Source organism: Athene noctua, chromosome 4, assembly GCF_965140245.1.
Source record: "Athene noctua chromosome 4, bAthNoc1.hap1.1, whole genome shotgun sequence".
In the NCBI taxonomy this organism is placed as follows: domain Eukaryota; kingdom Metazoa; phylum Chordata; class Aves; order Strigiformes; family Strigidae; genus Athene; species Athene noctua.
Window position 1 is genome coordinate 30,985,158 of NC_134040.1, and position 72,089 is coordinate 31,057,246.

The 72,089-nt window shown below is 42.3% G+C and overlaps 2 protein-coding genes across 2 annotated transcripts; one reads left to right on the forward strand and one right to left on the reverse strand.

Annotated features, from left to right (window-relative positions):
- Positions 1-13,754: 13,754 nt before the first annotated feature.
- On the reverse strand, positions 13,755-45,061 carry CHIC2 (cysteine rich hydrophobic domain 2). The gene is made up of 6 exons (XM_074904827.1): positions 44,802-45,061; positions 37,471-37,525; positions 37,170-37,325; positions 23,695-23,751; positions 23,469-23,528; positions 13,755-20,639 (listed from the first exon to the last, which is right to left on the reverse strand). The coding sequence occupies exons 1-6, from the start codon at positions 44,918-44,920 to the stop codon at positions 20,589-20,591; spliced, it is 498 nt and encodes a 165-aa protein (XP_074760928.1). The 5' UTR covers positions 44,921-45,061; the 3' UTR covers positions 13,755-20,588.
- Positions 45,062-59,897: 14,836 nt separating this feature from the next.
- Positions 59,898-60,930, forward strand: GSX2 (GS homeobox 2). The gene is made up of 2 exons (XM_074903833.1): positions 59,898-60,404; positions 60,590-60,930. The coding sequence occupies exons 1-2, from the start codon at positions 59,927-59,929 to the stop codon at positions 60,928-60,930; spliced, it is 819 nt and encodes a 272-aa protein (XP_074759934.1). The 5' UTR covers positions 59,898-59,926.
- Positions 60,931-72,089: the final 11,159 nt, after the last annotated feature.

Sequence of the window (72,089 nt, forward strand, 5' to 3'; positions counted from 1 at the left end):
CTTGGTTTTGCATCATTTGCAGAGTCAAAACGATTAAAAAGTACTTCACCCTCATGCTCCCTGTAGGAATACAGATGCTCAAGTAACTCTATCCTTTCTGGAACACATTAGTTTCACAACAGGTAAGCAGGAAGTGAAGACAATAAGTAATCCAGGAAGCAACGCAACACTTCTCATTACTGGATGGGATAGATGGCCTTGATTTGAAATAAAATACTCTACCTCTCTGTCCAAAACTATTGGACAAGACTTGCAAGAGTTAAAAGAGACATCTCCAAAGAGTTTCAAACAGCTCACAGTAATTATGTAGTGCTTATTAGGAAGAAAAACCTAAAGATCATTTGAATTGTTAAGGGTAACTTTCCCATCTTTTATCTCCACAGAGTATTCCTCATTTCCACTAGGTAAGAAAATATATCCATTTGCTAGTATATCGTACAGATTCATGCCGTAATTGATGCTCTTTAACTATCATGAGCTGTACAGCACATTTTAGAGAGACAGGGAAGTACATACAAATCTGACCAGTATCTTCATTTAAAATGGCACTGTCAAACCCCGGTCATTTGGTCCTTTATGGAAGAAGATGAACTTAGGAGATCTATTTTCCATTCTTTGGCTTGATACAGCTGTTAGTGCTGCTGCTGAAAGCCAGTATTCATCTTTGAAGATAAGCTGCCCACATGTCTTTCTGGGGTTAGCCAGATGGCCGTGGTGCACTACTGATGCACAGTGTTAGTACAGGCTGAGTGGAACTAATGAGTGGAAGTGTGGGTGGGATGCTCAATGGCTTAAACATTTGTTTCTTTTTCCTTCTTTACATGATACTTGTGGTCCATGCAGGCTAGCAACCTTTAACGTCAATTGAGGTTGTAGGTGCAGGATTCACACATTTATTTTCTTAACGTGTGGATAGTAATGAGAGTTTGTCTCATTGTACATCACCATCAGCTATGCCATGCTCATTAACTACCTAAACCACATCTAAAAGTATATTTTGTACTTTACACAAAAGTAAAAAAAGTAAAAGCAGGTTAAGATTTCTCATATAGTTACTATTAATATGTTTATAAAGTTACTTTAGAGGGTAGATACTTTCCCAGACAGTATTGCAAAACATCCTTTAACAAGGATATACTGAATATTGATTTAAAATAGCACTACATTTAAAACTTAAAATCTATATCTTATTGGTGAGCTTGGCAATGCAGTTAGACAAGAACCCTACACTGCTTGGAACATTATAAATTCCTATCTGATTTTTGCAGCAACTGGTACTTCACCGCTATTTTTTCTAAACCGTGTTATTGTGCTTAATGATGCTATCAACAGCCTGAGAGACAGCCATAGGGAAGGAAACAAGAGCAAGAGCTCTCCCAGGAGGGCAAAAGCACAGAACCCCAGCAGTGAAATAAGTGAACAAGAACCCAAACAATCAGGTTTTTTTTCTGTCAGAGGCAGGCTAAAACTGACTCTTCCAAAGAAAACAAACCCAACCTTTCTGTTCCTCCAGCAGTCTGCCTTGTTTATACAAAATCTGTTCACATTACACAAAGCTTCATGAAGAGAAAGAAAGCCTTCTTTACCCCAAATAGAGGTTCATTAATTCTATGAAAACAGTTGTCTCCTGGGTGTTTTTTAGACCTATATAAATCACCATCTTAATCACTTTAAAACTTTAGTCATCTTTTCACCTTAGCACTTCAAAATGGCATCCCACAAACTATCAGTTTAAATATAGAAATTCTTACTTAGGAGTTACTTTGCGATCATTTGTATTTATTATACTAAAAATTACACTATAACTAAAATCATATACCCTTCACTTTACTAGGCATTTCATACTTCTCCACTATTTTTCTTTTAAACTTTGTCAACACTAAGAAAAATTAAGGAGTTAAGACTGATTTCCTAGGAAAACAAACCATGTACAGTCACAGTAGATCTACTTTGGCTTATAGCCTGAACCAGAAGGGTTATATTCTTCATTTCCACGCATAACTTTCAGCTTATGCTTTCCAGAGTTAAATTCCCAAGTTAGACACCATAGTTCCTGCAGAAAACAACGTAACACACTATAAAGGGAGAGTTATGAGTACCTAAATGGGACTTGTACCCACCAGCACACTGACTGGAGTGAAGCTGAAGGCAACACCCTGGGAACACCAAAGAGAGGAGTATGGTTGCAATTCGGCCCTCTCTGAGACATAGGCTCTTACACCTTGATGTTCATCTCCTCTCTCTTGACGCTGAGATTCACAGTCTGAAAATCTTCCTCTAGACGCCTTCACCTGGACAACATTTCTCATTTCAAGTTTGGCAGAGAAAAGCAGTGGGATGCAGTCTTCTTTGCTCCCCCACAGGACACAGATGCAGTCATGTCTTAAGCTGATTTCTGAAAAGTAATTTTCCACTTTGATTCCACTTGTTCAGCATGCATGCCCGCCTTCTGTGCACAAAACCTGACTTAACAGAGCTGAGACTATCTCCTAGCACTCTGTTTGCCTTGCCACTACCCAAGCACACAGAGCACAGAGTTAACCCATTTGCCTTGGTTACTTTTTATTTCCTATGACCCCCAAAGGAACCCCATAACTGTGTGTTGTCACCTTTAACTACTGTAGTAACGTCAGCATTCATTATCTCTACTTTTGTCTGTTGCCACACTCTTTTATTCAACATGAAGAATATATCAAAAGACTGTCTTACATTTACATAAGCAGCAATTCCATTTTACCATTTGTTTTCTCATCCACAGCCAAAATACCTTCCAAACCATTCCTACTGTTTGATAGGAAAAGGAAAGTAGCTCTATAAACCTTCAAAACCCAGTATTTTTCTAAAGGTTTCAGTCTCAAGTGAATAGCACTGAAATGCTTGGAATACAGCAAAACAATCAAAGCTGTCCATGTGAAAAATTTTTGTCTTCGTTTGGATAATGAAAACCAACCACAAGCCATTGCAGTGAAGCGCTAATTTTTCACATTCTTGGTCCGATGCCAATATGGGAGAGCAGAGAAGTCAGGGTGTCACTGTAAAGCCATCTGCCCCCACCTTCTACTGGTACAAGGTTTCCTGATGACCACAGAAGTCAGCAGGTCTGCTCATGCAAGTGATGGCCTTGGAAGATATGGACCCTGTGGTCAGTAAAGCAGCACAGCCTGAAAACCTAAGATATAGCAGTAAGTTTTTACATCGAATCTTATGATTTCTGTGAAGTTTCAATTTTTAGAAGAAAACTCCAGCAAATTCATACTTCTGGGATCATATTGATGTCAGAGATGTTATAGTATGAATTATTTCAGTCCTGAGAAGCTAAGTAGCATTAGGCCTTAGCTCTTCTAGGTACTAACAGCATTTATTAGTCCCCTGGCATGCAGCTAGGTTAGAGGCTTACTCATAAAATATTTGTAACCAACTATCAGACTTATCTGTAGTCTGTTAAGACAAGTAAAATCAGACAAAACCCGCAGATATTATATGGTGTTTCCAAGCCACATTATTTATGATAATCAGCAGCTGTGAATATGAAGTCTCTCTGTATAAATGCAGAAGGCATCTTTCTTGGCAATTATTCATCAGACTGGACTCTGGAGTCAGCAGAGGCTCAAATGCGAATGACAAACTGCACAGCAGCGCGCTTGTATGCCTGTAGCCTGGGGAAGGGCAGGCACAGCCCTGACTTTTAAACAAGGACACATAAGCAGAGCCAAGATGCTGAAAGCCATCATTATAAAGTCTGAGACAAAATGAAACAAAAACAACAAACAGTTGGGTAACCTTTTTGAAGTGGATGTGCTCCTCTTTCACTGTTTTCTGAATCTCCCTAAATTTTGATTGGCTTCAGATTTGAAAGCAATTGGCAGACAGTCAAAATTTAAAATTGATGAAGTACAATTGGTCTGTTCATGGGATGCTTGGAAAAGAAAATAATGATCTTTTAGACAAAAATGTTCTGAGGAAGCTAAGCCACCATGTCAACAGATAAGAAAGCAAACAGTGGTACTGAAACGGCTGGAGCAAATGGAATTTAAAAGAAGGTTTTGTCCTGGAGGAGTTGTGACAAATTCAGAGGGCTCTGTACTTGCTGATCTTTAGGATATTCTTTTATGCTTCTAGGACATGCTGGCAGTATAGTAAGGTCCAGGGGTCACACCTAATTTGTATTAATCGCATTAGTCCAGAGAAGAGACCTGAAAAACTGTGGCTCATAGCATGAAGGAATGACATGCTCTATATTGATCCAAGAATTTTAAAATGTCAGCCCTACATAGCTCAGTCTAAAAAAGATACCCTCAAGCAAAAAAAAAACCCCTACCAAACACTGTTGAGGTAGCTTTGATCTGTGGACCAATTCAAGAAGGTGTACAAAATATATGCAAGCTAGTCTCTCCTTGGCAAGATCTGGGGCTGTGCTGTATCACTCTACCATTTAGGCTCCTCCCTGCCTTAAAAGTAGTGAACCTAACAGGACAGCTGCTGTGTCCTAGCTCAGCAAAGTACCCGGGCTCCTAACCCCTCCTTGGGTCCCAAGGGCAGCCTGTGAGGTGTTAGGAGACTGACAAGCCTTGTGACTTCAGCAGTTTTGGGCCTTAGATTTGTATATCGAATTTGTTCTCCTTTTGCATCTGTATATCTGTGTGACATGTCATTGTGGACTCAAGATCAGAGAAAAGCGTGAGAGGCAGAAAAACTAAAGTTTGTAACAATGTCACTTGAACTGTGACCTACCTGGGAATTTGGAAAACTACTCCTGTCTTCAAAAATGAAGTTGACAAGATTTGGTGATCAGTGGGACCAGGTTCAAAGATGGTAAATTTAGATTGGATATAAGGAAGAAATTCTTTCTGATGAGGCTAGTGAGACACTGGAACAGGTAGCCCAGAGAAGGTGTGGGTGTCCCATCATCGGAAGTGTTCAAGGCCGAGTTGAATGGGGCTTTGAGTGACCTGGTCTAGTGAAAGATGTCCTTGCACATGGCAGAAGGCTTGGACTAGAGGCTCTTTGAAGGTCCCTTCCAACCCAAACCATTCTGGAATTCAGTGATTCTTTTCATGATGGAGTAGTGTCACAGTACCTTATGGAGAAGGGTTTGAGACATACGGTTACATCTCTTGGGCAAATCTAGACCTCTTTATTGGCATCTGAAGATAAAAAAATGAGTAAATCCTGGAGTGAAAATGGCAATAATAGCTTCCTTCCCCTTCTCGGCCAAGAAGTGCTGTTACAAGTAGAAGACTTATATTTTTAAGCCTTCCCCAGAAGAAACAATGTTCCTTTTGGTCAGCCAAGCAACAGGTTGCAAGGGCACCTGCCAGTGTGACAAGGGAAAAGCTGGCCTTTTTTTAAGCAGGGAAGTAGAAGCAGGGATGGGATTAAGTAAAGGATCTATTGTTATAAGTTTACCAGTTGTCTGCTGGAGTCATTTGAACAGGTTGGGCAGTAAAGGGAGGCCAGCAGGCAGTGTGTGTAGTGTGTGTGGAGCTGGGGAGGGAATGGAAAATCTGTAACTAATAGGCATCTTTTCATCTTTCCCACTCTGTTTTCTTTTCCAATGGTGCCCAGATAGGGGACAAATCTTCCCATAAACAGTAATCCTTTAGAAAATGCTCAAGTACAGCTATTACTTAACTTCCTGATTAGTAGCAGTCACCACCTGCTACTTCTGCTCCTCATTGTCCAGCATAATGGAAGTGTTCATTTCCCTGGCTGTGAAAAGGTAATGGGAAGGGAGTCTCTCTTCTCTGTTTTGGCAAAAAGAGCAACAGTCCCTCCTTTTCTCCTGTAACTAATCCCAGACCATATTTATCCAAGAAAATAAAATTCTATTTCTGCTGACAAATAGCTGGATAAGGCAGATTATGAATACTAAAAAAAACCCAAACCACAAAAGCAGTCATTCTGATCTCTTTGAACTAAATTAAGGGTTCCTGCTGCAGGGCTTTTTTATTGCCTGACCATGGCTTTCAGATCCCAGAAAGCACTAAGCAAAGGCAATATATTCAATATTTTTGACACCTCAAACATGCAAAGGCTTTGCAAAGACTTCTGTTTTCTTCAGACCTTAGTAGTTGAGGCTGCCAAGAGAGCTGCACATGTTGCCATGAAAGACAGCTGTTAAAATAGTCTCCTTTGATCAAAATTCTTCCATGTTTATAGCTAGAGCTAGATAAAGTATTATAGGATTTTCTTAGCATGGACTGAAAAATCATAAAAAGAATGAAACTTGCAAAACCTGAAAAGTGCATTTGTCATGAGCGGGCATAACTTTTGAAATGTCAGTTAAAAAGAGACAACCCATGAATAGACTATGAGGATTTTCAGACTTTCTATTTCCCTAAAGTCCTTTTTTGTTTTACACTGGGAGTAGTGGTGTCTCTTCCTAGGAAAGCACAGGCAGGCAGTAGATTAGTCCTTATTTAGATGGTAAGTTCCAGCCTATTTGAATTGTATTAAGCATTCTCCTTACTTCTGTGGGATTTGTCATAAATCTTGAGTAAATATACTTAGCACAATCTCAAAGACTGAAGTTTTGATTTCTCAGAGGGCTCAAATCTTTAAGCCTTAAAACTTCTCTTGTTTAAGAGAGATAAAGCAAAAGAATCTACTTGTCAAAACAAACACGGGGGGAAAAAACCCTCAGTACAACCCCAGACATTATCTCAATGGGAAGTGGCACTCATTTGGGGCTTTTTGGTAGCATTCTTTGCCCAGGAGTGAAATCTATTATAGGAATTAGTCCTGCCCCCTAAAATGGTAGCATCACTAAGAAGCAAATGAATCCTACTCTCTTTCCCTCTGTTTTTCTATCCATTCTCCTTCTTCTAAACAGTATTCAAAGGTTTCTTCAAAGGTCTTCATCCTATCTTTGTTGCCATGGTCTCTCACAGAGTTGAAACAACATTTTCAAAACTAATGCCTGCTCTAAATGCATTGTTGTTGGGATGCTGAGTCAGTTCTCTGCTGACGAGGGTGAAAGAAAAAGAATCTTTGAAAATCAGTTTTAACATTCAACTAACCTGAATGGGGAAAAGCAAGGCATCTATACGCTGCTAGACAGAAGCAAAACTTTTCAGGGGTGAAATGCCTTGTATTTTCGGAAGAAAACCAAATTGTCTTGAGGTTTTTGTGTCAGCTATGCTGGTTTTATTCTTTATTTTTATTCATACCAGACCTAAGACAATCGCTTCTCAGAAGGAAAAAAAAAAAAACACCACAGAAGAATCCTGTTGATTAACACACACCTCCCCCCCAACTAAATCCTTGCTGTGGGAGTGACAGAGGATGCTTGGTATGCATTAGCAGTGACAGGCAGGGCTAGCTTCGGCACAGTTGAAATGGGTAGGGGGAAATGATGAAGAAGCACCATTATTTCTAAGGGAACTAACAAGACATTTTGCTTGTATTCAAGCTTTCTGTTTGCCTCTCTTCTTTAACTACTTGCACATTCTCTGAAATGAGGTCCATCTCTAGCACACGTATTTGTACAGCATATAGGAAAACACACTTACTATCCTAATTTAAACTTTTAAGCTTTACTATGTAAATAAGAACACCTATTTGCTATGTAAATTAGAGCACCACACACTTGATACACACATTTCAAGGAAAGACAAGGTCTTTGTCGCAGACTTGGTTACACCAACTTTAAATTGTTTTTAGCTGCCTGGCTTCAATTTTTTTTAGATCCTTTGAACATCTGTCCTTAGCCCGTGGTCTGGCATGGCATGCTAAATTCTGTATATTTGTTCATTATTCCTAGGGGAGGAATTTGCATGAAAATTCTGTTGGTCTAATTAGATGCCTCAGCTAGAGAAACTCTATTCATCTGTCTGCAGCAAATTTCACCTTTATGAAACAGATGATGACTTTGCCAGAGACTTTCTGGACATTATAGTAGCTGAAGGTTTTACAGCCTACATTTGTAATATGGGTCATAAACTGAACTGAAGGAAAAAAACCCCCACAACTTAGATCATTACAGCACTTTTGAAAACAATCCTTCATGTTCAGAAAAAAAAAAAATAATCACAGTTTAAAGGGGAAAGATGTTTGCAACAGCTTATTTAGGGTAAAATGCAGCCTCCCCTGCTACTCGTATCTCCCTGTGTCAAGGAATTCAGGCTGTGAATGAAGAAAAGCTTGATAAGAATCTGCAAACACAGTCGAAGAGCATGTTGTAGGTCTATATCTCTGAGATAGATGGGGGACTAGATTGGAAATGCTTCAGGGTGACAGGATGCAGAAAGCAGAATAAAATGGGGCAAGTGTTCTTCCTGTAACTTAAAAATTGTATGAGTGCGAAAGTGCATTCATTACATGGGAACAGTAAGGAGCTTCCCCATTTTTGATCCTATAGAATGAAGATGGATACACTGAAACAGAGCTGATGATCATGGGGTTTGCTGTTTCCAAAGCTGTCCACATTTTAGAAGGTTTAAAGTTATTCCTAAAGAAACTGTACGCAGACTGTACATTCTCTGTATACTCCTCCTGCTCCTTTTTTTTCCCCCCTTTTCTCTGTGACCACCTTGACATTTTCCCCATGGTTTTAATTCTTTAACTCTTCCGTTTTCCTCTCTAAACCCTTTCCCTTCTGTTCTTTGGAATTTCCTCTTTTTCTTTCTGTGCTATTTGTATTCCTTTGCTCATAATATGCTAATTTTCACTAAACTGTACTTTTCCATGTTCTCTTAAATTCCACCCTCCCAAAACTTTCTTATTTTCCAGTCTGTTCTTAGCTTTAGTCTTTTAAAACACTGTTTATACACTGTTGCTGGGGTTTCCATGGCCTTTTTAAGGTTTCTTCTATTTATTTCCATTTTCTGATCAGCCGTATCAACCCATCAATCCTATAACCTAATCTACCATGCACCCTTCTTCCTAATCAATCTACCTCACCATTTGAAATCCATTTCTCCAACTAATTTTTTGGATACCAGTGCTACACATCTGCACTGATTTTTTGACTTTCCACTGCTCAGATCCTTCCAGCTTCATTTATTTTCTGTCCAATAAGCACATCTTCTAATAGGTAAATTCTCTGAACTCCTTACTACGTATTTCATTGTCCTCATCTTCCTAAATGGGCTGCCTTTTTTTTTTCCACTTGACCAAAATCTCCCTCCTTTCCTTACCCATCACAGTGGCATCAGAGATCCTGATGACAAGAATGAAAGGGGGAACACTCTCCGCTTGCTAGCCTGGACTTCCCCTGCCGTGTTCCTTCCTCGTAGCTTGTGGACTTTCTATGGAAATCATATTTTCCCTCAGGAACCATCAGTGGGATTCACACAGCCAGGGAGGAGAGCAGTGGCTCTCACACTGCCTGCCGGATGCGCTGCAACCACAGGCTTTCACTCCTGAAGGGTACCGTTCTCAACCTTGTCACCATCCTTTCAACATGGCTGGCTCTGTCCTCTTCTCCGCCTCAGACAGATTCACCGACAGCCACTGCACTACCTCCAGCAAAAAGAGAGGCAGGATTTGGCCCCAAATCCAATACCTCACCGATGTGTCATATGAGTTAGCATGAGTGTCTGTCTCTGCTGCAGAAGGGGTAAGAGCTAGAACAGCAAGGGTATTTCAGGTCAGGCCTGAGGCGAATTAGCAGACAAGTTGTGAAGCTTACACAACATGTGGCCACATTATGTGTGGCTCCAGTCAGCGCTAATAGCCTGTCATTGAGCTCCATGTTTAAACAATTTGAGCAAACAGCAAACACAGAAGATGGGAGGAGGGAAAAAGGCCTTCGAGGAATAAGAAAGATCAGGCTACTTATTACACTTGGCAAGCAAATATTGCAGTGATGAGGACAGCAGAGTACCCACTAGGTAGAGATATGACCCAGTTCCTACCATGCAAAAGTAACATAACAGGAATAACAGGAAACCAAAAATATCTAAGTTGTCCAATTTTAAAATTCACTCAGCAATTTTTAGAGCTACGTAGGAAACTGATTGTTGGTTTAGGCTGTGTCTGATCATGTGAATTATCCAAGAGAAAAAAAAAGTAGTTTGGGTTTAGCAGCAAGGAAACCAAAAAAGGGATGAAGAGGAGGAAAAAGAAAAACAAGCTTTAGTAACAACAAAGAGTAAAATTCAACCACATCCATATAAATAACATTGATACTAGTGTTGGGAAGTAAATATAAATTTTAAAATAGAAGAACTTAGAAACCATACTGCATTGTTTAGTATGAAAATAATAGCCTTTCGAGCCAGTACTATTAGAGAACGTATTTAATCCAGTGCAGAATTGGCTATGAAACCATCCACTCTACCATGGGAATGCTTAGCTCAGTATCTGGTAGTTTGCCAGCCATTTAAAATGTTTTTGTGTTGGTTTAATGATTGTTCCCATGAGCACTGATGGTAAGGGTTGACATTAATTAAAATACTAAGTCATCAGAGCTTGCATTGTGTGGAGAAAGAGAATGGGCTGGATCCAATTGTCTTCAAGGTTTCTTTGGCCTTCCACATTTCTCTCTTAGATGCATCATACATGCCAAGTATCCTCTTAGCTGAGATATAACAATGTAAACAGACTGTCTCTACAAATATAAAGTACTTTTTAGGTTTTCCACACACTTTCATTTAACTGATTAGAGGACACTCATTAAAATCAGCTAATCATGTAATGTAGCTGTGTTCTGAATGCTAAACAAAATGCCTAAATGAAAGAGGATTTTAAAAAACACTGTCTGTCTCCTAATTTATTTCTACTGTATACTCAATAGCACACAATACAGTAGGAATTCTGGGCCCTATCCTCATTAACCCCAAAACTCATTATCTCATATAAAAACAGGCCATTTTCATAGAGTGTGTTGGAAAAGGTATGAAAAAGCATATTAAAGATATTGTGTTTGGGTACACATTCTAGAAACATGATAATGGATTTCGCTTAGAACTAGGAAATTAATACAGAATAGAACAAAATCTTGAGTAAGACACACTGTTAAAATTATTTCTGTGTAATTTGGATAGAATAGCTATCCTATGCATTTCTCTCATTTCATTAAATAACTACTCAAGATCCAGATCTTCAAAGGCACACAAACAGGAATAAGTCACTTAATACCTGGAGTCCTCAAAAGGTCACATAGAGAATGAGTAAAGGGGCCGAGCTTTTCTACTCCTCCCATCTATTCAGCAAGCCTGAGTTCCCATCCTACTGGCAAGGGCTCAGTACTGCAGAGAGTGAAAGTGCAAGAAGGAAAATTTATGCTACATATAATGTAATCAATAGCCCAAGAATTAAGAGCTCTGGCTTGAACAGCGTGGAGCCAGAAGGAAGGTGCAAGCTGAGCCTACATAAATACAATGGGACATTTTCGCAGTAAGCAATATATAAAGCAGACTGCTGGTCCGGATGCAAAAGGTAGAGCAACACTTTCTATTTCAAAACACATTTGTTCTTTGGATCAGAAGTCAGGTGATACTGTGTCTTTGGGTTACCTCTCCATGTCAGGGAAAAACCAAAACCTAAATGAGGTGCCTGATGCCAGTTACTATCCCAGTTCGTTCGCTAACATTGGCTCACATTGCTTCCCTGTGACATCGGGGGGCTGTGTAAAACAGAAGTCCTCATTTCCATCTGCAGTGCAACCACCAAGGTGCTTTGCAACTAGACATCACACAGCAAAGGCTCCTTTACCTTGTTTGTGGACGTAGACCCAGGCCTTCTCCGTGCTGTCCCAACATCAAGCAGGGACAGGGTCTTTATCACTGGAGACAGAAGATTTCTGTGATGGAAAATCCTGGAAGATGGGAACACTCTTTGGCTTTTTGTTGTGAATGTTCTCTGAATAATCATATTAAAAACTACCAGGTCTTTTGAGTGCTTCTGGAGCTCATCCCTATAACGCCAAAGAACAAGAGCAGCCAAGGGAGGTCCTCGTCCGTGCACATCAGGGCGGGAAGCCTCATCTTCTCCTGGAGCTTGTCTTCAGTGGAGTCATCTATGAACACAAGCCTAAAAGGCTTTGGGTGGTTTAAAATTCATTTGTTATTGTAAAGTGTTGCTTTTTCTTTTTCATTTGGTGGGGGTTTTTTGAAGGGGGGGTGGGCCGGTTGTTTTTAAAGCGCAGGCAGACTTGGAGGGGTCAGGCCCAAGCGGCCCCCTGCCCCCTCGTCATGGGCACCGGGGAGCTGGAGCAACCGCGAGCGGCACTCGGCGGCACCTCGGTTATAACGGGAGGCCCCGCCGCGCTCCGGGGGGCTGCAAAGGGGCCCTGGGCCGGAGGGGAGCCCCGGCGGCGGCCCGGGCCGCGTGTCCCCTGGGCCTGCCGAGCCTTGCGCGGAGCGAGCCCAGAGCGGGCCTGGCGGTGGGAGGGGGCCCCGCCGTACCCCCGGCGGCGGAGAGGGGCCCCGCGGCGGCGGGGCGCGCTTTGTGGCGGCCGGTCGGAAGCGGTGGCGTAATCCGCGGAGCCGGGCCGCAGCGAGTGGGTGGTCCGGGCGGCCGGAGGCGCGGGCTCTCCCCGCTGCCCCTGCGCCGGGCCGGGCCGGGCCCGCTCCCGCAGCTGGGCCGGAGGCGGCCCGCAGGCCGCTCTCGGCACATTTCTTCATTTCTCACTTGAGTGCCCTTCTTTAGTTCCCTTTCAACTGCCCACTTTATATCGGCTTCATTACACCACCGCGCCATTTGTAATGTAAATCGGGAAACTCAGGGAAGTTTTTCTTTTGGCCTTGTCTACGGAAGAATACCGAGAGGTATTCAAAACGTATTAACACAAATCAATGGCACCAATAAAAGCAAAATCTCCTTAGCAACATAATCTTGATTGCAAAAGGAGAACTGAGAGCATTTAGCAGAACAGTGGCCCACATGGAATACGCATTTGTCTAGAAGAATGCAGCACAAAGCCTAAAAGAGAGATGCTGAAAAAATCCAAAATTAACTCACACTGAACAGTTACTCTTTTTTTCAAAAGTACACAATTGGCTACATTAAATCTATCGTGCGCTTTTCTGCTCAGCAACATTGTATCATACCGCTTTGCAAGCCCAAATTACAACACCCGAATGCTTCACAGCGCCTTGCAGGAGCCCCCCTCCTCCCCACGCACGCTTTTTATACGTGTGCATACAGAACACACACACGCATATATATTATATACATTATACACATGCACATTAAAAAGAGGCCGTTAAGATTTCCATACTAGCGTATCCAAAGAGCTGGAAAATGTTTCATGCAAAGAAAAGCAGCTGGCTGATGAGAACCGAGACCATCCTCACAGCACCGCAGAGCACGGGATTAGTTTTTGTTCGTAAGGTTAACCAGCATTTCATATCTGGACTGTCTTAAAAATACATGAATTACATAGATGGGAATGATTCCTTTCTCAATAAATGGTCTCTTGCCTTAACTAGATGGACAGTGTATCTTGTTTGAGAGCACTACTGTATTAAAAAAAAAGCATACAAACAGCTTCAACATAACTATTCAACCATAATACTTATGATAAACGCTACTACCATTAGGGCTTTAAAAGCCTAAAAAACTCCAAATGCAGACTTAATGAAAAGCCAGTTTGAAACACCTAAGGCAATGTCTCTAGAGTCACCTCAATTACACAAAAACATCCCCCCCCACCATCCCTGATTTATACTGAAAGTGTCAATTGGAAATTAGAAGAGATCATTGTATCATAAGGTAGAAGTTTCTGGGGGTTTTTATTTTTTTCTTCCTGTCCCTACTCACCACCACCACCAACATACTGGATAGATGACAAACAGTAAGGCTTAGTAGACAGGTTAACAATTATTTTATTAGTTTATAATACATACAACTTAAGAAATGCTTTAAAAAAATTATATTGGAGTCCATTCCAATTCTGGGTCAGGTCAGGAAAAAACAATGTTGATGTATTAAATAATATTCCATAATTCAACAATAGATTAACTTCAGTAATTTAGCAGACGGTTAAATACTCTTAAATATGCATATATACAATTGTGCAGCCTTTAGAAAAGTCCTTTTCTTCCTATCTTCTCCTCCCAAAGCCATGCACCCTGTGAACACAGCACTGGCCTCTAAGCTTTCAGTCTCTCAAACAGACTTAAAATATTTGAAGAGGAATGTTACAATAGTGGAAGTCGCAGCAACCCTATCTTTCTAAACTCTATGAGAGGAGATGCCCAGCAGGTAAAATTACCATCAAGTCCCTCTACAAATAGCAGCTTCCTTAATATCCAGTTCTAGGTTAAATTATTGCTTACATATTTTCTGCCTGAATTTTAACATACTGCTTTTTAAGTTCTTGAAAGATACGAACCTTTCAATGAATCATTTACCACTACTGCTTTGTACGTAAAACAGGTTTTTCCTAAGCACATGCAATCCGATGCAATTCTCTGTAAATTATTTTAAAGCAACATGAACTAGACAAGATTAATTTAGCACACAACATTTAGGCACTGTTTTGTAGCTTACTGTTTTCTTCAAAATTTATGTTTGGAATTAGTTTTGTATTCTGATTGCCATACTCAGTCTTCTAAGAAAACAAGAATCCAAGTTACACTTTTCAAATGCAGAACTGCTCTGCATTCCTTGTTACCTCACTGAACCAAACTGGTCACTGACAATATTAACAAGTAGGTACACTGCATATCCTAACAAGTTTGATTCCTTCTGTGCTTGCAACAGGCTTTCTGAGATATTCTGAGTGCATGAGTGAGATATTTATATTGGTATAATGAAATCAGTTTAAACACAGAGCCACTAAAAATCTGTTATATTGCATCAGGATATCTGACTTTTTGAAAAATTTCTAAACATGATTTTAAAAATGGATTCACAAAGCTAAAACACTAACAGAAAAAGTATTCAACTAACTACCAAGTCTAGCTTTCAACATAAGGCAAAGCAACTCTCAATTATGAAGTTATAAATGGGGCAGGGGGGAAGTATCTTTCAATAAACATTATAAAATTTACTATCTCCCCTCCAAAAGTGAACATTTGTCAGTGGTTCCCTTCCCCATAAACACTACAACTAACTACAAAAGTCTCTCTTACCTGAACTTAAATTATCCTAACTGGATCCTACTTCTGGGCCTCAGATATACTGTCACATGACAGGAGCTGTCTGGACAAGTCAAGAATTTTCTTTGGAAACAATTAGCCATGAATTACAGGCTCCAGCTTAGGAAGACTGTTCTGTACTGGCTGTGCAGCTCCCGTCAGCAATTCCGTTTTGGTCTGGATATTTTAAACTAAGAGATGCTGAGTTTAGAAGGAAGCTTACCTCAAAATCTGCATAACAGCAGAATTGCCTATGAACTAGGGCATAACCAAAATAAATTAGTAACATTCTTGTTAAAATAAAAAAATGAATACAAATTAAGACAGCCTACATAATTACCAAAATGAATTGCTAGCTTTTACTTAACTTTCATTATTCCTTCATCATTCATTATTATGTTGCTTCTCCTAATTCCTCTGTTTCATCTTTCACCTCACTTAAATCTTTCCTAATGATCTTCTGAGTGGTCAAGCATTTATGAAACTTTTTTCAAGAAAATAAACACCAATGAAATATTAATGAGCTAAACAAAGCAGAAGCATTTTTTGAAAGGACATCTTCTATGTAAAAAATAACAAGGTTTATAAAAGATGTACTACCCAGGTGCCATGTGGTAGAGAAACACACCAGCACAACAAATGTCAACATATGTATTTTCACGCAAGGATTTTTTTTTTTTTTTAAATTTTCAAAAATAGTCTCTAATTCAGCCCATGCTGACAGAAACATCAGCATGCAAAAAGATGTTCCAAAATTAACTGCAAACTACTGTTACCAATAAAACAACCCAAATGAAGTTTTTTGCTTCTAGAATATCGCTCGCCTTGAAATTTTTCCACTTCATTAATAAGAACTATACTGTTTTCCCATTAGACCAGTATCCTCTGATTCACTCAGCCAACAGAGAACTTTACAAAGAATAAACACAGGAATTAAGAAGGTAGCAACATTAGAAATAATTGTTCTCTCCAAATCAGAAAAAAACCCAACAATTTAACCTTATCCAACATACTTTGACATTCAGCAGCCTAATGGTATGGGGTAAAGGGAGTTCTCATATCTGTATATTGATAACATTCATAATGGTCATGCATATTACAATCAGTTTTCTATGGTGCCGTTTGCAAAGTAAGCCTTCATGCAGACAGGCATTCAGCTCATTAACTCAATTTTCGTATTTCCTATTAGTCCCTGAGAAGTTAATATTTCAACCTACAATATGGCTATTAAAGGCATTATAACGATCATACACTTAGCTGTTTGTGATGGAAATACAATGTGGCTTTAGGGAGAAGCAGCACAGAAACTACAGCAAATTAATAGTGATGAATACTGATCTTATTTTGAAATTGCTTTCTTTTCATAAGCAAGGTTGCTGAAGTGCAACATAAATTATTTTAGTTACGGATATAAAACTAGCTAGAGCCACTTGCCCACAGTAAGTCACTACTATGAATCCAATACATTTAGGGCTCTGAGACCTCTTTAATTGAGCATTTCCTTTACATAAAATCATCTGGATTTTGGTAGGGTCATCATGATCCTTCTTTTAATTACTCAACAGCAGTGCTGTGAGAACTTAAAAGAATGAGGGATTTTCTTTGCTTAACAAGTCTTCTGACTCTTCAATTAAAGTGATCTCTTCAAATTGTTCAGAATTCAAATGGGATTTTTTGATGGACAATTTGCATTATTGCCAGCTGCTCAAAAACCATAAACTGGGGCTCCCAAAACAAGGGGACTGATTTAAAATTAAGACTTTGGGGGTGGGGGTGGGGGGAAGGGAATAAAGACACATTCTTTTTCTTTGCCTTCTAGCTTCTGATCAGTTAGAAACTGCACTTTAAAGCTCTTCCCTATGATCTTCAGGGCTAAATAATGACTTTTAGAAAAAAAAAGAAAACTGACTTTTAAGTAAGTATATCTCAGGGTATTACAACACCATGGTCTTGAGATTTACAAAAAGGTAACATTTAACAAATCGATTTAGAGATTATAATTTACATCCAAATACTGTAAAAAGTTTTTACAGTCTATTTGGGTTTGAGTATTGTGGCAAATTTTAGGTTTGCATACATAGTTTATTAAAATGACTCTTATTGAGCTATTATAAAAAATTTACTGATTTCATGTAGACTATCTCCATAAACATTTTAATTTCTGGTAAAGTTTACCAATCCCAGTATAAACTTCAAATCATAGCTATCTAACAGCAGATGAGATCTACAGAATTCTTCATGTATGGTCAGACAGAAAGCCTTTCTTCCTCAGGACTTATTTCTACTTAGCTTTAAAACAAAAAAAAAAATTTTATTAAGGAAGAAATCTTCATTGGACAGTTAAAGGTTACTATATCTAAAAATAGTAATCAGCTTTCACAGGAAGTCCTTGATGTCATTACCATTAGTTTTTAGGCTAAAGGTGAAACACACATAATCAGCATCATCTGTTAAATAGATAAGATTATTTGTAGGAATTGCAAACTGAGTAAGTTAGAACAATTGATTGTACTATTATTAGTAATAATATTTATTTCAGTGAAGAGTAGGCTATGTCCTGGAAGTTCTACTATAGCTTCCAGCCTGCTCAAACTGTTGCAACTTCATTCTTCACCAATTGTACAAAAAAAGGTAATACATGTCTTCTCACTAGCACACAAAATAAATAGATTTAGTATTTTAAAAACAACAACAAAGGAAAATCCTGATGACCACTGCAGGTGTCAAACAGCTGATTAAAGTTCTTGTTATGTTCCATTTCGATCACTGTAATTAATTAATTGAAAGGGATTGTATGAAAATGTTTTATAACATACTTACCAGTTGAGCCTACTACATCAGGAGAGTAACACTTTTTGAGCAAAACTCATCTATAGAGATGTGCAGTTTCTCAAGCTTCCTGGTTGTATTTTAAGTCAGAGACACTGTTTTAATAAAATATCAGAAATGCTTTAAGAGACAATTAGTTTGGCCTCCTTACCAAGAGATTTCACTTTTTATTTGCTCAGAGATCTACTTTGGACCCTAAACTAGAATTCTTAGAAAGAAACTCATAGCTGAAATACAGAAATGCCTGCTAACCAAGCAGATTACTGCAGATGCATCTAAAAGTAGACAAGATTTTAACCAGTACTACCCCTTATGTGGGTAAGCTTTACTAACAAGATACACTATTCACTGCTCTGGTTTCAGCACACATAGCGCTCAAATTGGCTTTTCTGTAGGTAGGTTTGGGTGCTGCTGGCAAGGTAGTTGTGGCATCACAGAACGTAGTATGTAAAGTCTGGATAGTAAACTAAGGCAAACAGCTCACACTGAATGAGGTGCTGCTATGAACATATCACAAGCCATATCCAACCCATCCCTTTGCACTAATGAACTACCAGTGCATCCATGACACAAACCTATCTATATACAGTCAACTGAGAATTCTGATAATAAAATCTAGGGCTTGCATGATTCAATGTTCATTTTATTGAAAACTGACACTTGAGAAAATCAGCATATATTCCTGGTCATCAGTATTTATCACCAGTTATCATTTCTTGTTCTATCCCCACCTCTCTCCTGCACCTGCAACCTCCACAACCTCAGCTGGCATCAATGTTAGACTTCTGGCCTCCCTTGCAGGCTGAAACTGGTCTGAGACTGTAACTAACACGTATGGGTGAGAGGAGGAGCGCTGCAGACAGAGATCTGTACTAAAGAGGCTCAAACTGATTTTAAAGAAATTATAAGCAATTACTTTGGACTGAAACCACCATGGGACTCAGAAGACTGAGGCAGCACAAAACTGGTATTGTTAATTAAAAATCATATGTTGTCAAGTTAAAGAAACACACTGTTAGGCTTTTATGAAAAGCACAGCTGAGCTATTTTCAAAGTAAACATCAGGAGTCCACAGACAAAAGATGAGCAAAGGATGAGTTTTAGGAACAGATACAGAAGACTTAGATTTAAGAAAACTTAAAAATTTCTAGACCACTCCCACTATGAAGAATTTAGGAATATAGTACTCACTAGAGAATATTTTACAGAGCATAAATATTTTGAAGACATAGAAAAATAGTTCACAGCATCAAGGTACCTGTAATATATTACCTTGAAATAAAACTTGTATCTAAAATATTAAAAAGATAAGATTATTCTTGCTTGTAGTGGTATCAATTTTTCTTTCATACAAATATTAAGCAGAGTATATCTGTTTTTTCATATATTCACATTATTGCTTGCTACCACAACTGTACAAAGAACATATTCTTAACTTAATGCTCATGTACAGTAATTTTAGAGACCTAAAGCAAATTTAAAAATATGATTGTTTGCAATTAAAAAAAACCCCTATGTGTGAAGATATGTACAACTAAGATATAAGTAGAAGAAACAAAAAACAACTGGCCTGACCCAAGCATACATCATATATCCAGTAAAAAAAAGTCTTATACTTGTGCAGAAAATAAACTTTGTAAACCAAAATGAGCAGAAGCAAGGGTGCAATAAATAACACATTTAAACTTACACGGTTGCCCAGTGTACCCTGCTTTGATTATTTTTAATACATGACATCCGCATTTGCATCTGGAACTGTACTGTTCAATAACTTTTTTCTGCTTATGTGGCTTTAAAACAACAAAAAAAACCACCCTGAAAGGTCCTCTTGGACAGTAAATTTTACTAAAACAAGTCCTTCTGCACCCCTGTGTACAGGATCTCATAAACACTAGGAATAAAGGTGATACGTGGCATTAGCCTGAATTAAAACAGCTACATTATAAACTGCAATACTGGTATTTTTGTGATCTTGAGTTCTATTAACCAGATACATGCAATTCTCTCAGTGATTCTTCTAGTGTGAGTAAAATAATTCTGGTTTGTTGCCTTTTTTTTTTAAACCTTTAAATTAGAACATTTTCAGAACCAGCTGACAGGACTTCTTCATGAAGAGCACAAAGATTTCTGCTAACACAATGACATCTGGGCTCCAAAAAGCATAGTTTCAAAAAGAACTTTATCTCCTTCTGTTGTTGTAAGAGGCTAGCCAGTATCCCAAGAAGAAATAAAAATATTTACAACTGACTAATCACTGATGAAAGTTTAAGAAGATCTTAGAAGGTACTTCAGCATGTAAATGAATGATTAAAAGGACTTACACAATGTACAGTCAATCAGTTGTGTAATTTTGGAATAAAAAAATACCTGCTCACTTATTACCATTTTCAACTGTGTATTTATAGTAATATATGTACACACACGCGCACACATATAAAAGACTCTTTGAAAATCAAGATATACTAATAAACAGAAGTAGTAAACGTAACAATAACTTAAGCAGTAGTTAACATTTGCGTGAAATTACTTTGCAGAGTTTGACCAAATGCACTTAGAACATGCTCTTATTTAAAAAAAAATCCGAAACAAAGAACAAAAAAAAGAAAAAAAAAAATGAAAACACCACAAGATTCTGTAGAACCAATGCTATATCACCACCAGGAGAGCACCAAGCAAGGCACCATTGGAAAGACAACATACTTGATTAAGTCTCTATAAATAAATCAAATGCTAATCTGGTCGAAAAATCGGTGTCTTTGGTAAAAATTCTATAAGGATGACCTGTATAAAAAGAAAACAAACATATATTAAATGGAAGATGGCAGCAATCGTACTAGCACAATGATAATTCACATGCACTCTTTTTTTTTTTTTTTGGAGTATATCAGGTTGTGATGATGATCAAAGATGACAGTGCTTTTCTTAGGTAGGAGGCCATTAGAAAAGTCATGTTTGATGTAACTGTTTTTGGGGTAGAAAACCAAAACTCTTAAGGAATCAAATTCAATAGGAAAACTTGCCTACCAATACCTAACACCTCTAAACAAACTGAAATAAGCTACTACATAATTATTCCTTGACATAATTGATTTACTTTATTAGGAAAAAATTATGAGATAAACATATTAATTTAAAAACAGAAGGCAAAGTTAATTTTCAATTACACATACAATTTCTTTTACTTCAAACTGTTTCCACTTAACATAGGATTCTAAGTTATGTTTATATTTCAAAACTTGTATAGAAAGGTGTGTCAACCTTTGCAAAGTTCCCATATCTAACAAGTCTGCAAGTAGTTAACAAGAAACTTGACTAACGCTTTTGCTTGATTATTCTTATGGTCCCGATTCAAATTTAAACTATGTGTTTCTGAGCTATGTACACATGGTAGGGTACACTCCAGAACACAATCTAAGTATTTATCCTACTTTAAATAGAAAGTTTAAAGAAAATTTTCACTTGCACATTTTCTTTCTTCAGAGACACAGTCAAAATACAGCAGCATGATTGTATTTATAAACAAATGCATCTGGTAAAGTAACAGGATTTTCTTTACTTTTAAAGGGGAGCTTGCCTTGCCAAGAAGTTAAAAAAGAATTTCTAAATGTTTTTGATTGTGAAGAACACCACAGCTTGGCTGCTCAGAAGTAAACAGTATCTCTGACAGCCTACTGAACATCAGAAAAGAAGTCTCTGATTTTATTTTTAAGGCAAACACTTCTGAAATAACAGATATAAAAGTCAGGTGTAGAAGTTTATTTTTAGAGATATTCAGAACTGACTTATTTTCAGAAGCGATGCAAACCATTCAAATTCCATTGATTGTTGACATGAGTCAACGACTGGATGCTTCAGAGATACCAGGACTTCAGATACTCAGGCAACATTTCAAAAAGGGAGCAAGAAGTAAAGCTGAAACACTGTGTTTATGCCAAAGGTGTAAGACTATCTTGTCTTTATTTATTTAATTACTTATTTAATTTAGCATCTGCAACAGTGGATTTAGAACCTCAAGCTGGCAAAGCACCCAGTTCTGGGTACAACAAGAGTCTAAATCACCGGTTTTGAAAAAAGCATAAGTGTTTATTATTTAATCATGAACACAACATTAAGGGCAATTTTTAAGAGACTAGCAAATCAGTTCACTGAAAATGAGGAAGTGGTAAAGAGAAGTCTTGTAAAAAATTTCTCATTAAATACATGCAGAGATAATATATTAGACATTTCACAAATTGAAAATAAAATCTTCGATCTTTATCCTGTAAAACTATATGCCCACGCTTACATTATATTATAAACACATCAGCTGATTTTGAATTTTATTTAATAGAACAAATGTTCACCTGTAAATGTTGCTGGGGCATAGTATTTACAAACTAGCATTGTATGTGGTTTTCTCAGTTGAATTTGCAAAACACTGGATGTGACAACACTTAGCTTAGGTAAAGCTCAAATCTGCTTTCTGAAATTTGCATTATTCCATTTTCAGTCACATCTCATACCTCTCAATCAAAAAATTTTGCAGAATAGATGTTATAAAAAGTCTACTTATTCAGTGAACTAAATAAAGCCATTCTGTAAAAGATGCATTTTTAAAATGTTGTGTTTCAGCCTATGAATAAGATCCAATGTAGAAACAAGAAAAAGGGGGAGACTAAAAGAAAAACATTCTTTTAATATAATTTCCAACTCTAATCACTTTCAAAATTTTTATATGCGTGATAGCTTTGTTGTTTCAAAGAACAAAATACCACGTAATGAAAGATCACAGATAAGCTTGAACTAATACAGTAGAAATTTCTCAAAAGCTGATCTTTATTTTTAAAAAGTTAACCATTCATATTGCCTACTTCCTAGAGCATGAAATCATGCAAATTCTAGTGTTTCTTACATTTTAGCAGCTTAATTTCATCCTGTTTTCTGCACCTCCAAGATATTTTGAAAATGGAAACAGCAGCAAAAAAGAACAAGACTGCAAGCTAAACAAACTGAAATCCCACACTGAACATCATTCATTTTAAACCACATGTAACTTCTCACTGTATATTTCTAAGAAGGGCTTATAGAGTCTCAGGCAAAGACTGAAGTAAGTTGCAACTCCAGAGACTAACTTAAAAATATTTTATTGACACCAGTTGGAGATAAAGATACTTTCAAGACAGTTGAGGTAAGGGGCAGTTAAAATCTAAAAAGGCTAAAGGTTTCTTAAGCTCCAACAGCTTAGTTGAAAGGTCTTCTTCCATACTTTTAGACTTGATTAGCATTATATAAAACAGCCATATCTGACTTGCTGCGTAACCAAAGTTGTGGTTATTCTTTATACAGCATCTAAAATTTCACACTCCATCAGCACATGTTCAAGCTATTTTATCTTGGCAATTAATTTATTATTTTTCAGAACACAGTGAAGCCTTGTTTTCAAGTCATTCATAACTTTATAAATCAGTCCTGCACATGAAACCATGCATCTGTGAACCGTAGAAAATCCTTGCACTCAGGCGATTAAGCTCCTGACACCTTTACTGATTAATAATCATGAAAAGAATAAGATCAGAAGCAAAATAAATGATCATTTAATAGAGAAACTCACAAAACAGCCCTTTAACTTACATATTCCATCATGTTATTCGTTTCACATTTCCTTTTGCTTAGTCTCCAATGCAAGCACAGCTAGACAAGGAGGAAAGAAAAAGAAGAAAAATGAGCTGTATTTTATTGCAGCACACAGACTAGCCCATTTGTCCACCTTTCATATTTTTCGTTCAACAAAAGCATCTGTTTCCATACTGTGCAATTCAAACTCCAACAGTACGAAGCTGCTCCCTGCGGCACTCACCTTGTGGTATAACCTATTGTTTTCCCATTCTAATAACTTCTCAATCGATCTTCGTGTCTGGAAGACAAATGAGAAAGAATTTTACTCTTGACTGGTTTTAGAAAAACTTTGTTTTGCAGCTGCTTTTGTGTGAAAAGGAGAGAGGTACAGGACAGTGACTGAGTACAGGGTGGTCTGTAGTACTATTAAAACTTCTCTGGTATTAAATAGTAACTGGAACAGAAACAACTTTTTATGCCACCCAAATAACTATCTTTAGCCATTTTGGAACAAAACCCGTTCATATATGTATTTTCCCATTCTTATAGCAGTTATAGCTTTAAAACCACAGAAATTTTGAAGTGATTTAAGCATAAAAGCAGGAACACTGCTCCCCCCAGTATCAGTGGTCCAAATGCACTGCTATGAAGGTCGGCATCTAAACTGACAAATGCTGCAAACTATTTTGCAATTCTGTAGGTCAAGTACAAATACATAATACTCTAAACAAACCAGAAATTTATTACTTTTATATCCAGATTTTAGAGACTGAAAACCAAATGCAGAAAGTTACAGTAAATTGCACAATGGATATTACTAAATCTGTGATTTGTATAAAGAGCAAACACAGTCCTCAGGATTCTAAAATGAAGTTTTACTGCCTATGTTGTCCACACTTGACACTTCAGATAGAGAATCCTGAAAGCTGTTCTGCACAGCTTTTTAAGATTATGCATGCTAGTATTAAAGGATATTCTGTGCTGTAAAGTTTCAGAGCATTTTGAATATAATTATTCAGTTATATTTACATTTGAGAAATACATTTTGACATTTATGGTCATTTGCCTGCCAGAATATATACTGCTTAGCTCTAAATGGGATTTGCTACTGACTATGAATAAAAAGAGGATAATTCATGATGCCAGGTGTTAAGATGAGACCAACAGAGCTGCAGGTGCAAAAGGACAGAGCAATGACAAGGATCAAATGCAACTTAGTGCAGCTGCAGCTTCCTTACAAGGCAGAGAGGGGTGAGGGGAAGGGATGAGAAAGCATCTTGCTGTTATTACTACAAACTCAAGTACTGTAAATGAACCTTAACAAATGAAACCAAATGCTATCATGAGAAACAAGAATGTCTGAGTAAAATAAAAATTAGACAAATTATTCATTTCCCACCAAACATTAACACCTTGGTTTTCAAACATTGGCTTCTCTCTAGTTTAATACCAAAGTGGTTGTGGGGAAACACATCTAAGCATGTACTGTGGTCACATGATTAAAAATTAGATCATTGCTATCTATGAGTAATCATTACACTGAATTTTTACTATGTTTATTTTAAAAAGCGTAAGTCAAGGAATTATCAGAAAGTGGATGTGCCAGTGACTAATTTATCACATCAATTGGGAATTGAGTATTTTGGGGGTTATTATTATTATGTTTTTAAAGACAGTGCCCTTTAACAATAATCAGTAGACCTCACTTGTTTCTTTGTAAAGATAGCCTTTTAGAGTCTGCTCTCCTTTTAAATGAAAATAGGGCAGCAGTTATGGTCACACTTTTGTTAATTTAGTTGCCAGTCAGCTCCAAATCAAAAGAAAATAAGGCTGCAGAGTGTAATTAACATTCAGTTCAGTCGTTTTGTCCCTTGTCTAGCCCCCAAGCTTTGTTAAAATTGCCATCTGAATGCTGAAGGCTGTAGGGAAATCGATTTGATTCTAATCGCACCATGAAAAGAACATGATCTAACTGCTTTCAGCCCTCCGTAAATCTGTACTAGGTCTTTAGCACAATGCAACTTCCAATTTAAAAAGCACTGAATGTCTCGTCAATGACTTTGTGAAGAAAAAAGAACAAGGAGCAGACATAAAAATTCCAATAGTTGTTTAAGCATTAAAGTTCATTTGCATCACAGCAAACCTGAAAAGGGCTGACCTCTCAAACCGCCTCTCAGGTCTATGAAGTTGTAGCCTTGACAAGCTCACATTGACAGAGCTCATTGACTCTGAAAGGCTACTCTATCAATGGTGAAAAATGGCAATAGGTTCTACTCTGAGCAGGCATCTGCCTGCCCACCCGCTGCTAAACCAATGGCAAAACTGATTCAAAACCTGAATCTACCTTGTAATCTTCCTTTCCAGGACCTTTTAATAATAGATTAAGATCACTACACAATTTAATTGCATTGTTTGCCCCAAAGAGTGTGAAAAACATCCAAGCTTTTCAAATTCCAATAAAATTACATATATATTACAATATACACATAAATAAGAAACTGATAGGTAGTTATGTACTATTAATAGGTTTATTTAAGTAAGCCAGTTTAAAGTCATTTGACTAGCATGAGATAAAAACACATGCAGCCTCAAGACCACGATTATTATATTCCCAGAGCCTTAAATGCAATTCTTCCTGAAGTATAATGTGTGATAGCAATAGCTCCCAAATCATGTCGTATCATCAATACAGAAATGGTAATGAAAATTACACTGTAAAATATTTCTCCAAACCTCAGAGCTCAGAATAAAAAGAAATGCATTAAACAGCATCACACAATTCACTATAGTAAGTTTTCTTCCTACTTGACAGGTGAAAAAAAGCACTTGCACGTGCAGCTTAATTAATCACTGCTCTTGACATCTCAATGATTTACAGTGAGGAGCAGGTGAGGATATACAAAACCAGAAAGGAACACTTGATTTGAGTGTAGCATTTCCAGCACACTAGGATGACAAGCTTATATATTCTATCAATGGCGTACAGAAAAACCCATACAGCAAATTATTTGTTAGCCACAACAAAAGCACAAATTAAGTGGAAGAGAGACTTGCTTATTAGGAAGATTTAATACTATCCAGCTTTTAAATTTTTTTTCTTAAAAAAACCAATCCAATATTTGAGTAAAGCTAAAACTGCAATTCAAGTACGCTTTTTAGCATACCAATGATAAGAAAGCATGCCTTGTAACATACTCCATGAAAAAAGCAGAGATAGTCTTTAATGTTATTGACACAATTCTGTGAAATAGACTTCTTCAATCAATGATCTAGATGCCACATATAATGAAACATTCCAGAAAAATAACTAATTCTTTAAAGATATTAATGTTTGACAGTGTCTTTTCAAAAATCAGACTAGTAAAAAAGCCCAACTCAGAAAACACTTTCACCAATGCTTATTGCTCCCAATTAAGTAAAATAAAGTTTTGCCCTTCAACATGTAAGTAAAAAAAATAGGAAGACTGAGTATGAACTTTTCGTGCAGAAACAAAACAGTATTGAATACAACTAGTGTGTTACCTCTATTACCAACTGCAAGACTTTGCTGATATGTCTTTACAGTGCCTAGTGAAGTTAGCTTACAATTCCAGATGCAGTTATGATCTTGACTGGGAGGCTGTGCAGCCACAGGGTCCCCTCTTGCAGTGCATGACCTGGAACATGCACCTACACTAGACTGTATTAGTGAATGAGCCAAAGCCCCCTCAACTCCTGCTGTAAATCAGTGAATGACTGATACAATATTAAACAAAAGAACTTACACGACTCCTAAAATGGTGCTAATTTGAGTACCTCCCTTTGTCTTCATTTAAGTGGGGAAGCAACAGGGACAGTAACACAATCCTCTACTACCAGTTTTATTCATAGTTGTCTGGGAACAACAGAAGAATCTCCCACTACATGCATTTGATCTTTGACTTTTCATCTGAAGACTCCCAAACATATGTAAACGTAGTGCAACATTAGTCCAATAAATAGCATGAGGAGATTTTCAGATTCCTTCATATAAAACTTTACCCCAATAAACTATTAATAATTTTGAATATTACCTCGAAAAAATATACTTTATTCTTAAATTTCAAAATACAAAGAGGACAGCGCAGATTTTTGTTTATTTTCATACGGTCAGAATTTGTATTACACCCCACAGAAGAAAGGCAAAGGATCCTACCTATCAGAGGTCTGAACTATACCATCTCCACTCAAAGACAGAAATGATAGAAGCAGGAATTTCTGTTCATTCTCCAAAGACATACCTGACTACAAAATTTACACCCAAGTAATTGAGTTATCAGCACAAACAATGAAATATAAAGTTAGATGATAACTCAATCACATAACTGTACACTCACTTTCAACATGCCAGGACATTCCCCAAGTCAATTTTGAGGCCCATATTGGTGCCATGAAAATATGAAAGCTGTACCTGGAACACGCATAACTGAATTACATATCTCTATCTACATTGAGAAAGTACCCACCTTGAACACTGTATCACAAATAAACCCTCTATAAACTGTAAATTGGTACGATTCCCATCTTACTGAGGAATTTTTATTTGTGAAGGGAAATGATGACAGAGGTAAAACCTGAGTTGATTTCAGATCCTGACATTTTGAAATACCTGCTTCAGCATGTACAGTAATTTGAAAAGGTGTCTGTTCAGGCACATAGGTGTATCATCTTTCCTACTAGTATCTAGGATATTTCTTTACTAGAGACTATTGTAAGGCCGCTCATCCCGGAAGTCACTGCAGCATCTATGCAAGGAAACGAGTGAAACCCATACTACATGGACTGAAGAGTATCTGGAAATAAATGTAGCATTCTGGTGCTTTTTGTACGATCTTGAAATAACTACCTTGTCCAACAGGATTCCTATTGCTGCATCTTGTCTTGCCTTACAGAGGATTCTGGGCAGAAAGTAAGCCCAGACCAAAGGACCAAACAAAGCTTCTGATCAGGCAAAAAGTAATTTAATCCACAGAATTCTGGAGAGGAAGAACTGACAACACCAAGCTGACCTCAGGGAACTTCCTGTTCTAAAAGACAGCCCTGAGGATATTGTCCCATATCCTCACACAATCCATAAACTGACCTAATTTGTCTAGATCCCAACCCTGGGTTGGTACATCACAGGGAGATGAATTTCAAGCTTAATGAATCAACTGCTTTCTGGAAAGGTCTCTTCCACCATATTGTCTGCTGATAGAGAGAGCAGCATTATTTGACATTACTGCATGTAACAGTTTTTAATATGTAAGCCAAAGATGACTGATTCCTCAGAGACTCTGATTACCTTGATTTTCAAACTCCTAGACTCTTTAAGAAAGCACTAAAACTGAAATGCATGGAGAGTAGAGAAGGTGTACAGAAACTAACACCCTGTGTACATTATCCAGGAGTACAATGGAGAACATCTTACAGTATTATCATCAACATATTAACTGATAAGACACTGGATGAGTATTTTCCGAAATCATCTTGGTCCGCAGTAGAAACACATGGCAGAAATTACCAAGTAAAGTTCCTAAAAGTTGATTACAAAGGTCTTATATAAATTTCTTCTCAAATATAAACAATCCAAAAGACTCAAGATTCTAACTTGTTATTTTAGCCATTGGATATTTTAACTGTCCCAGAAAAGCTAAGTCACCAAATAAGTGCAGCTCGCTACTTCCTGTAATGAGGTGCAGCAACTAGAGCCAACCATTGTGGAAACTTCATACTATGGAGAAGCTTTGTAGAATAAATGGTCTTGACCTTGGCAAAATTAACACACTTCCCTTAAGAATGCCTGAGATGTGGAAAAACACATTTCACAGACAGACAGATGTTGAACTGATCCATGAAGCATCACAATTATAACTAACATTATTACTTGAATTTGTAAATAAAGATTTTAACACTTTTATTCTAGGAATAAATTCTACTTCTGATTCTCTGTCATTATAAGGAAAGAAAAAACATGAAGCTCTGTTCCCTCCAAACAAATTATTCAAATCTGGACATGAAAATCTAAAGCATCCACCTCCTGCTGAAGGATATTCTCACAGGAAGTGCCACAGAAAATGAAGACTTAAGACGGTATTGACAATAACAGGGATGAAAATAGGATTGAATCTCCACCAAATAGCTCATCCAGTGTCATCCACTGTGGGAAATTATAAACTGAACATGGATGAAAATTCCACCTCCATGATGTCTTTTAAGGTTACAGAGATGTTAATTTAGGTCTCTGTCATTTATTTCCAAAATATCCAGTAGTATGCTATGGAACATAGTTCAAGGCCAGTGCAGGTGGAAAAATTAAAGAATCTCAAGTTACAGCTCTACTAGGAAATGAAACTGTGCCCAGAAACATTCCCATTCACTTGAAGCCAGCTGGCAGGGAACAACTTACATCTATATCAGTAAGTTTTCATAACCTCCGAACCACTCATAGTGCCTGGAGCATTCTGACAATGCCTAGGAATTGTTACACAACACAAGTCTGCCAGGGACCTCTGTAAATTTTAATTTCTCACAAATTATAAAGTGCCAATTCCTAGGAACACTCCCAGGTCTAATTTATTAGTATGTAGGAAGCCTTTGACTCCTGCTGTTAGGAGTGTCTAAGGGCAGGGGCCAAGAATGGAAGAGAAGTTACATGGCCAGAAAGACTGAAAAGCAGCACAACTTAACAAAGTGTCTCTAGAAGGCCCTGCAAAATCCAACGCTACGCTAGTGTGCATGCTGAAGAGAATGATCCCTCTGAAAGGGACAGCCTCTACAGTGCCTTGTCCATCTAGGACTGAACCAGAAAATTACAGAATCCCAAATAGGTTGATCCTGTAGCTAGATAACCAATTTAGAAAAAATAAATCTGGCTACTTAAAAAAAAAATAATCACCATCATCATTATTGTTCCAAATTCAGTAATTTATTCCAAAATTCAGCAAAAAATTTTTATGAGAAACAAAATTAAAAGTATGTAGCCACTTTCCACTTTACATGTATATTTGGTACAGTAGAAGACTTATCAACTTCTTCAGTCTTCTCTTTTGTAGAACTTCCCCCCCAATCCTCCCAACTGTTTTGTCATCAATGTTTCTTGAACTACTTTTTTTTTTGTTAAACAAGTTACTTCATTTTTACATAGTGCTTGAGTTACTGAGAATGCTTCACTTAAACAGAAAATAATGTTTTACTCTGGTTTCTTTCATAAAATGAAAGAGTGAACACATCCCAGAGCAAGACTACTTTAAGAAAAAGCAAAAGAAGCACAGAAGTGGCACAACCTCACATCTACAGCAGCAGCCCATTCTAGTTTTATGTTTGCTTTACAGTAACACTTATTTTAGTTTTGCCATAGGAATTTCAGATAATTTTGCATTCTAATTCTTTCCTCAGTGTTTGCATATGCTCCCTATTTGGCATCATCTACAGGCTGCTAAAGACAGAATCCTAAAAATGACCCTTCCTAATCTCATTTCCAAATCTGACAACTAGAGAGGCCATTTTTAGCATGCTCTTTCAGAATAGGTCTGTGCAAATTTCAACTAGCTCACATTATTTTTTTCAGCAACATGCCAAAATGCGTATGAAAAACAATACAAAAAGCAATATTAAAACCAAGTCACTGCATCATGTATGGCTCCCTCTATATACCTTAACCATCCCAATGTAAGAGGCACTATAACATGGAAATGTTAATCCTACATGTATTATTTTGATTAATATTAGACTGTTCAGCAATATAATTCTAATTACAAATGGAATTAAATTTTAAATAGCTTTTAGAATATTCACTATAGAAACCAAAGATACATTCTGCTTTTAAGATTAACATAAAGCCTATTAAAAACACATGAAATCACAAAGTTCACTTCAGAATATGTATTTCTGAAATACTAAAGGATTTCCATTTGACCTAGAAAGAAATAAGTATTTTGTGATTTACTTGTATTTGTAAGTATTCTTCATGCCAATCTTATTACCCGGCCCCACAATCAGGTTTGCTAAGAGACATGGCAGAACTATCTGCTCCCACACCTTGTCATGCACCAACTCACTACTCTACCCTTTAGAAAAGCACATGAACACCTGATAAACCTTTGCAGGGTTCCCTAAAGGAAATAAAATTTGATTTCAGAGATAGGAAAAAAAAAAAACAAACAGAGCACTATATACATGATGATTGCACATTTATAGTGTTCTGCAGGCTTTGCCACCAAGTTCAGTATGTGGAAGACATGACTCTTCTGACCAAAACTGTAGTGAACAATTTTTAAAGAAAAATATACCAGGTCTGAATCTTCTGATTTTTTTAAAGTTTTTGTTTCATAGCTAGTAGTAAAAAAATAGATTATTTTAAAGACCTCTGAATATATCTGATACATACAAGCTCTACTTTAAAAAAGTTTTACTAAGCTTACAAAAGTCAATATAGAGATCACATTTGTTCTGGTTAGAATAAACATAATAAATACATTACAATTGTAAAGATTCTTCCAAATGGAATTACAATGTAAATTGTCACAACAGAGACCTCAAAAACAAGGCACCTTCCATCTTATGTAGTTGCCTTGAGGAACTGCTTGGAAAAGCATTATGGTATTAGAGTATCTCCAGTGCTAAGCCCCTGGCAGATAGGCAGAGGAGAAAAATATGTATTTTCTTCAGTTTTGAAAATAAATATAATGTATTCATAGGTTCAATAAACTGAGCTAATGTATTTTAACATCAGTATCATCCACTGACAAGCAAGACCACTGTATTTAAGAAAATTCATTCCAACGCCTCCACCACATATTTAATTTAATCAATACTTTGGAAGTTGTAATTAGCTTATGTTTATACAGCACTCTGAAGATGTAAACTGCTACGTAATGACGAGGCTTAAGCAGCATTCATCAGCTTTGTGTGAATTCACAAACAAATAAGTAGCTCTTGGAAGTATTAGTATAGATCGCTATTAAATATCTCATTCTATTCATTTTAAGAGATTGCCCATGAACCTTCTGAAACATGCAATTTACACGTACAATACCAGCTTTTAAGAAATCTTTCAGTACTGCAATTCTATCAACTTTCATTGTTACCATTTCTGTTGAAATTATTTATCCTATTTACACATTGGGAACTACAGCATTTAGTTAACACTGAAAATGAGGGTCAATTCATTTGAAAAAGTGGCTTCAAATGGGCACCTCAGCCTGTAGTGCTTTTTGAATTATAATTCACTATTGTCATTCTTTTCATTTAAAGAACAATAACTTAAAGACTTAATGTTCATTTGTACAATCTGGAACTTGTCCCAGAAAGGATGGTACAATCTATAAGTAAAACTGCTGAAGATCACTGACGATCTAGACCTGCAAATGAGGGACTGTATTTCCTGTAACTTTCTTGCAGCTTTTATTCATTAAAACTGAATCAAGACCACATAAAAGGAGAGAGGCAATAAGATACTGAATCAAATTAAACATTTATTCTACCGGTGAACAGCAGCAGGCTTTTTCTCAAATACCTCAATGCAAAAGAAGAAAGAAAACAATACTGTACAAAGTCTTCCAAAACTAGCACTGAAAAGAAAAATACAGTGAAGGGAAAGCTTTCATGGCAATGAAATACATTAAAGTGATATAATTAACAATTAAGCTTACAAATGTCTGACTTAAATTCATAGTTTGAAGCACCTGCTGATTTAAGCAAACCCATAACTTTTTTTACTGCATAAAAATAAGCATATACTCCCATTATACACAAACTTTTAATAACTGTAATTTCAAAAATCTTATTTACATTTGTGCTAACACTCCACTAGAATTTAAAAAGTCAATGAAAGACAGTAAAAATACAGAATACAGAGAAAGATTAAAAGAACTATTGTAACTTCACAAACTCTGAAGCTGCAGCTTCCATTTAGTCTATATGAACCTTAAAAAAATGTTTCTCTGAAAAACAGCTGCAAAGTATACCGGCAATTTAAGAGCAGGGTAGATTGATTCAGCCTCATTAATCAGTAATTTCTTAATTGGTCATTCTGAGAAAAGCTACTTTTCTGTATTAAAAGCAATTGTACAGTTGAATCTTTCTTTCATTTAATAAAATCCTTGAGAAACACTCCCACTTGTTAGCTCACTGTATATGCAATTCAACAAAACAAATGTTAGTCTTCTATTGCAATAGAAAAGGGCAAAGATGAAGGCTGATATATTTTTATTATGCAATTAAAATATTCTACACAAATTTCAGTTCTATGTGGGAACACTCCCATCCTGCTTTCAGAAATCAAATTCTCTAATTATGTGGTCTTGGGAGTCTTTTGTGATCACCACAGCAAAGGCCAGTTCCAAGTAACTGTCCTTTTGCTAGGAATCACTCAGAACAGGACTGAATTAGCAAAGCTCTCTGGGTAACTCTTCTCAGACAAGTGCAGGTACTGTAAAATAAGTAACCTTTTATCGCTGTTCATTTGTTGGAATTGTTTTACATTATGAGTGCCAGTGAGAAAGAATCCATTGTATCTAAAAGTTGAAGGGAAGAAACAGACACATGACATCCTGGATCCCCGTTTCCTCAGTAAGTGAATTCTGGCTGTTGTGACTACACCTATGGCTGGAGTCCGACCCATGAAAGTAGATCTGAAGAAGTCACAGCATAGAAGATCATCTGATCAACACAACCCTCTTCCAAGTCAGATACAAGCAGTACAAGTGTTCAAATGTAAGTGATTACTTTATACTGAATACATCAGTCTGCTATGTATCAGCAACTGTGGCACTAGCAGCAAACCAAAATAGTCTATGGATTTAAATTTTGGAAAAATATGAAGATGCTTCTTGTCACAGTTCTACTGTGATCCACTGATCAAATTACAGATTGCAACCTAGATGAACCAGTTTGCATTTACAAGTGCTGTCAATTTGCTGAGCAGCTCCAGGTAATTCACATCATGCACTGTCTCTCACTTTCCCCACTTCAAGGAAAATACATATGATTAGTTTCCTGTACTTGTCATAGCACTTTGACATAAACTGATGGAAAGTCTTGCATAAAAGAAATCTTACAATCTTGGGGATACAAATCAGTACTGAATTCCGGGTACAAAACCTGTAGTTCCAGGTAAGAGGAATTTAAAGGATTTAAAATAACTGTGTACTTTTCCAATCTGGGTCTACCAAGTGATAAAATTGAATCCACCCATACCTATTCAAGCAACATAAATGGCAGTAACTTTTCACTGCTTTTCTGTGAGTAGTAGCCCTGACTAGAATCACTACAACTACTTCTGCTTCTTTCCTATACTAGAATTTCCAAGTAGGTCCTCAAAAACATTCCATAGCTTTCCTCCTCACCTCTTCTAGCAGAAAAGTAGTCTTAACCAGACAGGTCCAGGATTAAGAGTTACAGTTTGGGAAAGCATATTGTCCCTTTCAATTTGTCTTTAAGAACACAAGTTAATTAATTCTTCTCTATCTTATAATCTTCAGATGCCCAACCAACACCAAGTTCTTGGTTTCCTGATGGACAATCCTCTAAGCAGACGTCCATTTGCTGAGCTGCTGACATGGACAAATGATGCTGTCACAAGATCTGAAGTCTCTAGATTGACTTAAACAATTTTCATTTTCGAGTAATAATCAAACTGCCTAAACACAGGCATTCAGTGCCATCAGTGTGTAGCACCACGGTGCCATCCACAGTGACACAAGATACTGTGTTTAGGCAGCTGAGTCCTAACCCAAATTTCACTAATGCTGGACATCCAAGCTTGAGCCCAAGTCACCCAATCTTAAGTGCAAAAAACGGTGTGAAGGTCTTTAAATGTCTCCTGGTACCAGCTTTAACAGGAAAAATGCAACATTTACTGACAGTCTGGGACACATTTCTAGGATGACTTCAAAAACTTCAACCCAAGTTTCTGTCCTTGCTCCTGCTGTTCATTCTCTGAGCCTATTCTGTCTTTATGCAGTCTGTATATGACAGCAACAATTACACTACTAACCTCTTTCCAGCCTCCTCTGAACAGAGTATCCATGATTTTTTTTTCAGATTTATCCTTCTGGAAGGAAGCTTATCTTAACTCCTATCCCATGTAAGCTTTAATGGAAGTGCTACTCTAAGTAGCTAAGAAGCACTGCTGCCTCACTGGGTTTCCACATAGAAACTCCTTCCTCTGCTTCAAACTCTGTTTTCTGGCTCCAGATGCTACAAGCCCTTGCCTTTTTTTCAACTTTGTTTAACAATGTACAAAAAATTGATTACTTGTGACTTCTAGTAATAGATTAAGAGGCCCCAGTTTAGCAGATGAGGGTTTGTGGCATCAGCCTCTACCATGTTACATCCTGCTATCATTTCCTGCTACAACAGCACATTATGTGAGAAAAATGGGTCAAACTGACAAGCACCAGAAGCTTTCTCCTTTTTAAGTTGAACATGGACAGTAGCAATGCAAGCTTCCCTTGTGTTTGTAACAAACAGGGCCAGGTCTAGAATGGTAAAAGGTCATCTTCTCTGCAAGTTCATTATGTCACCAACTTACCTGTACAAACAATCAGCAAATTCTGATTTCTCGTAACAGACTTTCAGGATATGGATACACAATCCAAGGAGGCTTAGCAGTTTGTGACAGCTTTAAGACTGAAAATCTGAGGCTTGCTGTAATTCACACTGACGTCAACATTTTTCTTTTCTCCTCCACAGACTCCAACGTTACTAGGAAGCTTTTCTACCTTATTCTGTATATAATTAAAACCAGCCTTAAGTAATCTCTCAAAGGGACTAAGCATTAAGATCTTAACACAGAAAGGTAGACAATACAAAAATAAGTACAGGTGATCAGTGTACTATGATCAGTGTTCATCCTATAACTATTATTTTTAGAATGCATTGATTTGCTGACTCTAAAATGAGGAATTCTATAAAGATAATCATGATGTGTGCAATTCAGTATGCTGAACAATTTGTATCCTTAAGAGGTATTACACAAGAGAGAATATACACAAGCTTTGCCATGAAATGGAAATACGACGAGTACTAATAGTGAAACAGGACTAGACAAAGACGAATTTTTACACACATGGAAACAGAAGAGATGGAAGGGTAGCCTAATTAACTGCACTGAGGGAAAGGAAGTGAACAGGCATGTGCAATGAATGAGCTTCTGTTGTGAACAGTACACTAAGTGTCAAGTGTACACAGACAAAACACTACTCTGCAATTCTTAATGTAAAAAAATATCTTACTCATCTACAGCTTGGAAGGAAAATCCAAAAAGAAAAATCAATTATCTTTTTTTAAAATTGCCTTTGTAAACCAAAACATTTAGCTATTTGGGCCACAGTGTAATGCGAAGCTCCTCAAAACAAACTGCCACTCAATCACTGCCAAATTCTGATAATCCCAAAGTGTATCTCAGAAAGATGCAACTACTATATATTGTTGAAGTAACTTTCAACACGTAAGTGCTGTACAGTACATAGCTCTAGCAGAGCCATTCAGCTATACTACCACTCATTGAGTTACAAGCTCAAAGTTCGGACTGGTGTCTGTTGTAACTTTAGCTAGTATGGCAGACAACTGATATCAAAATACATGAAATCAAACCAATTTAAGTAAATTGTAACACAGAATTTTTAAATGTGGGGGAGGAGAAAAAACCCAAACAACAAAATGAGAACAAACCCAGTACAATTCTATAAAAATTATATGAACAGTTCAACTTACTCTTTTACTGAGGCAGATAACTGGCCACATACTACAACCTAAAGTGCAGCAGCAGCAAAGGCATCCACATAGTAGCCATCGTACATTAACTGGAAGGTTCTTCTTAAGACAACTGTTAACTCTACTGATGCTGGCTTTAAATTCTTCGGGTGCAACCTATAAGAGGGAAAGAAAACCCAACAAAACACAAACTAGTACCACAGCAGTGTGATCTATTACTCTTACGATGGTCTACACCTGGAACTCTTGTTTTTGTAATAAAATCTTGACTAATTCCAAATTTCTATTCACAAATATTTACCTTTCCAGTTAAAGATGAAGGAAATTCTGCTTCAAATTTGTTGCTTAGTCCAAACCTGCAAAAACAAGATGAAGATCATACCAAAATTATAAATAACACAAGTTACAAGCACATCATAATACTCTCAGGGTTTGTATCACAACAGCATTAATTTCATGAAAAAAAAAAAAAACCTTGTTATTAGGATAATTCTAGAAATTACTTCTAACAGACAAAAGCACACCATTGTTCACAGTTTGAAATCCATCTTGCCTATAGTCTCTTCTTAAAGTTCTGTTGATACTGTTGACTCTTCCCCAAACTTGGCAAAATCTTTATAAGCAATAGAGGCAAGTGTGAAAAGTGAAGTACTTAAGGGGAGAAGGGAAGTAAGTTCAGTACGCAGTTTTAATTACCCCCTCTCCTCTACCAGTACAGGTGTATCTTGAATAAAAGCTCATCCAGTACTATTCCACTGAGGTCCTGCGAGATAACTGTTCTGAGCATAAAAATGGAATCAATACCAGCATGTTTATTCAGAAAAAAAATACACTAGTAAGTTTCAGAACACAAAATACAACCTAACAAAACATGAATTATATCTAATTTGAAAGAAATGTAACAATTACGAATGTATAAAGCTATAAAACAGTTTGAGATGAGCTGGAGTTACCCACTATTCTGGGTTTCAGATCTAAAGATTAGAAGAGTTTCGTGTTGTCTATAAAAAAAATTGTTTTCTATTTTAGTTGATGGGTTGGGTTCAAGAATGGATGAACCTCAAAGAAAATTTGAATGTTTTCTGGCATCTGGTCTAGGCAATAACTTCTAATAGGGACTATACTGTCTAACAAAGTCATTAATAAAACCATTTGACTGGCTACTAATTTGGTAAACAGCAGTCAGTGTAAAATGTACGTTGTAATTAACAACCTTCTGAATATAAAACAAAGCAGTCTTATTACCAGCTACTACACAAATTGAAAATTAAACTCAAGACTTGAATATTGGCAGTAAGACCTATCACACATTGCTCAGTTGTATGCAGAAAAACTCACCTGAGCCTTGACAGCTGAAGATTTTAAAGACATAACTTGCTTTGACAGTATGTTTATTGAGCAGCTAGGTATTTTTCAGGGTTTTGTGTTTTGTTTTTTTTCTTCCTGAACTAAATGATCTGCATGCCAATGGAGAACTTTGTCCAAGTAATCAAACAGGCAGTTAAGTGCTGTACCAGTGGTGACCTACTGTGGAAGAACCTCACAAAATCCAGTGGACAAAAGGTGGCAGATGAGCTTCTACATAGATAAATAAAAGGTCAGGAATCTTGGGAAAGTTAAACTGTGCTTACATGACGCTCAACCAAAGTTTGGCATCTACAGCTCAAGAGAGAGATCTTTTATCACCATTCATGATTCTCTTAAATACAAGCTCAATGCAAGCAGCAGCTGCCAGAAATAGCAGTAAAATACTGGGCACCACTAAGAAGGTGATTAAGAAGAACACAGGGCATCATTTTGACTCTCCATAAAACCCTCATATACCCAAATATTCAGTACTGGTTGCGGTTCTGGCATCCACATTTCATGAAGAACTTGTGGAGTTAAGAGAAAGCAGAGAGAATAAAGACTAATATAATTAATGGAATAAAGCAGCTGCCTTAGGAGACCAATAAGGCTGACATTAACTTGGAAAAGAGAAGGCTGAGGTGGCATATGATCAAAGTGCAAAGATTCAAGGAGGCAATGGATAAGGTGGATGATTAACTGTTAATCACCAAATCCCACAACAGAGAGCAGTCACTGAAACTAGTCAGAGATTGGTTTAAAACATGAAAGAAAGTGCTTCTTTAAGCTGCAAGTAGCAAAATTTTGGGCTTGTTTCCACTTGAGATTAGTGACACAGACTGTACAGCAGATCTGCAGCGAGATTACACAAGTTCCCTGACAAACAGACACTAAAGATGATGTTGAAGCATACATCACCTCACACAACTGCAGATGCCAAAGAATACAGGGAGAATGGACATGAGGAACAGTTAGACTTGCATGCAACCTGCACGTAGCAATGCCTGTTGCCACAGTTTGCAACAGCACTCTGGGCTAGTTTACAAATTTGATGCTGTAGGTGATTTTTACATGCGGTCTTAAGGAAAAGTAAACAAGTCATCTCCCTATCACTGACTGCAGGCAGTAGAACCATAGAATGATTTAGGTTGGAAGGGACCAAAGACCATCAAGTCCAACCCCTCTATCACTAGACCAGGTTGCTCAAAGCCCCATCCAAATGGACCTTGAACACTTCCAATAATGGGGCATCCACAACTTCTCTGGGCAACCTGTTCCAGTTCTTACCACCCTCACTGTAAAAAAACGTCTTCCTTCTAGCCAACGTAAACCTATGCTCTTTCTGTTTAAAACCATTGCCCCTTGCCCTGTCACTACAGGCCCTGGTAAAAAAAAAAAAATATATATATGTCCATCTTTCTTATAAGCCTCCTCTATATATTGAAAGACCACAGTAAGGTCTCCCTGGAGATCTTACTTACACATAACTTACAAATATTCAAATATGCTAGGTAATTAGAACAGTAGCTCTGTCACTCCTACAAATCCCTGAAAACCGGTGAAGTAACAAATGAAAATTGTTAACCAGAGAAATATATGGCAAGTTTACCACTTTAACAAAGAACAAAGAAAACTATACTTACTGGAGACATACCTCTGCCACTGAAAATCCTGTTGAATACTCCATGACAGGAGGACCATCCACCCTTTCCCCAAAATCCTGAGTGAACCCAAGTGCTGAGGCAAAAGTTATGTATGTCAAAAAGAAGTGTCATGCCCTATCAGGTAAACTATGTAAAATTGCCAGTAGGTTGAAGTGGAAACCAAAGCCTGAAAAAAATCCATTGAATGATAATATAATACACTTCATAAGCAGCCAAGCCTAGAGAAGGACTCAAAGCTCAAGATACACAGCTGCCATCAGAAGCCTCAAAACTAAAAGGTAACACCACTTCACCACATAATTAATTAATCAAATCAGACAAATGTCTAATGAGATGTCTCTTCAAAGAATGATCTTCATGTAATTGATGCTTCAGCATCCAGAAGAGATTTACTATGAATAATGGAATTAAATATAAATTTGAGCAATAATGGAGTGGCCAACTACAAGGATAATTCAGTCCAAAGCAGCTCTTGTTGAAAGAACTAAAAAGAATCTGAGCCTCTGACCAAGAGATAAGACAATTTCAGCTGTCGCTCTACCCAGAACACTAAGGAAGCCCTTTACTTTGAGGCACAAGCAGGTAAGTCAAAGGCACAAGGTAGTCTCCCAGCTCTCAGTTAAGTCACAAAAAGAAATAACTGCAGGGCAAGCTCTGCTCAGTCTTATGCTGAAGACTGGCTGGGAAATCGGCAAGACAGAAACAAGGCACTTTTTTGTGAATGCATAATCCTGAAGTATTTAAATGTTGACAGCTTCATCAAACACAAGGAAATACTCATGGAGATCACAAAAGCCATGTCCAGCAAAGACAACCCTACTGGAAAAGCTCTAGAGGTATCTGAATTTACAAACACACTGAGGCAGTGAGGCACAAACTTCTGACCAATACAGTTACACTCTGGTGAAGTTATAAGCAAATGAAACTGAGACTCCGTACTCAACACTTGTGGCAACGTTTAATACATGGTGGAATAGCAAAAGAAACATCGAAGCCAACTCAACCAGCTACCAACATCATTCTAAGATTGCCATATTACAGTTTTGCCACCATACTCGGCAGTAGAGAGGAGTAACTCCATACATTTAGAATGTTTGGTAAGTAATTATGTGATCTCAGTATTATCACTCTTGATTGCAAGATGCAATTTGGAAATTAAAATATTAGAAACTCCACAGAACACTATTTCACATTCACTGTAAAGACACAACAGCTCTGACGAAGAGGTATCAAAAAGTGTCTCAAAATCAAACACTGGAAATCAATATTTTGGAGATGTATTTCCTCAGACAGCTGTACTCATATAGCACTAGATTTGTTTTGTTCAATACTCCATCTTCAGCAACACGTACTCTTCTCTGCTTACTTTCCCCTTCTACATCATGTCTTCAACAGATTCATGCTCACCTCATGCATGAGTACTTTCTTTAACCTTCCTGGGACCTGAAAAAGTGTTTCTTGAACATGACTCTGCTTGAAAGGTTCAGCTGAGTTCCTGCCCTAGTGTACAGTGCAGAAAGAAATGGTGAGAGGTGGAAACTTCAAAGTACAGCAGTTTACAGAATAGGACACAGTCAACCTGCAACCTTTTCTCACCTTACAACTCAGATCTTCCCAACACGTAAAACTGACACATGCTATCTTCTTCCTCTTTGTCTTCTCTTACAGGGATACTAAACCATTTTTTTCACTGCTCTTAACCATACTCTTTAGTTCCACATGTTCACAACCCTTAACAAATAAATATATATTCCACAAATCTTAACATTATCTATCCATAGTTCTCACATAGCCCTGTTTCCACTCATATGTCCTTGATACAGAGTATATAAAAATGTATTAGCAGACTTACATTTAATATTAAATTAACTGACTTGGATGAAAATATATTTTGTAAGGTTTTTTTCCCCCTCCATACAGTTATCTTGCATCAACACACAATGCGCTAAGATGACAAACAGCACAGGAGGTCATTCACTAGCACATCACAACAGCTTTCCATCATTCCAGCACTGCAAAAGACTAATAAATCCAATATTACTAGCTAATACAGCCTCTTATATATAGACACATATGTCTCGATTGGTCAAGGAACAGGAAAGCACAGGAAAACAGTCACTGAAAAACACAGACATCTATCACAAATATTCTCTTTGCAATTTCAAACTCGTCATGTACCTCTCTTTGCACCCTAATGCAATTTTAGGAACAAGTATGAAATACCTTGGACTTTCAACTCAGTTGTAAGTAAAGTTCTATATTTTCTCAGCTTTCAAGTTTCCTGACATTAGGAGATATCACCTCGAGTTATCAGAAATCATGTCAAATACTACTCCTCACTACTGAGCTATCTAAACTCTGCTGGTGTGAAAACAGTTTATCTGAATACTTAAAAAACTATGTCAAAAAAGTGTTTAAGAATTGTAAGCAGCACACTCCAAATAGTGACTTTAAGAAGAAAATTAGTGCTAACCAAAAGCCTCACACCCTGGAAAGGCAAGGCCTTTGTATGTTTTATTTGGATAATATTTACCTGCTTTCTTTGAATTGCTTTTAACTACTCAGCTTAGAAAGGACTCTCACACGCTTCCACTGTCTGTTGGATGAAACCAAGTAATAGTGTCTTTCTGACATTAATCTGTAGTCATGGAAATGACATATTTCAAACTCAACATTATGACGACTATGTAAGATCAGAGAGGATATGACAACAGACAATGAAAAGAGAGCTTCTGTTTAAATACACACACAGTTGAAGCAGTCAGCAACTCTTTAAACTGCAGAGCCAGAGACAGATCAATCCAGTATTTGCTTAACTGCTGATATTTTTTCAGACCTTCAAAATGCATGCACGCTTTTATGCCAGGCAAGACTAGTTCATTATATACATAGGACTTGACCCAGTCCCTAAATCTGCCAAGTGAATGTTCTGACAGTGATCTAACTTTTAATAATAAGCTTCTCAATCAGTGACAAAAAAAGTTATAGGCTGTACAAAAGTAAAAGTAGCTGATGGTATTTAGTGAACTGTTCACACCTGGCATGATGAAAACAGATGAAAACCATTGCCTGATTTGAGGTACATGTCCCTATTTCATTGCTCATCCAAAACAAATATTTTAAGGAAGATCTTAAAGTAATAATGAGCTAGTGACCATTAATGAACAATTAATGAGGCGACCATTCTTCTTCAACCACAATGCTCTTACTAGTCACTGACACAATACACAAGCTTCCACACAATTCCACTAACAGGCCTCAATCTTGTCTTGCACAACCTACCTTCCACTACTGGAGAAGCAGCCAGTGTTTGTCTCCATTTCAGTTCTTTATATTTTTTATTCACTAATATGAAAACTATCTAATTGTGACTTTGCTCTGTTTACCAGAAATAGGCTAAGGCTACCAGCTTGTTTGTAGAGAAGTTATTGGATGTTTTTAACTTTTGTTCACATTAAACAGAGCGCTATGTTGTTCCTCTATGGGGCCTCCTTAGCCTGCTGCCCATCCACATCCTTCCAACCCTCCAAACCTCTCTCAGTCTATCATGCCTTACTTCCTGTTTTTAACCAGACAGCAAATGGCACAGCCCAGCTGTGAGTATCACTTAATGACAGCCAAGTATTAAAAGAGTAATGACACAAAATTACTCTAAATTTAAACCCCAAATTTCTGCACAGTTCAGTATGTGGAGATCAGTAGATTTCATGGGACTCAGAGCAACAGACTGTAATACCTTAAACTTTTACGCTTCTATTGCAAGCCTAGTCCTGCTGAACAGTAAATACTAAAAAAAAAAAAAAAAGTTTGTACTAATGCATTTTGTCTCCAGGTTATTTCGGCCTCTGAAACTGTACATCAGAACTGGCAACAACTACATTTCAGTAGACTGAGCCTGACAGAACTAGCTGAAGGAAAGATACCCTCCCCTGTTACATTATTGAGAAGTACTACACTAACTCATGGTCACTTGCTGCTAGACATCAGAGATACCAAACATTCACAAAACAAAACTCACAGTCATTCCCATGTTAAACACAGTGAAACAGCATATATCAATCACAACATAACGTGATTTAACTTGTACCCGATTCACGGACTCCCTTTCTTTCTTAAAAGTCCTCAGAGCTATATTAGCAGCCACATGCTAAGTGGGAATGGGTAACAGATACATGAACAACCCTAAGCAATAGTCCAGCCGGTCACGTGCTGGCACATACCTGTTATACGCAGGAACACAGGCACCTTACTTCCTGACAGCTCATCACTTCGAGCAAATACTTCACGTTCCTCTGCCAGTCCCCCCCCAGCCAGCCTCGTTTCCTCTGCGCCTCGTTAGAGGTTCGCACCCGCTTGCGAAGCCCAGGCGGCACCTGGCTGCCCGGCGGGGCCGGGGAAAGCACCCTCGCAGTCCCGCGGACGTCGGGGGAAGCGGGGGGAGGGAAAGCGGAAGCGGCCCGGTGCTCCCTCCGTCCACCTCCTCGACTTGCCCCAAGTTCCGAGCGCCGGCTCGGCGCCACCGGCCGCAGCCGCCCCCAGGCCCGGCACGCAGCCGCCCCCGTCCCGCCGCCCGGGCCTCCACCGCCCGCCCCGGCCGCGCAGGCCCCGGCGCGGCCCTTACACGGTGACATGGCCGGAGCCGTGCACCACCACGGGGTCGGGGGAGTACTTGAGGAGCTGCTCCTCCAGCGCCCGCTCCTCGTCCTCTTCCTCCTCGTAGATCTCGTCAAAGTCCGCCATGGCCGGGCCCGGGCGTCCGCTGAAAGAGAGGAGCCGGGGCAACGCGTCAGGGCCGGCCGCGGGGGCCGGCGGGAGGGGAACGGCGGGGACGCCCCGGTACCGGGGCGGGCGGCAGCGGAGCCGCGGCGAAGCGGCGGCGACAGCAGCTGAGGCGACGGCGGCGGCGGCTCCGGGCGAGGAAGCGCCCGTCACCCTCCGCGGGGGGAGGGGGCGAGGGGCGGGGCAGGAACAACAACAACAACATCCGGCCGCGGGGCCCGCCCCGCCTCCGCCCCGCCTCCGCCCCTCCCCGCCTCCGCCCCGCCCCGCCCACCCGCCGCACGGCGGGTGGGCGGGGCGGAGGCGGGGCGGGGCCGGGCGGGGCGGGGCGGGCGGTGCCGGCGCCCTCAGGGGCCAGCCTGGCTATGACCCTCAGTGGGCCTTTGCGTGGGGCTTTTTGTTGTGTTTGATTGAACCGGGTGTTTTCTTTCCCCTCGTTTTAGCCCCTTTCTGGGCATCCACGAAAACAGCCGAGGGGTTCGGGGCCCTGCTGTGAGCCTGCTGTTACGGGTCGCCCGTTGGGCCCTCTGGCTTAGTTCAGGGGGCCGTGAGGCAGCGGCCCCTAGCCAAGGCGGCCAATCTTCAGATAAAGGCTGGTGCCAGATGTTCGCGTGTCCCTTGGTGCCGTCGGTTCCTGGGTCTGTCATCCCTCCGGTGGCCTTTCAGCCCTCCATGGAAAACTCCACGCCGAGAGCATTGTTTGCGTGAAGTGCAGAGCAGACAAGCAACCAAACTGCAGAGGAATGGTCCTTTTTAGGGCTATATATAGGAAGGCTAACCAGAAAACCGTAAATATGAATGGGACTCTTGTCCTCTCTCTGCAGTTTTGGTATTTGTCATAACCAAAGCCTAAAGCAAAGGCTGAAAAATGCCAGTGCGAGCGTAATGGCCTTAGCAACAGGCAAGCTGTTGGCTGTTGTGATGACAGGGGAAGGCAGCACTGACATGGAATTTAGCAGTAGCAGGGTGACATTTTAAAAAGGGAGAGCAGATCGTTTTTATTTGACATAGTGAACCGTACACTTGCAGCAGTATTTAACATATAGATAACATCAGTTATAGGGTTCAGCCCCAAAAAGTCAAACTGTTTTGGGCTGAGTCTGCTTTTCATGAGTGTGAAGAGAATTTTATATTCCCCTTTTCTTTCCTAGTACTTTACTTGGTATATCTTAATTACAATAGTCCTTTTCTAATATTAGAGCATTTTTCCTCTGAAACCTGCAGTTCTTTTTTTCCTGTCTCATTACAGTATATATCAGCTTATTTTCTGAAAGACTGCCTTGCTGCTTAATCTCTGTTACTCACAAAGATCCTTGCAGTGTATTTCTCAGGAATAAAGTGTATACAAAGCTGTGATGGTGCTTACTGCTCTATGTAAAACCAGGGGAGAAGCAGCGTGGTTGCGAGACAGTCCATGACACTGTTTTAGCTGTAAAGGAAAAAACCAGCATCTCTTACTGCCACACTGGAGAACTGTGACAGTATTTCTGTCATGAGCTACTTCTAACAGGTTTCATTTCCAAAATAGAAGTATTCTGCAGAATAATAACACAAAATTCCCCTTAGTAATAGTTTGCTTTCATACTAGTATGCTTATATATGGGGCGCTTTTTTACCTAGTTACTGTTCTTGCATATGTGTCTCACACATAGCAATTGAATTTAGCAGGACTGATGACTCATTGCTTTTGTCTAACAGTCCTGAAATTGAGAAAATAGACCAAACTTAATACAGACAAAAGCAAGAGGAAACCCACTGCTTTCAGTGAAGCTATACCTTCTTGTGCTAGCTCACTCTACGGATGAATTTGGTAACCTGTTTGTTTTCAGATGACTGTTTCACAGTAGCAGCCAGGTAATCAGAGTTGATGCTGTGCAGCAATCTCAGAAACTACGTTGAAGGGGTGGGCTTACCTACCACATAGCAGTGCTGCAGGGGCCAGCTATTCTGTCTAAGGCCCGAGATCTCTGTGCTGCGTGGTATGAGAAGCTTGCTTAGCTCGCTTGATGGGTTTGAGGTAAGAAAAGGAAAAATAAAGTCCCAGGACCCTTGATTAGTTCATTGCATTAGGTCTACGTTACTTGCCTAACAAATGCCTCTTCCATGGTCTGCTGTTTCCAGCTGCTCAGTATGTGGTAGCCTTTAACAGACAATGAGCTGTGGCGGGTATTAGGCGGAAGTGTGATGTTCCTAGGATGAAGCGCCCACAGTGTTTCAGCATGTGTTCTGCAGCACCTGGTGCGCTCAAAGTGCTGCGACTGACTGCAGCGGTGAGTGCAAGGCATTTCAGTGTATCAGGCTTCTGGGACAGGCACTAAAACCAAAGTACACACAGCCAGCAGCCACCTATGAAAAATTCAGCTTAAGTAACATTTTTGTCATCTCACTGTTAGAATCTTGTTTTTCAGGCAGACATTAACTGCCTTAATCTTGAGACTGCTGTGTCTCTATCTCACTGGCGCTGACACCTTCAGTACTGGTCTCAGCAGTACTGCACCATCCTTAGAGGCAGTCAGAAAACTCCCTGTTTTGTGCAGCTGGCATCCTACCACACACTGAAGCAGGTCTTACCATGAGCCTCTCCTCTGGTTCAAGGAGTATCACGCAAGTAGTCACTCCTCCACTGCTGTCACCTCACCGCCATGTGCTGGACCCCCCACCAGCCATGCACTCCCGAGTCTGGGCCTTCACATCACAGCGTTTGCTTGTGACTGTTTTGGTGTGTACTCTGACCAAAATGGTGGTTCACCTCTCCCATCTACATTGTCCTTTGTCTGGGAAGTGAGAGAAATGCTGGGCTCATACTAATTGCATTTTTGAGCCACTTACTCTCTTTAAATAAAAAACGATAGGCCTAAAGTGCATCTTGAAGAGCGCTGTGCTGTTGTTTCAGGTAGGAGTGCCCTCCTCAGTGCTTACTGTGCCAGCAGCTCCCTGGGGGAGAGCTGCTGCCACCCAAAACTCTCTCTGACCAAGGTACTCGCTGTCCTCGGAGTCGTTCTGTAAGGACTGCATAGAGTAATCTAAAGGGAACTGTAAATTATTGTCAATTTCTTCTTCCATAGCCTTTTATTCCAGTTCTCTCTCTTTTTCTGCCTGCTGTATTTATTTTCTTCTCCTTCATCATTTGTCCCTCTCCTTTTTCTGTGCATTTCTCTCCTGATTCCCCCTTTGTCATTGCTTCTTCCCTCCACTTCCCTCTAACATCTCTGTTGTCACTCACCTGACTCCTTCCATAGTCTTTGGCTTGTTTCTCCCTTGTCTTTTCCTTTGTTAATTAGTACGTTGCTGGACTTCTGAAGGAAACTCATGCAACAGGGCATCAAAGAACAAGCAGCAGGTAACCTTGTTCTTTGAACTCCTACCACCACTGGACAGCAAAACAAAACTGGCAGGAACAGTTTCTCTTTTCCTTTCCCAGATTAATTAAGATAAGAGAAATAGTAAGAAGGAAAAGAGGAGTGGGCAGTGATAGCAGGGGAAGAGAGCAAGCAGGGAGGATAGAAGGGTACAGAAGCCAGAAAGAAGATAGAAATAATAGATTGTAATATACATTCATTGACAGCACAGTGGGAGTTTTGCAAAGCTGCAGAACTGTAGCAAACCTCCAAGAATACTCGCATCAAGCTGTGCTTTGCTTTTTTTGCTCTGAGACCTCCTCTCACATCAGTCCCCTCCCATGGCAGAGAGCCTCTCATCTCTGGGTTGGATCTTCTGTCCTGCTTAAATGTGCCATTGCTCTCAAGGAGCCTGGCTGAAGTGCTACTGATAATGTAAATGGTCTTGCTAATGGCATCAGTCACCACCACCCCCTGAGTTTCAACAAAACAAAACAAAACCTAAAAATAAGATTTTAGTTATGGTATTGCAGAAATGTTGAAAGGCAAAGTCAAGAACGGGTAGGTAGCTACAGGTAACATAGCAGAACTTACTGTTAGAGCTACAGGACTGAATCTGTTTCTCTGACCAGTTTGGTTGCATTGTTTCTTGATGATTAACTGATTATTTTGCAAAATGGCTCTAAAACTACAGGTAAACTAATCAATATTTTCTGTATGAAAGGCAAAGGGAAGTCTTGACACCAAACCATTACAATAGGTCGGAGTTGTGTTGTTGACTTTATGACGAAGAATTGAGTGACCTCTTGAAGTAGAGCTCTTGGAGAGCTCTAAAGCTCTTGGAGCTCCAATTCACTTTATTTTTTATTAGTCTTTCTTCATCTTGATGAGCAATTTATTTTGTTTTCCTTCTGGTCCAGCTTCATATACTGCATTTATATGAGGTTAACAAGGAAAGTTCAAATATACTTCTATATAGAAAACAGCATTTCTGAAAGAGACACTTTATAAGTCGTAAGTACAGAAGGCATAGATCTCATATAAAGAGAAAAGCAGATACTTCCTTTTCAGAATTTCCTTAACATATAACAAAATGAAGAATAGAGTTCTTGTAGCTTCAAGTCTGTTAAAACTGTGGACAGATGCAGTTGGATATTCCTGCTCTTTCAAGGAGCACATGACCACATTACTGAAGGCAGAATCTCCTAATCCAAAAATAATTTGTGATATGCTTGATTTAAAGACCTACTTCTGTCCATGTAACCTAAAAGCAAGATGAAATCTTGGTTTTGGGCATGGCACTGGGTTTTTCTTCTTGAAGCATTCACCGACGTAAGAAATATGTATGGTCACTTGTTTCATCCCTTCCCATCAATCCAAGAATCTAATATAGCAGAATCCATGTTGCTTTTTTTTTTTTTGGTCCTATAATCACATCAAAGAGAAACACAAAAAGTCTCTGTTCTTCATTTTATGTGTGATGGATGTAGCATTGAAATCGATGGGAGTTTTCAATGCTGTAAGTACATAAGCATAAATTCCACTAAAACCAAACATCAAGTTATATAAACATACAAATGGAATAGCAAGTTCTAGGTTTTTTAAGTCATTCTTAAAATGGCAAATGTACAATATAAAATCTTTCTTCAGAAGGTCACCTTTAAGAACAATGTCTGTTGGAAGTGATGAAAACAAGTATCAGGGAATACTGTGGGCTGCATCTTCTGCTGTATTTGTTAAGATATAGATGCTGTCAGTTGGGTAGAGCTGTGGTCAACTTCTATCCTAAAAAACCAAACCAAACCAAACAAAAAAGCCAATGACAAATGTGGGGTTCTTCTAACTGCTGTTGGAGTAAACTATCATACCCCCTGAACACCAGAGAGGATTTTAATTTAAGGTCTTTATTTTTCCTTGTTTCTTTGTTTTTCCATCCTTTGATGTCTCCTCTCATAGTTTATATTTATTTTGAGGCTAGTTATTTTTCTCTCGGTAAATATGACTGAATGACTAAGTTGTTTACTCACCATCTTAAAGAAACAGCGAGTGACTGCTTAACTACTGCAACTGAACAGCAAATCTCAAAGTCACTGTAAAAAAGTAACTTTTATATGAAGACAGTGTTAAAAACAGACGTACTAATCTGTTGTTGAGTTAAATGCCTTAATGTAACATATTTTAGATAACTAAACGATGCCTCTGTCCATTTCTGCTTGAGAATAGAAAGTGCCAAAGTTTTTATCCTGCTTAAAGGCAAATACCCTCTGCTATGCCACCCACATGTACCCAATCTGTTGGAAAACTAGAACTATGTATTCCTTTAGGATTGAGAACATAATTCTTTGCCTGTCAGATTATTCTGACAAATTACATTATAATTACTTCCTCATTAATTACTGTGACAAATGTTGATCTAAAGAGAACAGGGAAGGATGTCTTTCATTTAAAACTGTCAAAATGAACAGCTGAGATTTCCTCTGAACACTTTAATGTTCATTAATATTTGGGCATGCTAACATGTTCATTCCTACTGCATATAAGCAAAGAGAGATTTCTAGCAGCTATCTCTTTCAGATATGACAATTTTATTTCCTTTTGAACATCTTTCAAATCTCTCTGATAATGTGAGGCATGATCCACAAAGCATGAAAAAAATAGATGGTCTTGTTCTGAGAAGTTGTTAAAGTGTGACAAAAGCACTTAGAGTGGAATATATTATATTCCTAGAGCAAGAGGCCCTCAAGCAAGATAAAAGACCAAATAACAATTCCAACCTCTGAGGTAAAGCCTGCAAGATGGGAATAATCTGCAACCTGAAAAGAAACTTACTTTCCTTTCGAAGCAAGAGAGATGTTGGAAAGGAATTGCCTCTCTTTGGGGATCCATTCCTCCTTTGAGTTCATTTTTGGCCACTAGCATTCTTGCTCTAAGCATCAGGCCTGATGTAGCGGAGTGAAAATCTGTGCACTATATGAATGCTACAATTTCTCGATGTACGTGTGAAGAAGCAGAAAAGGAAAGAATTGCACACATGATTCAAAAGCACTTTGTGATCAGATTTGTAAATTTCCTTGCAGGTTGGTTAAGACATTGGAGTAGAGCTGTTGTCTCTTCTGGAAGAGACTAGAGTAACAATTCCAACCTGCAGCAGGTAATGAAATCAGTGAAGTCTGGGTAACTGATCTGTTTGTACACAGTGGACAACTTGTACCAGAAGGCCCTTGTGAGCAGGAGAATAACCTGTATAAACTCTTACCCACAAATGAGTGGGGAAGCTGCATTAGGCTTCTTTTGCTCTAGGAGTTACTCAAGTGCAATCAGATTCAGCAGACTCTGCAATATCCCTTATGAAGCATTGTTATTTACTACAAGATGCTGAAAGATAGGAGACTTAGGGTCAAGTCCCAGTTCCACAACTATCTTGCACGTTGCACAAAATTAATTGTTTGAATCTGTACACCTTTCCCATAGTGGGTGAATTACTGTCAGGACTCTCATTGATTAGGAAGCTCCCAGGGCTTTTCCCACTGGGTGATACCTTAACATACAAGTGTTGTTTCTATGTGTGCATCTAGGAAGTGTGATCATGGCTTTTATTTTTATTTCTTTGGTACCCTTGAAAGACCTTTTGTAGCTCTGGAGAATGAGCTGACCTCTTTTGTTCCCCTAGCCTGAAAAAGGTCATATTTTGTTTAACTAACCTTTGAAAACACCAGGCCAAATTCTACTCCCACTGCACCATTCAGAATAGCTGCAGAGTAACTCTCTTACAGCTCTGTAACTGAAATATTTTACACAACCCTTTCCATCTTCTGACTTATAACAAGTCTATCTCAGTATGTCTGCAAGTGCAGATAGTCATACTTCTTATAGACTGTAGTGTTAATTGTATTCTAGACATATAGATGTTAATAGTAATATTAGTTCTTTGGCTCAGCTGCAGTGTAATGGAGAGAACCCAAACTGCTGAAGTGGAGATACTTGAGTCCAAGCTGCTCTTCAAGCACTGGACTCTTTTTGGCTGATGTTTTTACATCTGGTCAATGTATAATAGCAATTGTATTTTGCTTGCACTTTAAAATTGTGACTTACACCTTCCTGGTTACATCTTCTGGTGGTTTAAGTTCCAATACTTCTTCCTTCTCCAGAAGCTTCATACTGTTTTGTTGTTTGGTTGGTTTTTTTTTTTTTTTCCATTTTAATGTCTTTCCTTTTCACTAGTGCTCTGGACCTTATAAACCTTTCAGGACTTCTGTCATTCTTTTTCCATGAGACTTTGGCATAGCCTCAACACTGTAGCAGACTAAATAATCTTTGAACTACTATACTTGCACAAGATCATAAAATATGTGAAAGTACTTTGTATGTTTTTTTTAAAGAGAGAGCTTCGAATACAACCTTGGACAATGTATTCATTATAAAGAGGCAGGCTATGAAAAACTTTTTGATATTGTTTTAATAAAATTCTTCATTTTGGCTCCATTTTGACATGCTCACATTGTGTGGTTTTTAATACGCTACTTTCTTCTTAGCAAAGCAAGTGGTAGGGTACCTCTAGTCTGTACTTCACTGAACCTGTTTCCTGAAACTTTCAGGTTTGTTCCTTTATTTTAAATTGAGGATACAAATACATATAAAAGGATGAAACTGAAAAAGGGCTACTTCCAACCACAGCCCCTTGCCTGTGATGCCTGTCAGCCACAGTGATGCTTTATAAACATGAATTAACGTCCCCAGGTGCCTCAGTCACAATGTCATGTTCAGCCATGGAGCTCCTAGCATATATACTGGCTTTGTCATTGCACTTCTATTATTCCTCTTCTCAGAGAATCCACTTCTTCCAGTACAACACTCCAGTCTCTGCAGATATCAACTTCACCTCTTTCCTGTGAATAGTGAAGTCCTATTGGCTGTGCCAAGAAAACAGATTAAGCTAAGTAATTCAACTGTTTCTGAGACTTATCCTTGAGGAATTCCATCATTAATTGTATTCTGCTCTGCTTCCTGAGTCTGCAGGAGTAGTATCATCTCTCCTGTAGATAGTTCTTTCATCACTCTGGAGTTCTTGAACTATCCCATGTCCTTACTTTCATTACAGGAAAAAGGAAAGAAGCTATAACCATTTTATGTGTTTAGGCTGGAAGAAGTGAACTTGAAAACTCATACAATTTTCAGACTGTAAAAACGGTAGCTCCTGTAATACAATGACCTGTTTGATGACCTCTTCATTTTTCTCACAGGCAGCATTTAATGTCCATTCCCATTAATCTGGCCAAAAAAAGGGGGGGGGCATTTCCTCTGGTAGCAAACTCAAAAATATGCTTTTTGGTCATTGTCAAGCAGAATGCTTCAACCTAAGCATGAGGGTTGAATTTTAAGGATAGAAATGGAATAGGATGTTTAGTATTACACAGAAATCTCATGTTCTTTGCTAGATTGGGGCCTCTATTACTACGAAGTTTCACTCTGGTATTGATTTGTGATACATCAGTGTAAAAACAAAACTGTTCATGGCGTGTCCTAGAGTCCATAGCAGCATTTTGAATCCTTGTTCTGACTCGCTTGGGGTTTCAGCTCCATGTCCTACCATAGACCTCCACTGAGGCTGTTGCAGGGGTTTTGCTTTATTCCCTTTGAAGAGGCACCATCACAGCTGTTCCTCATGCATGTCATCTGCAGCAACTAACAATTTTAGTTGCTAGAGCTCTAAACAAATGTTGTTAATGAAAACAGGGCCCAGACTGCTTGGAGTGTCTGGCCTGATGTTGCCCGTATCTGACGAGTACTAGGGACATGGCAAAGCCAGGCTCAGAGAAATACCAGGCAAGACAGTGGATAACAATAATCTCACTGGGCATTTCTTCCACACAATTTCTTGTAGGAGGACAGCACAGAAACACTTCACTATGGTGAGGAGGCACAAAGAAGCAGTTTCCTTTGCATCTGGACACTGAAGGGAACCCATCAATGAGCTAACGCTGTTTTTATGAGGATTGAAGAGGGAGAGAATTAAGGCTTACACCCACATATTTAAGTACAGACCTGATTCACTTAGGAAGAACCTTGCAAAGTGAATGATGAAAGTTCCCACTCTGAATCAAAAACGATAGCAGGATGAGGCCTGCGGTTTGGTCACTGCATTAAAGACAGTTATCACAGTAGACCTGCAGGTGAAGGTAGAAGACACAGAGTCGGGCCATGAAGGGAAAGAGTGGGCTGAAGGCTGCTGCTGGGGTTTTTTTTAAGCACTCACTCAAATGCGAGGGATCAGAGCCGGCCTGGAAGGATTCATGTAGAAATTTGCTTCTACGCGGGTGAAAAAATCAACTTTGTGAGAAGGACCAACAACGGGAAGTGGGAGCAGCACCATCCCTCCAAGGGCTTCGAGGGGGTGAAGGAGGGGGCAAGTATTTCCCCGGCAAGAAGCTGCCACTCACGCCCTGGCAGGACCCGGGGTTGCCACCCCAGAGCTCCGTGCCCCGCCACCCGCCAGCACTCCCGCTCCGCCGGGGGCGAGCAGGGGAGGGCGCTGGGCCAAGAGGGGCTCTGCCATCCCAGGGAAGGGGAGCCAGGGGCCGGTCCTCCCGCTGTGCGGGGGGCTCGCAGGTCTCTCAGCCAACACCATCACCACCACCCCACCTTCCTTCTCGGAAACGGCTCGATTTCCCTGGAGGCTGCGGTGCCAAGTCGAGGTGGGGTAATTTATGACCCGGAATGGGGCTAAAGGAAGTGAAGGGCACCGGGTAGCTGCGTCTGCGGGGACGGGCGAGAAGGGCTCCCTCCTCAGTCCTCAAAGCCTCGGGTGAGCCCGGGGGCCGCGGCCGGGCTGAGGGCGGGTCTCCGGCGAGAGGCTCCGCGCTTCCGCCCGCCGGGGCCCAGGAGGGAATCGCGGGTGCCCGGAGACGGGCAGAGTTCCAGGGGTGGTGGGGTCGGAGTCCCGGCCGCGGCTCTGCCCCGTCCCCCCGGGCAGAGAGGGGCTGGGCAGGCGGCACTGCGTGCTCCCAGCCCCGGCGTGGCGGTCGCCAGCCCCTGCCCTTAACGAGATTCTTGGAAATCCAAAAAAAGCGAGTTTTAACGTTACATCCTTATCTTTGGCAGAGCGCGGTTTTCTTGCCACGGCGACGTCGCTTGTTAAACAATCAGCGGCTGAGCCCCTGAAAAGCGAGGCATTGCACCCTTCTTGCTGAATGCACTTCTTAGTGCATATAACGCCAGGGCCTTTTGATGTCTCACAATGCGTGCTACGCCCAAAGATTGTCTCTTTGGACAGATCTACAACGCTTGGCTTCATGTTTGGAAGTTAAATGGACAGCGAGGTTGTTGAAACTCCCACGCTTTAAACTAGCGCAGACACTCAGTACGCTCGCCCGTTGCTTTCCGTGAGTGAAAGAGACAGGGGTGGAGGGAAGGGGCTGCGAGTTTAAGCTGTGCTCCGAGGCAAAGGGGGGGAAAGCAACCCAGCCCCAGCTTTTCCTCGCTTTTCTTTTCTTCACTTTATTCTTTGGCAGCCTTAAAATAAGAGCTATGTGCAAAGCGTGCGCCCGGCGTAGGTAGCTTGTGTCTCAAAGTCGCTGGCAATGCTGCTGCTCCATGAAATCAAAATTTATGATTATTCAAATGTTGGGGACTGTGAAAAGAGAGGAAGAAAGAGAGAAAATTAATATTGCAGCTGTTCTTCTGATTAATGAGAGATAATTGCTCATGAAAAGTCACCCCTGTGGCATTTTGTTGTCTCCTGGATCTTTGTTCTTTTCCACTATTATTGAGGACTTTCTTGAAGACTAAGCGGTTCTTTTCAATTTTTGGTATTCAGAAAGTGTTGCTTGGTTACAGATAATGGAGAAATCTCGGGCTATATTGGGTAAGATGTGCCATAGACAGCAATATCACAATGCCACTTTCAGAAAAGGATGGATACAAGTTAACGATGCGCTTTCAATAAAACATTAATAGACTTGTTCACGCTTTTATAATGACCTCCTTAATGGGAGCTGGGGGCAAGTCCTGTCTTTTGCTTGCGTTCACTTCACAAAACGCGGCTTCGAGATCGCCGATCGCTTGGGAAACTAATAGGAAATCAATGTTAGATTAGCAAATAAATGCGACTAGAGCGCAGGAGCCCGCGGCCCCTCGCTTACCCACGCACGGCTTTATTTTGAGCGGGGCTTTCCTGCCTGGGAACCGACCCAGCCCGGGGCGCCTCCTGCCCAGCGCCACGCATGTCACCCCAGCGTGGGGTTTGCAACCAGGGCTGCTGTGCAGAGGTTGCTTTTGGGGTGGGTGTGGGGGGTTTAGGGGGTTTTCTTTGCTGCTCGAACCGTGTCCCCGGACTGCGGCGCTTTCCACGGAGGCAGCTCCTCCCGTGAACTCAGCGGAGATGCGCGCCTGAAAGCCGGCGCTTTCTCCGGGCGGGCATGGCTTTTTTTTTTTTTTTTTTTTTTTTTTTTTTTTTTTCTGCCGGGAGCTGCGGGGGTTGGGGGTGGGAAGGGAGAGAGTTGCTTTTGTCATTTAAGCCGTGAATCTCTTCTACATAAAGGTGTTAGAGACATCTGGAAGAAAAGAGGGACCAGCACCCAGTCCTGCGCTCGGCGGACCAGGGGAGCGGCTCTGATGTTCTTTTTGAACTGCTCCACTTTCAAAAGGGGCAATTTCGTTACATTCTCATTTGTTACACTGTCTTGAACTAAAGGCAGACAAAGCTATACTCTGTCACCCCGAGCAGAATGAAGGGAATCAAAGGATTTTCCCTTAAAAGGACTAATTTTCTCCTTGAATTATGAAAGTAATGGCTAGGTAACAGCCTGTGCTCAGTACCCAACTGCTTAATACCTTCTAAATCCTTCCACGTGGCTCTCCCAGTCGTAGCAATTAGAGCTCATTATAGGCTCATAAGAGCTCTCATTTCGGGGATTACTTAATGGACAATGAAATTTTATCGGACAGAATTATTGAAAAATAAAATTGTAACGAGGCCGATGTGATGTGGGCGCACGCCTTGCATCATTCCGCCTGGTTTGGGATATCTTTGCTTTCAAATGACTTCTTTTCTTGCTCTGGCTTCAGGGGAGGGTTTTTTCTTTGAGGGTTGGTTTGTTGTTTTTTGGGCTTTTTGTTTGTTTTTTTATTTTCTTCTCTCTTTTATCACTGCACTTGGTTTATTATAACAATTACAAATTGCAATTTTGATCCGACTCTTGCTCTGTCTGCTTTCGAGACAACCCCCTCCCCAGATCCACTCTATCACTGCAGACAGTTTTTTTCCATTGAGGTCGATAGGGGTTTTTAAATTATTATTCTTTTCCAGAATAGCCTCTCGTAAAGGGGGGGGGAAAAAAAAAAAAAGAAAAAAAAAAAAAGTAAAGAAAGAACATGCAGAGATTAATTCAAATCTCCGCCAAATGAACTGTGTTTTAAACGGGAAGAGCCGGGCAAAATCCAATGCCTGTGCACTGTGACCGTGATTAACATCTCAGCGACCCCTCCGGAGCTCAGAGCCCCCGGGTGGGGCACTCCTCACACCCCGGGGGCCGCGGACTCCGGTGGCTGCGCGGGCAGCTGTCCCGGTCCCGGCGCTGCTCCGGGGCCTGGCGGCTCCGCCGCCTCGGCTCAGCCCTCGGCAGCAGTTTGGGGAAAAGTAGGTGAGGTCGGATCCGACCCGCCTAAACCCCGCGAGTCCATAATTGTTGTCACAAGACGCGGGATTAGCGCATTGCTGGAATAGCTGTCTGTTTACACTCCGAAGCCCCGCCGGCCGGTAAACACTTTCTAATTGAATTCTAATCACATTCAAATAGCTCCATAACCAGCCTCAGCTGCAATTCATAAAACTTTAATTGCCATCCATAAATCCTCAGATGGCTGAGTGCTGAGTGTCCCTAAAAACATTGTTGCGTAGCCCCTGCTCGGGACCGTCGGGGGGGGGGTGTCGAGGCGGCCCCTGCCCGGGGGCGGGGGCCCGGGCGGGCACGGCGATACTGACCGCGGCAGGTTGGGGGCGAGGACGGGACAGCGGGGCGAGACCTGGCCCCTCTCTTCACAAGGCTCCGGTCGCACCGCTGAGCCTCGCTGGTCCTAGAGGCGAGCAAATGCCGTCCCCATCAGAAGGCGGGCAGCAATTTTATTTTGCTGGATTTTAACAGCCGGAGGGCGGGTGTGCGGGAGGGCTGGGGGGATGCCCGCGTCTCGGTCCGGCCCTTGTGCACCCCAACTGCCTCTAAACCTGTTACGGCTGTTGATTCACTGCCTAGGCTCGGCTCGGCCGTTGGCAATCAGGCGTAGGCTGTGTTTTCTGCTTTAGAGCACAACTGTCGCTTCCCTTTCCCGAGTCAAGTGGGACGGGATCCGTAGTCGGGTTTTAAACGCTGCTTTGCATCTGCCAAACAAAAACGCGATCGCCCTTCTACTAACGATAAGTCTCTTAAACTCCCATAAAACAGGTCATTGGAAAATCGTGTAATATGCCGCGAATACCTTGGCTTTTTAATGCAATCTGAAATGCTCCGGAGCCACCGACCGTATTTAGCTGTTTATCCAATTTTACTTTGAATGATTGCTTCAGCAAACTTGGTGGAGATCAAAGAATCCACCCCTGACATGTTCGCCTTTCATTAGCGCTGCGCGCTGCAGCCCTGAAGCGGTCGGGGAAGTTCACTTGGAAGTTTTCCGTTTTTATACCGTTTGGCTGAGAAGTGTCCAGATATTTGAAGGCTTTGTCCGCTGGAGTAATTGCCAATTTGGCAAGATTCACTGTGGGTGAAAAGGGCAAGGAAGAAAAAAAAAAAAAGACACCAAACCCCCACATCCCACCCGACATGCATGTGTGTACACAGGCAACACAGACACGCGCGATCCCCAACTTTACGTCTGTATTTGTGACCCTGGCTCCTCTGGTGCGGAAGGGGCCTCCTGAAGGAGTCCCACGTGCAGGGAGTTGACCGGACCGGGGAAAGGTGTTGGTCTCACACCTCCGTGGAGTCACGGCCCCTTGGATGATACTTTACGGGGAGGGGGGTGTCGGCGTTGACCCGCTCGTTTTAGCGCATCACCTACTCCGCTCTGTCCTTCCCTCCCTGCGGGGAAAAGGACCGTGCTCCTCCGGGAAAGCCCCCGAGCAGAAACTCCCTCCGACTGATTTTACCCCTCCCCCGGGGTGTGCTGACAGGGTATGTGCCTGCGAGCGCGACGTGCGACGGGGCCGCGGCGCAGCCCGGGGCAGCCGCCCCCTCCCCGGCTTCCCCGCTCCTATAATTTATCTGGGGCGGAGGCGGGGGCCAAGGACTGAAGTCATCGGGCAGCGAGTGAGCACGCATACTTTGGGGGCCCCCCCGCTTTGCCCCCCCTCCCCTCCTTCCCCCGCCCTCCCTGCCAGCCTCTCCTGCCGGCCTGGGAAGCCGGGGAGATTTAGATCTGCTAGGCTTTCAGCCATCACGTGTTTAAATAGTTGATATAAAACCCCGGCGCAGGGGATCCAGGCGGGGGGACTTTAAGACCAGCCCTCTCCAGGGACCCTTTTGTTCAGCTCTCAAACATAAGCACCTTCTCGCCTCGCCAGGACTTCAGTGGCAACTTGGCCAAGCAGGAAAAAACCCGACTTTGGGAGAACGGCCCACGGCTCCGGCAGCCCTCCAAAATGTCCCGCTCTTTCTATGTCGACTCCTTAATCATCAAAGACTCCTCGAGGCCAGCTCCGTCCCTGCCTGAGCATCACCACGGCCAGGACTTCTTCATCCCTCTCAGCATGCCTTCCCCCCTCGTCATGTCGGTGTCGGGCCCGGGCTGCCCGTCTCGCAAGAGCGGTGCTTTCTGCGTCTGCCCGCTCTGTGTCACCTCGCACCTGCACTCCTCCCGCGGCGGCGGCGGAGGCGGCGGCGGCGGGGCCATCCCCCTGCTCAAGAGCCAGTTCCCCGCCGCCGCCGGCGAGGCCCAGTGCTGCCCGCGGGCCGGCCACACTCACCACCCGCCGCCGCACCCGCCGCCCGCCGCCTCGGTGCCCGCCGCCGCCGCCGCCGCCGCCGCCGCCCTGGGACACCCTGCGCATCACCCACCTGCTTGTGCCGCCACCACCTACAGCGTCAGCGACCCCCGGAGGTTTCACTGCCTCGGCATGGGTAGGAGCCCCGCGGCCGCCGGGGAGGGGAGGGCAGCGGGAGAAGGGGCTTCCCCGGGGTGCCCGAGGGACAGCGGCTGCCCCGGGGCGATAAGCCGCGGGACAACGTCTTTTCCCTCTCTCTCTTTCCCCCTTCACCTCTCCTTTCCCCCATCCCACTCAAGTTCGTGCTTCTCTCCCGTCCAGGAGGGTCGGATTCCAGCCAAATTCAAAACGGGAAAAGGATGCGGACAGCTTTCACCAGCACCCAGCTCTTGGAGCTGGAGAGGGAATTCTCCTCCAACATGTACCTGTCCCGGCTGCGGAGGATCGAGATAGCCACCTATCTGAACCTGTCCGAGAAGCAAGTGAAAATCTGGTTCCAAAACAGGAGGGTGAAGCACAAGAAAGAAGGCAAAGGCACCCAACGAAACTCGCACGGGGGCTGCAAGTGCAGCACCAGCCAGGGGCACTACCCCAGGTCGGAGGACGAAGAGTCTCTATCCCCCTCATCGGCTACCGAGGATAAAGAGATCTCCCCGTTATGAGCCCGACCCGGAGCTCCGCTCCCGCCGCCGGGGACCAGCCCGGAGTGGGGCGGTGGCTCACCTGGCCCCGCCGCCCCGGGGACAGCAGCCCGCTGCCCCGGAGTGGGATGGTCCTCGCCGGCCGGGAGGTTCATTTTCATCCCTTCGCAGTAATGAGAGATATATATAAATATATTTTTGGAATGTAAATGTTTTAGTCGCGAGAGTTCAGCTAAAACGCTATTTATGTAACCCCAGGAGCGGGCACCTGCTCTTCCTAACATGTAACACAGGTCCGGGCTCGCACGGCCCGGGGGCCTCCCCCCGCCTTTCTCCCAGGCAACTTAAAGGAAAACAAAAACCAAAACCTGTATTTGGAACCGAAAGACCAGACATTAAAAACCTGAAAAGCAAACAAAAACCTGTAGGGCTGAGAACCTCCTGGACGGACTTCTTAACAAAAATAAGAAAAGAAATAATGATCGGCCGTTTGGGTTTGGGACGGCGGTTTGTTTGTGAATAGTTTTATATAAAAATTATATTTATATTTATTTAAATAAATGAGATCAGACGAGAATTTAATTTTTTTTTTTCTTCCCGCCCCCTCCCTCCCCACAAGTGCCAGCCCAGTCCAAGCAGCGAAGGTGGACTGGCTGGGGCAGGGTGCGTTTCTTCGCAGTCCTTTGTACGGTGAACGCCTTGGTGTATATGTGTCAGACCTCCGTAAAGACTAGAAATAAATGCCATCGGCTACTAACCCGAATATGTTTTCTGTTCCCCTGCGACTCGGGCCGGCTGGAGGGCGAAGGGGGGGGGCGGGTGCGCTCCGGCCGAGCGGAATGCAAATGAAGCCGCTTTTCTGAGCCGAGCAGCTTTGTGTTACTTTTCCAGCCGGAGCCAGCGCACGCCCTCGCCGCGGCTGACAGCTTCCTCCCGTCTGCTCGCCCGGCGGCACCGCGCCGGGGCCACCGGCTGCCACTGGCCCAGGGCCGCCGCTCCGGCTGCGGGGCCGCACCGAGGGGCTGCGCGCCAGGAGACCCCGGGGCGATGCTGCCAGGCCCGGCGGCCCCGTCTGGCACCGCCCGGCCCTTCCCCAGCGAGGGGTCTGCCTGCGCCCATCAGCCCTTCGCCAGGCTGAGACTCCGCTTATGGTATCCCGGGAGGACGTTCATCAGCACTCAGACCGCTTTATTAATTTTTTTTTCCTCAGGCGATGGGACTGTATGCGATGGGACCGTATCCAGCCTTGTGGGTGCTGGTTTAGTTCGAGCGCCTTGGCCGGGCTCAGGGAGCAGATCCACGAGCAAACCTGCCCGTGGGGTCAGGCTGAGAAGGGGGCGAAGTGCTCTGTGGTCTGCGCCGGGCAGCCCATGGGCCCCATTCTGCCTCTGCCTTGGGCGGGTGGTCCTGAGCTCCTTGCAGGGGCCTGGTGCAGAGCAGGATGGAGCTGGAGCTGGTCAGTCCCAAATAAGCCTCTTTGTAACTTTATTCCTAGTTCTGCAGTCCTGGCAGACAGCATCATAGCAGATCAGAGGGGCCTTCCATACACTGTGTTATTCCCCACTCACACCTTTCCCCTGGGTGGGTTTCGCACTAACCAAACCTACCCTTTTGACTTCAACTTCCAAAACTATTGCAAGACCTTTTTGTTAAATAGTTCACTGAGCAATCTCTGCGTTTCTGGTGTTTGATCCCTAACCTTCAGAGCTTTGGCTTCAAGGTTTGTCTCCAATTTCACTTGCCTGCTCTGCTTCTAATCAGAAAACAAGTAATACGCCTGCCTGGGGTTTGTATTGCAATGGGACTAACGCTGGCGAGAGATGCAGCCCCAGCACGGCAACCTTTGCATCTTGGAGGAGAGGCTGGGTGCATGGGCAGGTCTGGGGCAGAGTGGAGGAGGCCTGGTGTGGCTGCTGCCCCACAGACTGGACCAGCTGCAGGGCTTGGGGTAGAGGCAGGGCTCAGCACACCCACAGTGTAACAGGAGGGGAAAGGAAAAGCAGGACTGAAGTTTCTATCCTGGACTTGGAAAACAAATACAAAACCTTGCTCTTCTGTACCACAACCATTTCTCTGCCCCAGCTGCAGGCCTGCACGAAGGCCAGCAGCCCACATCCCAGCTGAGCAGGTGGGGATGTTGTTTACTCAAGTGGCACTCCCTTCACTTGCCAGGCTGGGGAGAGCTGGGCCAAGGGTTTGTGGGCCTTGTGACTTCCTCCCAGGGGACCTCACGGAGGGTCTGACTCCCAGGGGACAAGGCTGCCTCCTCTTACCCTAAAATCTGCTGGGGTGGGCTCTAGAAACTGTTGTTCCTCTGCTTCAGTTCACCTGTGTCTGTCTTCATCGGGTCTTTTCCAACTGAGAAGCTCTGGGAGCTGGTGTTAGCACCACAGAAAGTCCTGCTCACCCTCTTGGCATTGTCATCCCCGTCCTGTAAAAGGGGGGAGTCAACAGGCCTACAGCAGCCTGGGAAGGCAAAGCTTTGCTGGGGAAGAAAAGGCATCACACTCTTTGCAGTCTAAAACTGGGTGATATTGCAAAACTCAAAGATATTAAGGTATTTCTTGGTAGAGTGTATCTGTTCTCAGTGTAGCTCTGTGGAAATACGCACCTCAGTGAAGAAATGGGTATTTATCTCTGCTTCTAGAAGATATACAAGAAGTATCTCTTGTATTTAACAATTTCTTAAAAATAAAAGGAAAATTAAATTAGTTGCTATTTCTAGTAATAATTGATGTTTGCATGTATTTCTAAAGGGTTGAAAGGAAATAGTAGCATATTATTATCACATACAAGCTATACCATTGAGACAGTTGCTGCCATTACCAGATTTCTTTTTATTTCAAAGTAAACGTTTTGTGTTCAGAATTTTGGAGAAGAGGAATGATGAAATGGTTTGCCCCAACACATCTCAGAAGGGTGGTACAACTTCCTCAACCTGAGTCCAAGCCAGCATGACAGGAGCACTGCTGGAAGTTGTACATACCATAACCTCCAGTAAACATGTTGTAAGATTTCGAAGTCCAGCATTCAACAGTTAGAAATTTAGACAAATTGACATTATAATGTGTTGGGGGTTTTCTTCTTTGTTTGTTTGTTGGGTTTTTTTATTATTTTTTTTCCTTTTTTTCTTTCTTTCTATTCTTTTTTTCTCAAAGTGCCAAGTGTAGGTTCTTTCCCCTGCTCATTCAATGCCTGAGACAGGCAGTGTTCAGCTCCCTATTTAACACTCCCCTTATCATTAGTTTTCTAAGGAAATAAGAACCATGAAGTTGCTCTGCTTATCTGTCTGCCACTTGCCCTCATTCCCTCATAACTCTTAAACCCTGTGATCAATACCAACCAGCGGGCTGACACGATAGCTCTGCAAGGGTCTCCAAGGTGTTGCGGTCCTACAAGTTCTGCAGAACTCAGCAGCAGGGTGGGGGGGACAGACCCGGGAGAGACCTCAGCTGATGCCATCCAGTCTGGTAGGAATCGGGTAACCCATCACTGGGGCGCAACGGGATGTGTTTTGCCCAACAGTCTTCTGGAAGAGGATTTCTGCACGGGGAACAAGATAGGGAACAGGGGTCATGGAGGCAGACCTTGAGGCAGAGGGCATGGACAGCCACAGGGCTGGGAAGAGAAGGCATTGAGGACGTTGAAGGGCCTGGGGGACACGCGACAGCACTCAGGTAACAGCTTTTTCTTTTTACTATTCGGTGTGGTCCCAAGCCTTATTTGTTGCAAGTGCAGTGAATAAGAAACAAATGCTACCCTCTTCATTTTCTTTGGTACTTGTCACGACGATGTTTGAGAGCACTGGAAACGTGACTGCATTTATCCTTATCGCTCCCGTGGGAGCAATAAATTCGCTTCTCTTTAGAGGTCAGGAATGAAGCCTTGGAGAGATTCAGACCGCCGTCGCGGCACTGCCCTCGCATCGGGCGGCTCCGTGCAACTTCCCAGCCTTCTTCCCGTTTGTAGCAGCGGATGTGACCCAGGCACGGTCCCGACATACTCCAGCTGCAGTTACTGCACTTACTGCGCATTATCCACCAGATATGCCCCACTCCGGGCAGTCGGAAAAAGAGGAGCATGTGGCGGCGAGTGCTGCCGGAGCCACTCTTCTTAACATCACTCGACGGCAGAGGAGCTGCCTCTTTCCCGGCGCGGCAGTTGCGGGTGACGGTGTGTGTCCCGGGTGGCTTTCAGGTACGGGACGGCTGCCAAGGCGGGGCCCCGGGCGCCCCCCCCCCCCCGCGCCGTGGAGACTCGCCGGGCCCCGCCGCGCTGAGCCTGCCGCCGCGGCCGCCCCCGCCCCGTGGGCCGGGACCCGCGTGGGCCAGTCGAGCCGTCGGAGCTCGTGTGTTTGCACCAGGGATGCGAGTTACGTTTGTGTGAGCGACCCCGCTGCCGACCTTCTGTAACCTTTCGGAGCTTGAATGAGCAAACGTAGCATTCCTTCAGCGAAGCTTTCCCCCTTAGATATTTATTTGCTTCCTTTAATTCGATTTAACTCTTTCCAGTTAAAAAAACTCGGAGGAGGAAAACATCCGTCTCGAGGAGTCTCCCTGAACGCGGTCAAGGCCGAGATCGGATCCACGGCACCGACCTCTCCGGTTGTGAATCCCCGGTTTGAAGCTGCTGCCGTGCTTGGAGAGGGGGTGTTTGCCCGAGGGCAGTGCCGGCTGCCGGCACTTGGCAGCGCTGAAAGCACCACACTCCCCCGGCTGCTCGCTCCGGTCCTGCCCCGGAGCCCACCCCGGGCGCAGCTGAAAGCCTTCCCCGCTGCCGGAGCTCTTGCCGTAACGCCCATCACCGGCGCCTCGCACCTCCGGCTTGGGGGAGCGCAGCCCTTGGTGGCAGCTCCCTGATCCCACGGGCGGCGTGGCCGGACCACCGTGTCAGCACACGTCCTGCGCCCGTGCCGCAGGGACAAGCACCCCCAGACCCAAGGGCTCAGCGGTCCCGGCCGGCCGCGGATCCGCCCTGGGGCGGACGGAGCCCCGTCAAGCAGATCCTGAGCGCTCACGGAGAGGAGGGGTCCCGGCGACGGGATCCCGGCAGCCAGGCCAGGGGACTGCGGAAGACTCTCCTTCCTCAGTAGCTCCGGTTTCGGAGCTGGGAATTAGAGGGGACGATCTATCTAGCCTCCCTGCATTCGTCTCTAACTTGTCTTAATTTCCTGCTCCGGCAGCTCCCGCTGATCCGACCCTCCGGGACGTTGCCTGGGGAGCGGCTTCCCGGTGCCGGCCGGAGCGGCGGGAGCGCTGCCTGGGGCTGGGCTCGGCACCCTTCCCCGCCTGCGCGGCTCAGCCAGGCGGTTCGGCCGTAGGACGACGCCGCGGCCGGCAGGATCAGGCCTGCTCAGGGGGTTGCTGAGGTGTCCACAGGGTTAAGATGGCCGGGAAGGAGCAAGTTCGGTTGCCACCGCCCCGGGAACCCGGCGAGCATCCGCAGGCGGGGCGCGCTCCCCGCCTGGACTCGGGGCCTGAGGATGACGGCACGCAGTCCCTCGGAAAAGAAACCCGGCAAACTCCCCCCCCCCCCCCCCTTATTATTATTATTATTGTTGTTTTATCAATTTTAAGTCTTCGCATCTGTTCGGAAAGGATCCGGGGTAATCGTGACGGTTTTTAGTACGAGCGCGGGAACCGCACCCCTCAGCCTTCGCGCACCTCCGATGGCTGGACTGGGGGAGAAACCCCGGCCAGATCTGCAGCCCGTGCCCGGGGGTCCCCAGCAGGATCCCAGCCCCAGGAAGGCGCCCCCGCCCCGCCGGACCCCCGCCGGTGGCTGGGCCGCTCCGCGGGGCGGAGAGCCGGTGCGCGGGGCAGCTGCCGGGGAGCCCCACATGACAGCAGAATAACAAACAGCCCGAAGCCAATGTGCCACTCGGGAAACCTCGGGGCGTGTGTCCGCGCTGCGGCGCGCTCCGCCCTCGTCGTGAAAGCTCCGATTTCACGCAGGATCTGCTCCGCGCCCCTCTCCGCCCCCCTGCGCGCCTTCCAGCCGGCCCCGCTCCGGGCGATGCGCCGGCCCCTCCGCGCCTCCTCCCTGCCCCCAGCCCATTCGGCGTGTCCGAGGGGATTTAAGCTGTTGGAAGCGAACCCAAAGAGATCGGAAGCGTGTGCTGTGTGCTCTGGGAAAATAACTAGTCCCAGATTAATGAAAGAGTGACAATTTCAAGGCTAACGTTGGCACTGCCCGAGCCAGAGCGTGGGGAGCTCGCCAGGCTTTGCTTTATATTGTCTACTTCTCTGAAGAGCAGACAAAGATGGATAGAGAGACATTGAAAAGCAGGAGGCGTATTTCAAACAGTTCAATAAAGAGGGTTGTCACTTAAAGACAAGAACCATAGTGCTTTGATGACTTTGTATTAGCCTTACCGTTTCAAATAAGTGACTCGACTTTCTTTGCGGAATTCACCGAGTTTTAGTAGATGACACGTCAGTGAAGCCGCTTTAGGCAGGAACAAGGGCTTGTAACTGCGGGGCAAAACTCCTCTTCGGGTGGGTTTTGCAAAGAAGATTGCCGACCCGGGGCTGTTTTTTCTTTCCGCCCCCAAACTAAGGGAGATAAAATCAAGGTTTACAATTGACGCGGAACCACTGTGCGAAAGAGCGAAAGCGGTCCGGCTCCGTACGAACGCAAAGGAAGCGGCGGGAGACCTCGAAATGCCGGGGAGAAAGGCTGCCCGCCGGCAGAGCCCGGCACCACAGGGCCGGGCCTTCCTCAACCTCTTGCTGCACCCTCGGAGAAAGCACCGACACGGGGTGTTGAGAATAAAGTTGTACGTAATGTCCCGGGCAGCTCAGGAGTGTTCCCACCCCGCGAGGAGGGGGGGTGTGTGTGCGCGCGCCGGCGGTCCCGCGTGGACGCGCAGCCTCTCCCGGGTCCTGGGCGCCCCCCCTGGTCCCCGGCCCCTCCTGGCCCCAGGTGAGAAGACACCTTTTCTCTGCCCCGGGACAGCCGGCTGCCTCAGCCCTGCCGGCTGAGATTTTTCCACCAAACCTGAGGATTTTTCTTTTTTTTTTTTTTTTTTTTTTTAGATGGGGACCCCCGACCGCTGCAGCCCCCCAGGCTTTGAAGGCACAGCGAAAGGGCTTCACTGTGGGTTTGAGCGAACCATTTAGTCACTGTTTCATTAGGCACTATTTGAACCTTGCAACATGTGGTAATTTCTGGGGCAAGCTGAAAAGGGGGGATTATGTAGGAGGGACACAAGGAAATTAGCTAACGGTTAATTTAACTCGTTTTCTGGTAGAATTTTCGATACATTCCTAATTGACTGAGGAGGCAGGTGAAGTCTTCAGTTCCAGGCAGACTCATTCACGGTGAGAATAAATGGCTCTTTTTCAACTCACACTGCTCACAATATATCATTAAGGAAAAGACATGCAATGAATATGTTGATTTTATTATTATTATTATTATTAATGGAATTACACCCTGCTACGCAGGTGTGAGGGTAAAAACCTATACTGCGATGAAATCAGATTAACAATGAAACGAGAATTTTATTAGCCTTCTGTGTCACATAGACCTGGATTTAAACTGTCAAAACAAGAAACAAGAGGGGGGAAAAAAGATACTCGGAAGGCAACAGTGCCAATCAACGGGCAGAAGTAGTAGCTTGGTACCCAAATAATAATTAGCTGTAATTCACGGTGAATATCCACACTCCACACTCTACACTATTTATATCATATAGAGAATGTATGATTAGCCTATAATGGCAAATCTCTTTTGAGTCCGAGGTTTGCCAATTAGCCCTAATCACCCCGATTTGCCATGAGACGGGAACATTTGTTCATAAGGTCCGAGTTTTAATGAAACATTAGGTCGTGTCGGAAATACACTCTGGGCGAGACTTTTGCCGTGTTCGAAAGGGAAAGGGGCCTAGCGGGGTCGAAGGATCCCGGGGGCCGTTTGGGAGCAGTCCGGGGAGCAGCGGGACAGGAGCTGGGACCCTGCACCGGGCACCGGGGGCTTGGACGTGGCCCTGCACCGCGGGGTTGGAGGGGGTTTGGAGGTGGCCCTGCACCGGGCACCGCATACCGGGCAGCTGGTGGCCCTGCACGGGTCAGCGGTGGCGGCGGCGCTACCTGCGCGGCCTGCGGAGAGGTGATGGGCGCAGCCGGGCAGGGCCCGCGGCCAGGGGAGCCCGCCACGTCTGCCAAGTGCCCCTTTGTAACCTGCTATAGAAAATTGAGGTATTCTGCATGACAAAGCCCAATTAAGCTCGCTATTCAGGACCTCTGCAGCTGGTAGCCCATTGGGAGAGTGGGAGGAAACGCGAATATATTAATTATGCGAAGGAGCGGTGAGAAATACCAACAACCACCGTTCTGGGTTGGGTGCTGGGTAAGTTTGTTTGGTTTTGTATGAGTCAGCCTCGTTATTTATGTACGTATTTGGTAGGAAGGGCGGAGTGGGGCGCTGCCCGCGGGGCACAAGCCCCCGGCCCGGGCCCGCCTGGGCGCCGCCGGCCGCGGAGCCCCCGGTGGGGCCGGGCCCGCTCGCAGCGGCCGCAGCATCCCCCGCCGGCCTCGGGGTGTTTGCAAAGAGAAGCAAAGGAAGCTGCCTGCCAGGCTGCAGGAGAGGGCTACAGGCTCTCGTTTAATATACCAGCAAGGCTGTCGGGTTTCTCTAAGAATTCTCTCTATTTTTAAAGTGTCACTCAACGGGGGTCAACTGTGAGCCTGCCAAAGGGCTTTCACAGGCCGAGGGGCATGAAAGCCCAGGGCAGACTGAAGGCCAGCCAAAGAAGAGAAACTACTGGAGACCTAAAGTTAAGATTGACCCAGACAATCCATTTGCTTTTCAGTTTTACCTTCCCAAGCCAACAGGCCATAACATATGCGTGGCTATGGTCGGTATGTAAAACACAATTTCAGACTCCACAGTCCAAAGTGTCTGAGAAAGATCTTGCATGATGCAGTCATCTTACTCTAAATAATCCAACGCTTATAATAGCAGGTGAGTTTTAGTTCACAACTATGTACCACTGCACACAGAACTGTGCTTGGGATCACACAGTCTTCAACTCTGACCACAATTGCATGGACGTGACCACAGATCTTCCCCTTTTCTTCTGTAGAAGTATACAAATTCAAGCTGGTTTTATGCTGTGAGTGCTCCCAGTTTTCTCAAAATGGCATGAAGTTTAGGCCAGAATGTGGTCAACCATACATGAAGAAGATGTAAATAGCATTGAGCCAAGATATATACTTGTGTAAGACATGTGCAATGCATCTGAATAAAAATGTGGTATTCTAGCTTTTCTCCCCTATGCTTAGAGTTTAACCAGTCTACAACCATTATCTTATTCTTTTAGAACAGTTGTCAGAGCAATCGTGGCCTTATGTTCTCAGTGGTGCTACAGAAAAGCAAGTAGGCATCCCCAGTTTAGGTACTGTAAAGAAGGACTACATTGCCTTTAGTTTTAGTTCCCCTGAAAGACCAGTTCTGTCTTTTGATGCATATTCTGGAGTGGATAGACAGGGATTCTATGCTGACTTTCATTAAACTAGTAATAGTAAAGATACCACAAAGTCTTTAGACCTATCAGTGACTCAGCTGAATATGGGAGAACTGTGTTAGAGAGTCAATCTTGCTTGTGTAAAAACTGCAATACCTCTGAGGTGGAGCTGGGATAGTAACAGAAAAAATTGCTATTTGATGCCAACAGTCAACAATTTTCATGTTGCTGTCATCATTTTCACCTGCTCTCATAGTTTTGCTTTGAGATTGCATTTTCTTTTTATTTGGTCAAATGAAAGATGGATTTTGATGAGTCAATGAAAAGTCATAAGTCATCAGGATTTGGGTTTGTTTTTTGGGGGGTTGTTTGTTTGTTTGTTTGTTTGTTTTTTAGCAGGAGCTGCCAATTTTTCTCAGGCAAAAGACACCAGCTCTAAAATCATTCTATTATAATGCTGCTGCAATTAGCAAAAGATCACAAGATAAAGGTTTTGGTTTGTTGGTTGTTTTTTTTTTTTTTTATTGCTTTTTTTTCTTGATAAAAACATTTTTCAAGATCTGATTTGTCTTTTGTAATTAATGCAAGACAGAGTGGGCTTAGGCAGTGAATGTACATTTTAATAGATTGTGGCAGTTCAGTCCACTGGGTTTTCAGCAAAAGTTGTCAAATTGCAGTAGTCAAAGTCTTTTCTTTTCCCCAATTGTTATTAAATGTAAGTGACTGCATGCACAGAAAGTAGCTCTCAAGGTTTTTTTTCCTTAGGCAAAGATAAAATTCAGTGGGTTCCAAATGCATGTCCATCTACACTAGGCTGCTGTAGCAATGGATTGCCTTTCAGGGCAATCTCCCACATTGTGATAAAAAGATCTTTTTATCTTCAGAACTCACTTTCAGAATTAATTTAAGCTAGAATTTTGTTTTAGGGAAACAACTCAGACCTTGCAGGATAGCTGCCATTACAGGTGAGCATGAGAAGAAAGAAAAAGAAGAAAAAAGTTGAAGACCTTTTATGAAACAGACACTGAGTCCTTCAAACACAGGTAATCACAGAATCATTCAGGTTGGAAAAGACCCTTGGGATCATCGAGTCCAACCATCAGCCCAACTCTACAAAGTTCTCCCCTACACCATATCCCCCAACATCTCATCTAAATGACGTTAAACACATCCAGGGATGGTGACTCCACCACCTCCCTGGGCAGCCTATTCCACTGTCTGGCCACTCTTTCTGGGAAAAAAATTTTCCTAATGTCCAGTCTGAACCTCCCCTGTTGCAGATTAAAGCCATTCCCTATTGTTCTGTCACTAATCACCTGTGAGAAGAGACCAGCACCAACCTCTCTACAAGCTCCTTTCAGGTAGCTGTAGAGAGTGATGAGGTCTCCCCTCAGCCTTCTCCTCCTCAAACTAAACAGTCCCAGCTCCTTCAATTGCTCCTCACAGGATTTGTTCTCCAGGCCCTTCACCAGCTTCGTTGCCCTTCCCTGCACTCACTCCAGCACCTCGATATCTCTCTTGTATTGAGGTACCCCAGACTGGACACAATACTCCAGGTGTGGCCTCACCAGTGCAGAGTACAGGGGCACTATCCCCTCCCTACTTCTGGTGGTCACACTGTTTCTAATACAAGCCAGGATGCCGTTGGCTTTCTTGGCCACCTGATCACACTGCTGGCTCGTGTTCAGCTGCTTGTCAACTAGAACCCCCA

What these genes read in the sequence shown, in the direction of transcription:
- GSX2 (XM_074903833.1), top strand. Translation starts at nt 59,927, where the DNA reads ATGTCCCGCTCTTTCTATGTCGACTCCTTAATCATCAAAGACTCCTCG. An exon ending in GTTTCACTGCCTCGGCATGG is followed by an intron (nt 60,405 to 60,589) that starts GTAGGAGCCCCG and finishes TCTCCCGTCCAG; the next exon opens with GAGGGTCGGATTCCAGCCAA.
- CHIC2 (XM_074904827.1), bottom strand. Translation starts at nt 44,920, where the DNA reads ATGGCGGACTTTGACGAGATCTACGAGGAGGAAGAGGACGAGGAGCGG. An exon ending in ACAATAGGTTATACCACAAG is followed by an intron (nt 23,529 to 23,694) that starts GTGAGTGCCGCA and finishes CTCCTTGTCTAG; the next exon opens with CTGTGCTTGCATTGGAGACT. An exon ending in CGAATAACATGATGGAATAT is followed by an intron (nt 20,640 to 23,468) that starts GTAAGTTAAAGG and finishes CTTTTTATACAG; the next exon opens with GTCATCCTTATAGAATTTTT.